Source organism: Ascoidea rubescens (genome assembly GCF_001661345.1).
Source record: "Ascoidea rubescens DSM 1968 unplaced genomic scaffold ASCRUscaffold_6, whole genome shotgun sequence".
NCBI classification, from domain to species: Eukaryota; Fungi; Ascomycota; class Saccharomycetes; order Ascoideales; family Ascoideaceae; genus Ascoidea; species Ascoidea rubescens.
The window spans coordinates 245,342-317,430 of record NW_017962918.1 but is presented as its reverse complement, the minus strand read 5'-3'; the positions used below and the strand labels follow the sequence as shown (position 1 = coordinate 317,430).

At 37.8% G+C, this 72,089-nt stretch overlaps 5 protein-coding genes across 5 annotated transcripts in view; 2 read left to right on the top strand and 3 right to left on the bottom strand.

The window, feature by feature from the left end:
* ASCRUDRAFT_34748 (undecaprenyl diphosphate synthase family protein) overlaps nucleotides 1–966 on the bottom strand; it is a gene marked incomplete at both ends in the record, with an annotated part of 990 nt that extends 24 nt beyond the window's left edge. Inside the window, 2 exons of the mRNA XM_020190546.1 lie at nucleotides 1–276; nucleotides 433–966. The exon at nucleotides 1–276 is cut by the window's left edge and continues 24 nt beyond it. Coding sequence (XP_020047316.1) covers nucleotides 1–276; nucleotides 433–966 — 810 coding nt within the window. The remainder of the gene's footprint in view (nucleotides 277–432) is intronic.
* A 1,891-nt stretch (nucleotides 967–2,857) lies between these two features.
* Nucleotides 2,858–4,437, bottom strand: ASCRUDRAFT_75753 (uncharacterized protein). Its single transcript, XM_020193203.1, has one exon. It carries the CDS (start codon nucleotides 4,317–4,319, stop codon nucleotides 2,982–2,984), a length of 1,338 nt encoding a protein of 445 aa, XP_020047315.1. The 5' UTR covers nucleotides 4,320–4,437; the 3' UTR covers nucleotides 2,858–2,981.
* Nucleotides 4,438–7,460: 3,023 nt separating this feature from the next.
* ASCRUDRAFT_7980 (uncharacterized protein) lies at nucleotides 7,461–13,498 on the top strand (the record flags this gene model as incomplete). The annotated part of the gene is made up of 6 exons (XM_020194424.1): nucleotides 7,461–7,499; nucleotides 8,896–9,023; nucleotides 11,668–11,757; nucleotides 12,024–12,096; nucleotides 12,598–12,908; nucleotides 13,282–13,498. 6 exons carry the CDS (start codon nucleotides 7,461–7,463, stop codon nucleotides 13,496–13,498), a joined length of 858 nt encoding a protein of 285 aa, XP_020047314.1.
* Nucleotides 13,499–20,861: 7,363 nt separating this feature from the next.
* ASCRUDRAFT_75751 (uncharacterized protein) lies at nucleotides 20,862–21,327 on the top strand (the record flags this gene model as incomplete). The annotated part of the gene is made up of 1 exon (XM_020193202.1): nucleotides 20,862–21,327. A coding segment is annotated over exon 1 (167 nt), but the record flags the coding sequence as incomplete, so codon positions are not given.
* Nucleotides 21,328–32,556: 11,229 nt separating this feature from the next.
* ASCRUDRAFT_7978 (uncharacterized protein) lies at nucleotides 32,557–52,364 on the bottom strand (the record flags this gene model as incomplete). The annotated part of the gene is made up of 6 exons (XM_020194421.1): nucleotides 32,557–32,652; nucleotides 32,742–32,981; nucleotides 33,344–33,648; nucleotides 33,917–34,190; nucleotides 43,356–43,451; nucleotides 52,278–52,364. The coding sequence occupies 6 exons, from the start codon at nucleotides 52,362–52,364 to the stop codon at nucleotides 32,557–32,559; spliced, it is 1,098 nt and encodes a 365-aa protein (XP_020047312.1).
* Between the last annotated feature and the right edge of the window lie 19,725 nt (nucleotides 52,365–72,089).

Below are 72,089 nucleotides of genomic sequence, written 5' to 3'. Positions count from 1 at the left end.
GTAATATTGTATGAAACTCCATTTTAATATTATCCATATCATTCGAATCGCTCCAAACTCTGGCCATAATATATCTAGAAACTGGATATAAATACCAGTTAAATGAGTTTCCCACAACATGAAATCACTTAGTCTATGGATATTCGATGTTCTTACCAATATATCCAACGGTGGCAAGTCCTTTGTATAGAGATGTTTGCTTATACAATCTTCATCTATAGAGTCAATATAATTTTGAGGAGATACTATCACTTTGTTGTTTTGATTATTTTCATTCTTTGGTATAACATGTCCATTCTGACTCTTGCTTTTATTCTGATGATTCTGATTCTGCTGATTAGTGTAATTGGTCTGTTTGTTCTGACTGTCTTCAGGTTTATTTTCTAAGACCACAAAACTTTTGGCATTGTATTTTTGAGTGGCTTCATAAACAATATCTCGAATTGAGTGTGTTATATCGTCTCGAGAAGTGTAAGGTATGCAAATATTTAGTATTGCGTTTGAGTTGTTCTTTGTCAATTCTTGAGCATTGGTTAAAACGTTTTTAAGACTATCTGGCAACAAGCTTAAGTCTCCAGAGACTATTAATTTTATTCCATATTTTTCACACAAGTCGTTATGATCAATAATTTGTTGGAATTTTCTTTCGCATAATTTCATCAAGTTTTTCACTTCAAATGGAGACCTTTTGAAGTTTTCAATCGAAAATGCATAAATCGAGATGGCCTTCACATTGCATTTATAGCAGATATCTAGTATTTCAGCTAATGAATTGAAACCCTCGTTATGACCTTCTTTGACTTCAATATGGTGTTTTCTCGCAAACCGACGATTTCCATCCATTATAAAAGCAACATGCTGAGGAATCTTTCCAGTTTTCAAGGCACTTGTGACGATGCTTTTTAACACCTCAAGAGCTTGATAATATCCAGGAAAGGTTGATATCCATGACGAGCCCAGACTCATTGTAGGTGTATAGAATGAGGAGTAGGAACTCGAAGGTGTCTTTGATCTGTGATTAGGTGTTGGTGATGTGGAACTTGTATTGTGGGAAAGGTAGAGCTGTGAGCTGGTGTTTGTAATGCTGTATTATGTTCTTATCTGATGAGAAATTGGTAGACACTACCATTGGGTTTGGTTGCTGCTGTGTTTTATAGTTGCTGGTATTATATCAACACCAGTATCATAATCCTGGGATCAAAGACAATAAGCAGATAACCTAAAGTAGCTGGAAACTGCTGTTCTCTTGATCTGTAGCTGTGAGCTGTATAATACTATGTTATTATGGTGCTATGAAACTGTGATATTTGTCTTTAAGTTTCTCGAAACTGTTTTGGAAAAAAAAAATTCAGCCCAAAACTCGTTTTGGGTGGAATTTGGGAATTTGAATTGTTCCATACGTTTTTACAGTTTAAACAGCTCAGCTTTAGCATCAAGAGGTTGAGCACAGCTGCTGTCTTTTACGAGGTCTATCAACTACAGGACTTATCTTAACACTCAACGAAACCCATTGGAAACATTTATTCTGGCTGATTTTTCATCGGCTTCACTTCAAGAGGCAGGGAAGGTTTAAGATAGTCAAAAAAAAATGAAAAAAAAAAATAAATAAAAAAAAAGCAAAAAAAAAAAAGTAAAAAAAAAAATTGCAATTATAAAGATTTGATAAAATGGTTATAATTTTGATTTTAACTTTTTTTAAGAATTTTTGATTTTTTGGGATGAAATAATGTGAAAGGAAGGGCAGAGAAATAATCAGAAAGAGAGACAGATAATTGATTGGTCAACTCCAAATTAACAAAGGTTAAAAAGAAAAGATAAATAAAAAATGAATAAAAAGTTTAAGTATACTATAATATTAGTATTAGGATACAATTGATCAAATAAGAACCATTACATAATAATATAAGAATAAAATATACCCAACCAAGTTATTCTCAGGTAGTTTTTTTTTTAGTGTTTTTTTTCGTGTTTTTTAATTTTTTTTTGCTTTTTTTAGTGTTTTTTTTGGATAAATTTATTATTTTTTAATTTTCAAGCAGTAAGAATAATTTAAGACTTCTCTAAACAAAAGGACAACTAAATAATCAAATAATTTGATAATTATTATAAATTTGGATTTAAATTTGAGGTTGAGATTTTCATTTTGATATTTTATAAATTATCTTTTTATAAATTGATTGAGCTTTAGTTTTCCATATATATCTTTAATCATGATAATAATTTTCTAATAATTAATAAAAATCTAATCATCACCAAAAAAAAATGGATTTATTATACACCAATATTGTACTCAGAAACCAAACGGATGATGAAAATAAAAATGAAGGTGATAAAAAAATAGATAACCAAAAATGAAAAAATGGAAAAATGGAAAAATGAAAAGTAAAGAAACAAAAACAAAAGTAAAAGAGAATCAAAATAAAATTAAGATAATCAAGAGGAACTCAAAAAATAAAACATGAAAATTGAGAAAAAAAAATATAAAAACATTAATATTAACATACTAATTGAAATAATTATAATGAAACATAAATCTAAATTGTGCCAAAGATAATTAAAAAAAAAATAGAAAACTTCAAATAGAGAATTAATGATTCTTTAGAAAATCTTGGTTAAAAAAACACATAACTGAAGGTGATAGAAACTAGAAAAATAAATAAAATAGAAAGAAAAATAAGAATAAAAATAAGATTAGAAATAAGATTAGAAATAAGATTGAAAATAAGATTGAAAATAAGATTGGAAATAAAATAATTTTTAAAAAAAGGATAAAAAACAATAACAAATTTCAATAATCAAACTAGTTATAATAATTATAGTAATTGATTTAATTATTATAATAAACATTAAACAGGAGCAAAAAATATAAATTAAATTGAAGTATAAAAACTTAAAGAATATGATTATTAAAATTTAAAAAAAACCATTTAAGAAGTAAAGTAAATAAGATCAAATCATACGTATTAAACAATAACTTGATATCAAAATAACTTCAAAGCTCTTCTAAGTTCATTTTCTGCATCAGAATTTGGGGCTGTTTGAGGTTGAGGAATTTGGAGAGAACGGGAGTAAGAATGAGAATGGGAATTAGGAGCTGATTGAGGTTGAGAGTTGGAATTGGAATTGGAATTGGAATTGGAATTGGAATTGGGACGAGCATTAGAGTCAGAATTAACGCTTGAAGAGATCATATATTGAGACGGATTTCCCATTTGATTAGAATAGCTGAAAGAGTGATACATGTGCTGAGGATGAGGAGGATTTGGATAATGAAGTTGGTGTTGTAGGTGAGGTTGGGATTGTGAGTGAGAGGGGGAGGGAGAAGAGGGTTGATTAGAATTGAAATGAAAAGCATTTTGGAAGTTAATGTTGGGATAAGGATTAGGATAGTAAGCATTGGGAATTAAAGTCGGATTTGATAAATTATACTGGGAATTATAAGGATAGGAACTTGATGAAAGATATGGATGGTTTGAATTTATAGGTTGGACACTCTTAGGCTGAGCATTTTCAGATGCGCTATTCAACAATTCATTGAAGGATATCTTTTTTCCTTGAAGTTGTTGACGATTTATTACATTTAGGGTGGACTTGGAAACTGGACTTGAATTGACTATGGCAGTGATACTGGTAGTGTTTGATTTTTTCTTAGAAAAAGTTGGCAATGGTAGAGATTGCGGCATCGGAGAGTTATTAAAAGAAGAGCCGGCATATGTGGTTGAGCTGGAGGTAACACTACTGCTGTTGTCATTAATATTGTTTGTTTTGTTATTATTGTCACTGCTAGAGGGATGAATTGTTTTTTTATCAGGATTAAGGGATTTGGAGGTTCTATTCAAAGAGGATAGGTTACTTGATGAGTTATCGTGATTTATACAAAAGTTGGAAGACTTTGTTTGTCTTGAGGGTTTCAAATTTACTTTGTTTCCAACAGGAGAAGATTTTGATTTTGATTTATAGCTGTAATTCTGATTGGAAGAATTTGATTTTGTTCTGACATGGTTGGATCTTCTGTTATTTGAAATTGTTGTTGTTGTCGTTGTTTGACTGGTGTTATTATTATTATTATTCTTATTGTTGTTGTTGTTGCTGTTGTTGTTTTTAATGCTGTTGCAGCTGATATTATTTACCGGCCTATTGTTTGATTTGGTGTTGCTCACATCACTGCTAGATTTCTCAACAGGTCTGGAAAAATCACTAAGCTTGTTGGGATTAGCAGACCTTCTATAATTGTTAAGTTTCTTGTTCATTTTATTTTGTATTCTAGGAGCAAGGCTAGTATCAAGCAAATCAGGGTTGTTGGAATGTTGAAGAACCATCATGGCCAGAAAAGGATTGTTGGAAACAGGTGAAGGATAGAGAAAGGTATTGGTGGTGAAAGAAAAGTAAAGCAGGTAATGTTTATCGGTGGGTTATCGAAAGCAGAGAAAGGCAAAAAGAGTAAACAGAAATGGTGAAGTTTAAGAATTTGCAGAAAGAAAAGGTGTGTTTCTGATCAAGCAACAGGAGGGTTTTCTGAAACCAACCGGAAGTGTAGCACTGCACGTGGAATACGCGTGCAGGCCGGTTTTCAGATAGGAGTGTCCACAACAAGCATGGCGTGCCCCAAACTAGATGCTGAGTCAGCAATACGCTCACGTGCCTTTACGAATGTAGCGCGCCGCGTTGTGCGTGTTCATTTATAACAGGTCTCGGTGCGATATTTGTCGCTGCCAAACTGTTTCTAGCCGAAATCACTTTCAAAAGGGGATCATAGAGGTTTTGTTCATCTGGCTTCTGATTTTAAATCTAACTCGTTGTACCATCAGAGATGATGCTTACCTAGATTATCGTCACTGGATATTCAAAACATTAGCAAAGCCTGTTAAGTGATTGAAATACGTATCTGGAATCTAGATAATGATCATAAATTATCACCCTGAAAACGTTCAATAGAACTAAAATAAGTAGATCCATATATGATAAAGCACAAATAGAAGAATCAGAGTGTTTGCGGCCAAATGGCGCTAGTCCTAATAGGACTATTTAGTCTTCTTCATAACCAATATGTTCATGGTCTCTCACTGATCCAACGGTAAATTTTTTTTTCTATTCCAACGATTATTGTACCTTACATCAGTATATTGTTATTATTATTTTTGTAACAAGTAATTGGATATTATTCTTTGCCAATACCAAATAACAGTCTGTATATTCATATTTCTCTGCATTCAATAAGTAAAATATCAGAAGCAACACATGCGTCCAGCCACCTGTACTTGCTAACTAGATGGATCACTGCAGCCAAACGCAGTAGCTCGCGTATCTGGATCTAGGGGTCTGCGCGCTGCGGTACAGCTTCTGTGTTCGGGGTCTTTGCCTTTTGGACCTTCTCTGCGTATTGTGTTTTTTGCAGCAAAAAAAGAGGTTATGTGAGAGTTGAAAGGTAATTTGAAAGAGTTTTGTTTTTAATCTTCAAAGATGTGCAATAATGAAATTCTTTTAAAGACAGGCACATTTCATTTTTTTGAGCTTTGAACAACAATCTTTTTGTATACGCCAACTCACCCTTTGATTAACGGTTCATTTATAAAATTTAATTGAAGCATATCAGGTCTGAATGAAGATGGTGATAAGTCACTAATTGGAAAGTTATATTATTATCATATAAACAAAGTGATAAAGCCTGTAACTCAATAAGGTTTTGGTGATGAAAATCCACTCAGTATTTTCAGCAATCTAATCATACTACTGCCACTCCATAAGGGATTTCGAAGGACCAGAAATTTGAGTTTGAAAACAATTTAATAATGCAAGGTAGCAAAAATTTGACAACACCAATTTTTTTTCCTCCTCCTAAATCTTTGCAAGTTATTAATTAGTCAAAATCATACTCTGGTTGCTTATTATCATTTAATTATCCAAACTTCGCAATAAAACCACTTTTTCGTTATAAAGCTTAGTTAAACTTCATTAATTAAGTGGAACCCTTGCATGACTTTAATAAATGATAATTTATAAAGAAAAAAGTGCACTATATTTTGATATCTCAGGTCTGAATTCTTATTTGTCTTCAGTAGATGTTGCTCCATACAGAAGATATTCTATTCGGCAACTCTTGAGTGGTTTTGTTTATCCAGCTGTTTTGCTTTGAAACCCAATTACCAAGACCAAATAATTTGCAGCAATCCTCGCTCATTCTTAGCTGCACACTATTCAGAGAGCAAATAACTACAAAAAACTGCTTCTAATACCACCAAACAGCAGAACTTTCCACGACGAAGCCCATCTTTATTACATTTGTTGAGTCGTTTCAAGGGCACAGGGCGCGGTGCGCACATGCACGCCGAAGACATCAAAACAGCCCGTTTCCATAGGCCTTCAAAAGTCCATACAACGAAAAAGTTGAAATTATTCATTATTTTCGTGGAAAATGTTTACTCAATATCAATTCATGGCCTCTACATTACACAATGCTTTGAATATTTTTTAAAAGCCATATAAATGAAGAGTTATGGCAATTTTAATTCAATACCTTTGTGATATTAACACTTCAGACAAATCACTGTTTTGTGTTTAGACTTTCCACTGGCTTTCCTCCCACTCGCTCACAAAAACCATCAGCGTTAAGTGAGAAATTATCACCCAGTTCAAGCTCAAAATAACAGTTCAAACATTAGTTCAAAGCAACCAATATGGAAATATATATCACTACCTATGCTATTGTTATATATATCTAATTTAATGTTTGGTTTTGTGCTTTTATGCTTTTATGATTGCTCACTTTTATCCTAATGCTGAGTGGTTCTTTCAACCTTTCACGCTCTTCAGTTTGTGGTCGTTTTTTTTAAGGTTTGTTTGGAATCAATATCAGTCAGCTTTGAGCCCATATATCCTAAAGACTTGAAGGCAATATTTAGTGTTTTGGTTTTTCATCTTCTTCACCTTCAGATCCTTTTTATCTCTTTTTTCATTCTTCAGCAATAAGCGTTGTTTTGGTGTTCCAAACTTAATTTCAAAAACTGGTTGCTTTTTTTGCTGACGGAGAATGTTTTTCCCACCAAATTGTTGATCAAACTTCTTCCACTTTTTCAGTTGCTTTCAAATAAACTAATTATTAATGTTATTTATCTGCAGTTGAAAATAATTTAGTTTAAAAGATCTATTGATAAGAGCTATATTGTTAATTAAAGTAAACAATTTCATTACCTACTTTAACCACTCTTCTTCCTAGCTACAAATACTAACCTTTGGGAAATCCAATATATAATCAGATGATTTTCAGGTTTTGAAAACTTATTATTATAAAAGAATTATAATTAAGAGCCACTTTATCACCAACAAAAAAAATGACTTTGAAAATAATTTTTAGCAAAAAGTGTTAATAAGAATCAAAACGAAAATTTTTCCCTTTCGAAAAAGTTGATATAAAACCTTAAATTGGCTCACAGTTTTCTTTGCAATGTTTATTAAACTCAAAGATGGTGCCAACTTCTCTTATTGACATTAACAATAAATATGTACTGAATCTATTTGAGCTAAAAGGGTGCTAATCGTTTAGTTTTACAAAATGCTTTTCAATCAACATTGCAGTCAAATTGAAATGGTAAACTGACTTAAAATATGCTATTTATCACGACAGTCATAACAATCAATTAAATTTTAGATCTATTTTTGCTTACACTAATTACTACTTTTATTATTTATTAAATTCTTTTGTTACTAATTCTTCATTTATTTTATTGAAGTCTTTACAAACTATATTTATATTGACAGTTGTTATGTTTTTTGACCACTAAATCCTGATAAAATATACTATCCACTATCACAAAAAAGTTAACCAATATGTGGTATACATTGTACTGCATATATACATTTTGTTTTAAGATCCATTTTATTATTTTATTATTTTATTATTTGATTATTTGTTCTGTTTTTAATTTTTAGAAATGCTGATTTAAATTCAGAAAATTTCCTTCAAAAGTCAACTATCAATCCAAACATCAAAAATAATCTTTTTGAAATCAAAACCAGTTATTCAACCTTAAAATTAAAAAAAGACAAAGGAAACAAAAGAAATAAAGAAAAAACCTGGTAAAGCTGTTATCTATTTAACGCAAGATTAGTAATTTACAAAATTTGATCTTTGAATTTTTCGGCAAATAATTTCTGAGACAACTTTTATTTTAAGTCTACACTTAGTTACAAAATCTACTTTACAGAAGGTTTTTTTTTTTTTTCCTTTGCTTTTCTAATTATCTGATTATGATTTTTTACTGTTTATGATACTTATAATGTCTATTTTGTTTATGTTTTAATCCTGTTTTACATATGTTTTGGTTGGTGTTAGTTGATGCGGAAATGCAGATTTGATCTTTACACCAACATTTAAACCTTCTTCCGTGTGGAGATAATTTTTACTTTGAGACCCCAAACGGTTTCACATATTTTAGATATACAAAAAAGAGCCAGTGGATTGATTTATGAAATCTATTTAATGATAAATATGTGTTGACACACTACAAACTAATTGCTTTGATGGTTTTTGGCTTTATATTTTCTTTTTAAATTGATAGGAAAAGTATTTTGTGGATTGGATTTTCAAAAAGCTTTGAAAAACTTAAATATAAAATTTAATCCCTAGGAAAACTTTGAGCAAAACTAGGTACAATTTCATTTTACGTCTTTGCAAGTAACTTTATTATTTGAAACACAAACTAATTACTTCTATATTCGAGTTTTGCTTGAATAAATAACTACTCCAAACCGGAACCGAAACTTTCTGTTTATTGCAACAAGTTTCAATTAAAAAATAAATATAATACTGTTTATTTTTTAAACTACCTTTTCCTCTATATAGCTTTGATTTACACTAAAAATCACACTCTACTTTAGATTTTCGGGATTTCTTTCCAGCGTTCTCAATTGGATTCGAATGATTACAATCAAATTTTAATTCTGAATAACAATAAAAGTGAAATAGATTTCAATTTAGTGAGTGATGGTAGTACTGACAATAATGACCTAAGCCATGATAATGATAGGTTTATAAAGGGAAAATAAAAAAAATGTGTTGACAACTATTACAGTTTCATTTCTGAAATGATGAGATATTTGATTCAACTAATATAGGTGATCCCAGTACTGGCAAAAGATCTATAAATATTGAATACAGCAATAATAATATTATTACCGGTTTGGTTTCCACACAAAAGATGAGCTATCAGAACACGCTTGATACTGCAAACAACAAACAACAAACAAGATTTTTATGTGTTTGGACCAAATGAGTAAAACAAATAAACTACTAAATTAAACCCTATGATGAAGTTGCAATACTTGTCAAGTAACATTTCACAATAACTCTATCAATAAATAAAATATGTTATTTTATTGTTCCTGGCATTCAGACACTCACATTGGTGCTTATGTTAGTGATGGAAAGAAAAACTTTTTAGAATTAATAATTGATATATCCAATCACAACCAATTTGAACAAAATATAATTAAGATTTTTGATTTTTCGGCTCTCTTGTTTAGAGAATTTACTGATATAAAAAAACCGACAATTGACCCCACTGACTATACAAAAATATTTGAATTATTTCTTTGGTTTAAAAGATGATAATACCAGGGTTTTGTTTTTTCAATGGATGTTATTTTGAAGTGGTTATTTTATCAACTACACTCAACAGAAAACCATATTTTAAAACCGCGCCAATAGCAGCCTTTGCAGAATCTACAATAGCCAAAAAATATACAAAATATTCAATTTGAACAAAGTTTACAAACTCTACAACATCTGCACTACCTAGAAATATACAATATCCAGAAAATTCACAATATCTAAATAATCTACCATCTCCATAAAACATACAATTTTCATCATATGTATAAAATTTGCAGTTTGTGGACATTTTAGATGCTCCACAATGTCCACAATATTCGGATAATTTACAGTCACCATAAAATATAGCAAGCCTGTTGAATCTAAAATCAAAATAACCAAAATAACCCTCCTGTCTTCACTCCATACAATCTCCATGATTGCTGAAACATCTGCCATGTTTGCAGTATTCATGAAATTAAGGACTTTTAGCGATATCAACACCACCACCACCACAACAATATCATCAATATCATCAATATCAGCAGCAGAAAAATCAAGCATGGTGGCCAGCATGCTTTATCATGCACAAAAATTATCTTTGCCTGCGGAAATCGGCAACACTCAAAATAAATTTGACACCAGCTCAATGGAACCATTTTCGTATTCAGCTACGCAACTTGGTGCACTATTATTATGTTGCCTTTGCAGTTTGTCCAACAGGAAAATGATCATCTTGAGCAAAAGGCAATATGAAGAAGTAGCATTTGTGTTTATTGGAAACGCACAATAAACGGTAGTTTGACTGATATTTGAAAGAGGGCAGAATGAGTTTATATCAGGGGTTGAGCGGATTCACTTTCCTTTTCAGAATGGCCAATAGGCCTGGGATTTAGAGGTTGAAAAAGAAGCTGAAAAAGACCTCATAACATTCCTTTTCCTTTTATCTGGTTAATGACTGCCCTTCTGGTGGTCTCAATGATTTTAATTGATTGATAATAAAAAAAGGATCAAAACTCAAACACAAGGACAAACTATATTGGTATGACAAGTCAGCTGCTGAGGTTTCATAGTACTTCCATGGTGTTCCCATCAGCTTTAATACACTTCAATGAAGTGGGAACATGAAATTGGAAATTTTTGCTTTCACAACTGATAAATTCGAAAATAACAAAAATCTGAAAAATCCATCCCATCAGTCAACAAGTTAAAAATGCTAAGGAGAAATTTATCCAAAATTGTTGCCCTTTTCATGCGTATGTTTCAAATTATGCGTCAATTTCAAAAACAGCTTTTCCATAATTCCTATTAAAAAAATTGAAACTGACTTAAGCTTGCAGGGGGATGAGCATCCACCAGATAGTCTACATAAATCTTGAGGATTCTTTGAACTGCCATAACAATTTATCTGATTTTTATCATGTGGAGATTGTGTGTGTTTTAACATTGATTGAGGATGGTAAAATCGACAGGAAAATAATCCCTATCTACTGTAACAATCCAGTATAAAACTAGTTAAGCGATTTTTCACAATATTATTGAGCATATACCAAATTACTTAAATCATTTAAAAAATTGGTTCATAAGTTACAAAACCATAAGTAATAAAAGCTTAATAAACAAAGGAAAAAACAAAATTTATGATCATTTTTGTATATTGGAACTCATGTACACAATTATTATTGACTAAAAATTTTAATCTAATCTACTTTAAAAACCTTCTACAAGATTTGGGTCACTTAAACTGAAAGACGGACAAAAACTGGGACAGGACAGAAACAGCCATTGTGCCCTAAAAGACACAGCACAGTTTCCCCACTATTTGGAGGGCTGAGAAGGATCTCCTCACGTTGTTTATTCATATGAATCAAGCATTGTCCAGCATCAAATCCTCAGATCTATTGCAATTACATAGGGGTCGTGTGGCTAATTGAATATCCATTTTAGCATGCTATACAATGATAAATCACAAAAAGACCAGTGACTAAAAATGAATCTGTGCTAAATATCCGATTTATTTGAGATTGCAATTATGTGTTATTTTTCTTTGCCCCTGCTGCAAATCTATTTAATTGCTTTAGAGACGAAAGATACAACGTCAACAATGGGAATGCATTTGTTGAAAGAGCGAAAACCGATATCTGCAACAGTAGTTCGGCAAGTGAAACAAGGTTGCAACCAACAAATGTATTTATGAAGTCTAGTCTGGTGCAAATGAAGATTTAATTTCAAACAAAACACTTCCTCCAACTTTTTATAACCTGAAAAATACTTCTTTTGCTTCTATCACTGCATCATCACCCAATTTGAAGTCACACTCCCAGCTCAACGTTGCTTCATCTCTAAATGTTTCAAATATTTGTTTCAACCCATAAAATTCAATTATGTCAAATACAGTATGAAAAGACTGTTTACTTATTATTCATGCTGTTGTTAGTAATAATATGAACCATACGAAAATCAATTTTGTTGCTGGTGAAGACATCAAAAACAACACAACAAGAAAATTAGTACAGAGCAAGAAGCTTCACAGAAAGAAAAATTGTTTGCCCAAAAGACTAAAACTTTTAAAAACTTAAAAATCCTCTTGCGTCTCACTTTGAACTCGAATAGGGAAAGTGATAATAAATTATTTTCAAAGGATTCTAAATTTCAAGAACAAACATCTAAAACATTGGCAGCAATAGCAATACCAGCTTTAAGAATTTGAAAAAACGACTAACTTTGGATACCTCTCAATTTTTGAATTTATCATTTACGTCTCTTTTGAACAGCAATTTTGTTTAATCTTAGACTGAAATCAATTTAAATAATCATATTTCTAGTTCCAGAATTTATAAATCATTTTACAGCAAACTACCATTTTATCAAATCACTATTAACCATTTTTCTAATCACAGATATAATTACTATTATAATCATAACCGTCATCTACATTATCGCTATATCAAAATACTCTTTACAAAAGATTAATTACAATCAAACAACATATTCTCTTTAAATGGCATTAGTCTCTAAAATTTGAACAGACTTATATTGTTCTTATTGGCTTTCACAAAAACCAGATAAATAATAATTTTTCTGATGATTTCTTGAAACAATTGGCTTATATGCAATACCCAATTGATATTGATCATCAAAATTATAAAATTAGATTATCATCAAATAAAACAAGAAAATCAATTACAACAGATTTGATACTTTTTTATTATATCAGCACTATTCTGTTACTCAACGGGAAGTTTTTAAGAGCTTCAATTGAAGATATAAATAAATTCGGGTTTTCAAATCTATTTAGAAGAATCATAATTGAGAATTTTAAGTATAACAACTAGATAATACCAATCAACTTATTGTTAATAAGATTCCAAATAAACAACCTAAAGATTTTATAGAGAGAGAGCAATAATTCAAAAACTTTAAATCTAGAAAACTTTGAGAGGGAATCTGCTTAATATAACTACTCTCATAAAACCACAAACAATGATTGGACTAACAATACTAGCTGTTGATTGAAATTTGATTCGCGCAGTACCAATTAAATTAATGAAAGGTATCAAAGTTAGTTGGAAAATTTTGAAAGGGAAAAGAAAAAGAAAACCATACTAATTTCGGATTATGATGATGAATTGTTTTCAAGATTTTATAAATTTTGGCTTATGGGTAATGAAAAATCAATCTAATATCGAGATCAGAATAAATGAAAGTCTAAATTTAATAAGTTTCACGCCCAAGATTCATATGAAAACAAGTGATTATTTTCTTTTGCCTAAACAAAATAAGAAATACCAATCATCAACAGCTGATTTAGACATTCGACAACAGCATACTAGTTCAAACTCATCACCATTAAATCTTTCTCATAGCAATAAAAACAACAACATTTACTCTAACAGAAATAATTTTAATTAGATCAAGCAGAATAATATTTTCAATAACATTTATAAAAGCGAATATCATAATAAAAAAAAAGAGACTAAAACCAATATTATATTACTTTTTTAATACAGACAAATTAAATAAGTATTTCTGATAAAAAACTGATGAACTAGAGGATATTCTTCATCCAGGGATTATTGATGTTGTTGATCATACCAGTTTCGATAATGACAGAAACAATATTAGAAATAATATTATCCTTAAACCGTAAAATAAGGATAACAATAATTTCAATCAAAAGCAAGATATTGATGAAGTTCTTTAGGTTGATGAAACTTTAAATAAAGAAAGGGGCATCGAAATTCGAACGTCATTAATGGAGAAGATAATTTTGAAAACATTAAAAGTAAGCTATCTACTCTTTGAAAATTCTTTTAAAATAATGTATTGTCATATCTCGAAGTAATATCTCTCCCAATTTAACTGAAGATTGAAGGATCCAGAAAAATTTCAAATACTCTTCAACTATCAAAAAAGTGTTGGAATGACTTATTGACACCAGATGAAAATCTATCTTTCAAACTACTTTTATCAGCTTACTTTTCAGATTTTATCGCAATTCCGAAGTATGATTGATCTTGACAATTGATTTTAAAAGGTCAAATCTGTTTTGTAATAGTCATCAAATAAATCTTATCAATTTGCAGAGTATGGTTTTCAAGGACACTACTGCTTTCGAAATGATGGATGACAAATTTTCCAAAAGACTCTGTTTAGTGCAATGTTTTGGTATTCCAAGTGCAATTCAAGTAAATAATATACTTGAATGAATAGTAAAAACTTATTGCAAATTATCAACATTGCAGTAAAGTATGTATAACTAGTGGCTAAGATAATTGTTTTATTTTAAGACTTTCAAAAAAGTTAAGATTGTCGTATAGCTCGATGCCTTAAAGCATCCAGAAGCACTGTTAAAATAATATCTCAGCATTAGTGTCGTATTACCAGTTTAATGTTCTGCAATCGAAATATTTTACATCCACTAATTAGTGGATCGAAATCTTCTTTCAATTTTTCTAGAAACAGCAGGTTTTTGATTTTGGTTCTTGTTTAAGGAGCTGAGAGGTATCAGTCTTTCACCATTTAAAACCTGTGAGAATTCTCGAATTGTTTGAAATGACTCTTCAGCGCTAATAATGTAACTTGAAAACACAGGTGAAAAAGATGATTGGAATTTTGGTTATGGTGGAGAAGTAGTTGAAACTATCAATGATTTCAAATTAATTGAAGAATTTAAATCAACCTAAGAAAACATAATAAAAATGAATAGTTAATATAATGATCAATTGAGTAATACAAAGCTCAGTACTTCAAATCATTTACAAGAAAACAGCTCAAAATGAAGTTTGGAATGCAATATAACAAAGGATAAAGTAAGAGAACAGGGAATCAAAAACCATAATAGAACTCCTTACTGAAACTCAATTTAAATAGGAAGCCAAAAGCTTTAAGAATTTTCGACACTTCAAGCAGTGAAGCATTCGAAGTAAGTTTTCTAAATTTTCATTTTAATATATAAAAAAACCAATACCACTCACAAGTTAAACCAAGCAAAAAACCAAAACAAACTGTATTGGAAGCCAAACCTCAATTATGAATAACTCAACGAAAACCTTTCAAATTTATTCACCCATTAAACAATAAGCACATTAACTAATAAACAACCTGACGAAGTTAACCTTGATCGAATTATTTCCCAGCTATGAAAACACCAACAGCAACAAGTGATATGTTTGTACTAAAAGGAACAGGAATCAAAATAAAATATAGGAGAAGGCTTGATGATTTAAAACTTTTTATTAAAAAGTGTCCAGGCTTGACACAATCTAATTGAGTATTACAAGGAGTGAATTATTTAGGTAGAATAAATTTTAGACTGGAAAAGAAGGCCAAGTAATTATTGACAATGTTTTTGACTATTTGGAAGTTTATTTTTTAATTATTTCTAAAACAATCCAATTACATTTATCTGATACAGAATTAGGATTGTATTTTCTTGTATTCCTTTTTTAAAATGTAATAATTTAGTTTTATTGTTATTAATCAATATACTAATTGGTTTCAAATCGGAATAAAATACATCCATTTCATGTATATTAATTGGATTTTTAATTTAACCAGATAGTTGTTTAATCAATTAAAATGCTGGTTTTCAAAATATTCCAATCTGATTCCTAAACACTTTCAGTTTCATCTAAAGTAGAATTTTTGAATTCACTTTAATTTTTATGTTTTGAGATATTTAGAATAATGATTTCGGTTAAAAATTCATCAATCACCACCGGAGGTTTTGAAATTTTAGAGATTATAAACTGTTTAGACAGATTTCCCAAAAATATATCATTTATCAATTCAACATTGTAGTTATGTCATTTTCATATTATTTTTTTATATTTTCATCAAAAGAGTTTTCCATTTTATTCCAAAATGATATTTTGTTGAAAATCTTTTATGGTTGATCTTCATTGTTTATTCTTGGGGGTTTTAAGTCCATTGCTAACAAAGAAAATTGACAAATAGATCAAACCAAAGTATCTGAGAAGTGTTACTAAGGATTCCTCTAAGTTCTCTCCACTCCCTCCCATCAAAGCTGTGCAAAACTTGAATTACAATTGTTTAAATATTGTTTAAAAATCTTGTAGATATTAAAATTGCGCAATAACAAATAATGGTTACTGTAATCTTTTACTTTTTGATGATTATCTCCTCTCATCTTCTTTTTGAATAAGCAACCAGTTCAAGTTCGGTGCATGTTTCACTGCTTTAATTTCATAAAAATATTGGAGATGCTCAATCTTGCATTTGCTATGTAGCGACTCAACTTTAAAATTATTGAAAGCTGTTGTAACGAATCCATGATAATATATTAAGGAAAAGAAGTATCAAAGAAAAAAGAACGTAGAAAAGATCGCCAGCTGCACTTAAATGTTGTAGCGAATCCATAGTAATATATTAAAGTAAAAAGGTATATGAGAAAGACAAACGTGGAAGAAATCGCCAGCCGCTTTTATGATGTGAGCCATCCGGATGTTTACATTCGGTCTCTCAGTGTCGGTCACCGGTCTACTCCCGTGACACTCCGTGATAGAACTCCGTTTCTTACAAAAAGGCTGGGGATCCCTTCTACGTTTTTCATTCCTTGCTGTAGCGATTCCATGACAAAATATTAAAATAAGTACATAAATGAAATCGAATTACGTAAAAAGGATGGCCAGCCACTGTTATTGCAAACCCGGTTTCATTGCAGAACGTCGCGGGAGCAGACCGGTGACAGGCACCGAATGACCAAGTCTAAATATGTGGGAATCTCACAACAGCTCTCTTTAAACAAATATCCACAGCTCAGACGATGGAATCAACGTATTCTGTTGTAACAAATCCATAAAATTATATTAAGGTGGAAAATATATAAAAAAAACAAAAGGTAAACAGGTTTGCCGGCCTCTTTAATAGCGAGGTGAGTTGAATCACCGAGCGTCTGGAATGTGACAGGGGACGGACAGCGCGAATGCAAATGCATATCTCAGAAAACCTCACAACGGCCACTTCAATCGCAGTAGCAGCGCCACCGACACTGACGTCGACGTAGACAGCAATTATCTACATCCAGCCAAAGACCGATTGCGCTGGCTAAGGTAACACCAAGTTTAAGTAGAATACATTGAATCCAGCGAGATATTCACGCACCGAGGAAAATAAAATTACACCTAAGCTACGGCGACACCAGGGACCATCCTCGAGTGCCAGAAGGAAGTGTCTTTCCAATTCGTGCATGCGCGTTCTGCTAACAATTGATTTTCACAGCTTAAATAAAAATGGCTAGCAAAGCGCATTGGCGTTCTGCCTCAAGACCGATACTCATTCAGTTCGTTTGTACTTATGTCATCTCCAAATTTGTTGAGGTAACAATACACCAATATGCATTGACCATTGAGAAAAGTTTAACCCAAAACAACAATAAACAATTACGTGAATTATAAAAATTGAAAACTCGGTAGCAATGGCCTCTACTATCTACGAGTTTTTTGAAGATTTGGCAAGAGCAAAATTGAAGTGGCAAAGGTTGTTGAACCTGCTGGGCCAACGTCAACAGCGGTGAGCATGAACTTGTATAACACTTCGTTAGCGATGATGGCGTATAAGGAAGCAATAGTTTTCAAATTTCACCGCGCGAGGAATACAACCCAACTACAATCAGCATCATTATACTCATTGAGGCAGTTAGCTCAAACGGTTGAGCATCAAAGAGTTTAGCGTCATACACACAGAATCTGCCGCAGCACCATTAGCGTCACACTTTGCATAGACAAGCAACATCGTCAACTCTTTTACTGTGTCGTAAATGATTGCGCTACTGTTGAAAGTTCTGATTGGTGGAATGGTTGGCGCAGTTAATATTCGAGTAAGCAATGAGGTCGATAACTGCTGCATCAACTGATGTGTCTTGATTTGGACGCTTTTATTATATCCACCGCTCTCTTCACCGCATTAGTGAGCAAATATATTCAACATCAAAGGTCGGCGGGCTACAAGGAAATACATTATGCCGACGGAAGTAGCAGGTCTTTGCGTAATGCGCAACATTTAACCTCAAACTAATTTTTGATCAGCAATGTCTAGGGCCCAGTCACTACTTTGGTAGTGAAATTCATCACCATATATAGCGGCATTGTAATGAACCATAGATGGCTGTGAAGTTAGTTTCTTAACTTTCTGCCCGAACGGCGTCAATGAATTATGCATTGTGACTTTTGATATTCACCCAGCAATTCACAACAGAATTAAAATCAATTTCTAAGCATTGTAGGGCAACAGAGACGTATGCCACTGCAGGTCTGTGAACGACTGAACGTTTTGCATCTTCTTGAAAACAATCAGCTTTGTTGAAAACATAATGAGTGTTGAATTGCTAGTATAACCTGCAGTTGAGAGGCATCCAGTTGACCCTGTTGGTCAATCATTCGGACGTTGATGGTTGTAGATACTATAATTCTCTCGTTATTTTGTCAAGCTCCTGTTCATGGCTAGGACGCTCTACTATCCTCTTCAAATTAGAATTAAAGCAAAAACCTAACATAGGATTTACCCTGCTTGACCATTGAATTTGGTGATTTTGCAATGATAAGATCTTTTACATTTTATCCATGCAGGCACTGGTTCTGGTTCCCTAAAATAGTAATTTGCAAATGCAGCTGATTCATTTGCAATTCAATCCATTGTAGAACTTGACGCACTCTGTTCTAGAAACAAATGTGGCACTGGTTCAGTCAGCAAAATGATATGTTGCTCTTCCGAATTTACGCAATAGTTCAGTACTCAGAATTCAGCCAGTAGATTCATGTAAATGTCAACGACAATATCGCCAAGAAGGAATGAGCTTCTCACATCCATTTGTTGAACCATCAATTATATTGAATCTCTACCCGCAGGACTCACTGTAGGTCAATCGTACGGGATTAAAGGAATGGATGCGGCAGTATTCGTAATATTTTTAAGTTGAGAACAGGTTTGTCGAACAACCCGGGTTTTGGCAAAATCACCATATGGTGCTGAGATCATTGACTGCTCCCAGCAGCAGCAGGATAGGCTTGCCAGAAGGTAAATCATCAAACAGTAAATGTTGTTCTAAATCATTGTCTGTTGCATTGATTGTCAAGAAACTTTGCAGATTGGATTGGTGGCGTTTGGTCTTAATAGGGCAGCGGCCAATGATGCATTGACCAACCACGTCGGATCGCCCTTGTCTTTAATATTGTTAGTTGAATCATTTTCAGACGAATATAGCAAATTCTCAATGTCATCCAAATCCTGTTAATAATCGTTTATGGATGTACCATCGTTGATTCTATCAAGTGAGCACCGGTGTTAGCAGTAGCAACATGATGAATATCACCGGGGGGAGCAGCAGATTCATCTGAAAGAAGTTGAATCTGTTCGATTCCATATACTTCTTGTTCACATCAGGTGACGTTATAAAATTTAATATTTTCATTTTCGATACTTTTTAATGTCTTGTCTGAAGGAGTTGGTGCTCTGCGCCCATTGTCATTGCCCTCAGTGGACTGATTTCCTATTTTAGCATTAGCAGCAGCAAGTAAGATTCTATCGGCTGATCGCCTTGGTGGCTTAATCCACGTAAAAGATAAAATTGTTAAAGACAGTTGGGTGTCATTACAGAGACAACGTGAACTGACAATAAAACTTCAAATTTGAAAATGAGCAGTCAACCGACGGCTGCATTTTGTCGAAGTCAAAAGCATGAAAAGCGCAGCACAATTCACTGATACACTCTACAGCAGATGAAAAAAATATTTTTCAGTTTACTGAGTCATGGGCTCTGTCACCATTCTTATATCCCATCGTTGAGCAGCACAATTTTGAGCAGCTTCATATAGAACTTCCATTTCACGCCTTTCTCTCTTTAGTTAACAAACGATGTTGAACAGCTTGGATGCAATCTTCCTATGTAATCAAGCGGAATAAACATTTTATCCAATTGTCTTTAAGCAAATGTACTATATATTAATGGTATCTCTATTGCAAATATTTATGAATCGGTTGGGGCCACAGTGACAGATTTGAGGTACTCATCAACAATGGAAAGACACTTGAATCTGTCATCAACAGCAATATCCGGCGTTGGACTTACAATATAGTCAATAAAATAAAGTATTGCAGAGCGCGGTCCTGTGGAAGGCTTATTAACGATTGTTTTTGCACTTTTTTTGGAGCAGGTCTCACATTTTCCTCCCCAGCGGCAGATCCAATCAATGATGGTTATATCTTTTCTATGAGTGTCACCGGCATCACATCAACGCTCATGCCATTTTGTGGTAATGGGCGCAACGACAGATTGAGCGAGGACAACTGGATTATAACTTAGAAGAACTCTGTTTCTAAAAATGGCTTCATTCAAGTAAAAGCAATCATTTTTATCTAATGAGCCGGCCGCTTTAAGTGTGCAGCCACAAATTGAATCAACTTTGTATTTTGAGAAGCATACCAAAGATTGGCAGATGGTCGAACCTTCACAAACAAGGCAGTACCATTAATTGTCACATGATCGGCAGAGACCCCCAATCCATCATCCCTACCTGCCTGAAAAATGATGTCGCTCAGCAATCTGGGACAGGACAATTGTTTTGAGGAGCACCACAAAGATCATATGCGTCAATGTTTGACACAGCAAATGTAGTATTGTGAGGGTCTATAAAGTGGGTGTGAACTGTTTCAGCGTGGGGGGTGTGGCAATCCGGTGCAGCAAATGTGATTACGGCCACTTGATCAGCATCGTAACCCTCGAAGGCTTTGCAATACAGTTCATTAAGTGATTGATTTTAATGCTTTTAGCAAATAAAGTATTGTGCCATTTACGTGAGGTAAGTGACCTGGTGATAATGTCTTCAGGATCTGCTCCAACTGAGCCAGAATGCTTCTGCTGGCTAACTGATTTTAGAGAATCATACAATTCATTGAAGAGTTCTTCTTGCAACACAGCAGGAAATGAACCTTCGAGAGGCAACGTATGGATAATGGAATTCAGAGACACGTTGAATTTTTTTGAATGAACATCATCAGCAAAACTATCCTCTCTCTGATAAAGCCCTGACACAACGAAGCTCGCTGACCAGTTTCGAGTTTTCAGACCGAGTCTGAAATAGAGAACTTGCAAAGATCCATTATTTTTTTTGACTGATTGCTGCAAACATTCACAATTTGGCTTGTTACCTGTGAAAGCGTGCGCATGGTAATATTTTGACGTAGAAAAGTATATGAGAAAGATGAATGTCAATCAGATTGCGAGCCTCTTCTATGAAGTACTAGGATGGATCACACGGCATCACATGGGCAGACCGGTGACAGGCGCTAAAGAAGTAAATGTCGATATCCTGCAGGCTCAGCAAAAACCGCAATTTCTAAAGAACAGTACGAAAATTGCAAACTCGAAAAAAAGGAAATCAAATCCAAGAGCACCTAATTGTTAATGCAACTAGATCATTTCAAAAAAGAGAAGGGGCTCTGATAATCTTATCAAAAGGTACCCGCGGAGAAAGTGATATGATTAAAGACTCTCATTCAAATATGTATCAAGCTTCAAACTTAGCGAATTAGAAACTAAACAATCAAAGTTAAACAAATAAAGCTAACTCCACAAAAGCAATGAAAGCAATCGTCACATCAATTGTATCAATGATTCAAGTTACTGAGATAATTAAAACCTGCAGCAGTTGGCAATTTGGTGAAAAAAATAGCTACATTATTTTTAGGATCATCTCCTGCTGAGAAATTGCGCAATCCATTTATAACATTATATTTAATTGAGATATATTCGGAGTGGTTTGGAATGACGGATATCTTGGAAAGTTGACTGCACAATCGTTTTCGCAACTGATAATTGGATTATCATCATTTTTATTGGAATTTTTGTATTCATCGATTGCTATCACAGGTTATTTGATTAATTTTGTGAGTAGATTTGATTGACTTTCTCATGTAGCAAGGCCACCGATGGCTGCTTGGAAAAGCTGCATTTAGCTGATTTCTCAATAATGAACTATATGTAGCATCCAATTGATTTTCGATCACTAATGCCACCCGCCAAACAGCTGTCAAGGTATCGAAACTGCTCAACTAACAAACCAGCATTGCAATGAACAGTTAATGTGATTGCTTTTAATGATAGCGACACTTCTTTATCACAACATAATTGGAGCTTCCATGGTTCACCAAGAAATTTGCTGAGTAACCAAATACCAAAAACATTATCACACCGTAAAAAGCTTGCAGCAAAATGCATCAAACTGGGGATTTGATATTTCAAACAGATGTTTAGTGAGGATCACGTTCAGAGCAGTCTGCTTCAAGTACCATCTTCAAAACGATAATCATCATTTCTGTATTCTGTCGATGTGATTCATCCTCTATGATTTGCTGAAATATCATTCTCGAGTTGCTATTTAGTAATGTCAAATTGCCAATGTCAGTTTGAGCAATTTGAAGATAGAAACCTAACCTACAACTGCTCTAAGATCAGTTGTTGGAACGTTGATCTGTGATATAAGTTGAGCGCTTGACCATTGCATCTGATTTTTTGAAAGTAATCAATTAATCGTCATGAATTGCGAGCATGCAGTGGTGTTTGTCCATTGAATAATAAAACTCACCTTGATCAGAGGAAGCATTTTGGCAACAAAACAAGTGGAAGGGATGATGGATCTCTTTCTTCCAACAAGAGAAAAATTGGTTGAAACCGTGAGTTGATTTGTGCAACGATCAGGCATTCAAAGAATGCCCATCTACCGAAAACTCAGCAGATTGTTTAATGTGAATAACAATGTTGATATTCCCATGAAAGAATGTAGTTGCGATATCCAATTCATTCACCTCTCTTGATTTTGATGCTACGACTCCCAAAGAAAATTTAGTATTTCAGCACTGCATTAGTGGCTAAAATGGTTTATTTTAGAAAATACATGCAAGCTGAGAAAACCTTTCAGAACCTACTCTGGCCTGAGGACATCAACTAGTTGCTGCTGACGTTATTTGCATCACCGGAAGGCAGCCAGCGGGATCATTGACAGAAGGAAGATCTCCAATAGGTACTTATTGTTCCCAAGCATCGCCTGAAGTTGTGAGTGAAATGCAACAGCGCCGATGGGGTCCGCAAAATTTGGATTATACGACGTAGCGGCATACCCGGCTGGTGTGAAAGATGTCAGAAGAGACTTGTGTTTAATTGTTTTTCTCGGATCTCTTGTGAACAATTTAAGTACATTTTCTTTCTCGTCAAGATGATGTGAGGAGCTCTTTTGGTGTGATCTTCTTGGTTTCCATCATCTGCAGCACCGGTGCGAGGATCACTGTCTTGATCATTATGATCAATGGGTAGACCAGTCTCTTCGAATCCAATTCATTGTCATTGACACCGGTTTTCTTTTGATCATCTGACGTGATTTGAATATTTTAACCATCTGTTTGGAATCTGGTTTTTGATATATCGCTGGAAACAACTGCACGTCAGTTCAGATAGACATTGATGGCTGTGGACACGTTTTCGGCAATAACACCACCACCAATAGCTGTATCTCCTACCACAAAATGGAGTTGCTTGTTTAATGGCAGCAAATGATAGATCTCACCAATGTAATTTGGCTTCATCAAAGGATCAGGAAAACCTCGCAGCAAGACAGCTGCTATTAGGATTGTACACTTTGATGGCTTTTCAACTCAAGTCGTAGCCGAATGAAAAATGAATGCCATCTGTATCACTTAACTTGGTTTCCCAGACTTGTTTTATTATCATGTCTTATTCAACAAATCTACACATCTTCACCCTAGCAGTGGTCGAATTATTTTTGTAAAGTCTGTCATAAGGAGTCGTCAACCGAGCGGCTTGCTTGGAGGGAATCTGCTGCTTGAAATGCGCAGCGCTCATCACTGCTTCATTTCACAATTAATCAAATTTTGTGAATCATTTGACCTTTTTGTGGGCTTTGGCACGATTGATTTCAGCCAACGCTGAGAGACCGTATTTTGATGAAATTCAATAGGATCAGCCAATTCAAGTGTATCGGTTTCAGATTGACACAATTCTTTGAACAGGTTAGATGCAAACTCGTTATCCGCAAGGACTGTATGAACAATTGAATTCAATCATCATTATGTAAACTTAACTTTATGTGCCCACCGAGCAACAGCAAATGAGCGTGTGGCAATGGGAGCGACAACGACACATCATGATTAATGAACTGCAATGATATCTTTGACGGCTGTACCACGGATCGTATAGCACCTCTTCCAATACGGCTGCAACTAATTGGCCGGTAGCCAACATATGGAGAAAGGAATTCAATGCGATTTTCACTTTAAGGATGAGAACATTATTGGCGACATTAGCAGATTCTTTCATGAAGGCCCGATCCAACCGACCAAGCTGAGCAGCTTTGAGATTTAAGACCTGAACCCAAATAGTAAAGTCAGCTGTATCCATCGGGGTTTTTGATTCACCTCTGCGAACTATCCCAATTTGGTTCATAAACTGTTCTAGGAACAGCATAATAATATATTCAGGTGAAACCGAATGTCTGAAAACAGGACGTAGAAAATATTGGCGGCTCTTTTTGTAGGTAACTGAGTTTGATCTCAGACTATCAGTGAAGCAAACCGGTGACAGTCACCCAAGATCCGAATGTTGAAATCGGAGTAGCTCACATTGTAGTTTAGGTGTTCGGGAAAGTATATCAGTTGCTTCCCACTATTATTGAATATACCATTCGCACAGTCTGATCTGAAAGCGAGTTTGCATCCCACTTCTCAAAGTAATTCTGCCACTCTGATGAGATCAAGCATCAAATAGCACTTCCTTACTAGCTCCATGAAATTGGAGTTGCCAATTATTGCCAAAGAGCACTCCTGACAAAGTCATCACAATGTTAATTGAAACTGATTTTTCTCGTTGTTTGCGAAATGAAAATGCGATGAGTGCCGAATCTTTGATGACTTTGATCCCATGCAAACAAATCGGTCCGCAGACTTTTCTTGTCAAATTATTTCTCTGAAAAAACTCAACTGCTGCTATCGTAATATCGTTTGAATGTACTTGCACTTGCTAGGATTGCTAAACAACTCAGCGAAACCTAGTTAGGTGATACAAGAGTTCTCTGCGCTTTCGCCTGCTACAACATGAGTTGAATGGCCTACCAATTTGCCAATTTTCATAGGAGTTGTGTCCATGTCACCTCCTCCTGTTGCTTTGAAGAAGCCAATTTTTCTGGTGAAGATCACAGCATCGCTGCTATAAGTTGAGCAAATCGGTCTGCATTCGGAGGAAAACAGATTGCTGTTTTAAACAGTGATGCTGAGTATGAGATGGACGAACTACTAAGATATACGACAGATCGTCAAGAGTATCCTGATGATATAGGTGCTGAACTGAAACGATTTTCAAATGATTCAAGAGACACCAAAAAAACCAGGTGCTTTCTGACTTATTAAGCCGCTGCTGCTTTTGCCACTACATCTGTGAAACCAAAAGCTGCAGACCCGAACAGGAACCTCGCTTGTCCGTCAGCGCTTCTGCAATGCTTGCAAACAATACTTGGCTGTTAGTTGATTCTTTCATTTGAAACAATTCTGCTGTCTATTCTAGGTAGTTTAGAATGAGTTGATGACCACCTGTTGACGTTCTTTACCTCAGACTGGTTGTTAACGATTTCTCTCAGCGTGAAGGAGTTGATAATACTGCGCCATTTAGTCCAAATATTGAGATTGTGAGTGTCAAAGTCCGTCTGTCTGTTGAAGGGTCACAGTCATTGAATGCTCATCACATTATTGTCACAACCACTGTTTTGCACTGTAATATCGACGCAGAAATCTACAAGAAACAAATCTTCGGATTCGTTGATGAGAGTTTCCTCTCAAAAAGGTTGAAGTTACAGAAATCATATTAAGGACTCAAAGCCCATCGTTATCGTCCTTAGAAAAATTTGCTTAATCGTTTTCATCTGTTTGAGTTGCGAAAAGCCTCAGCTGCGCAAGGTGGGTTTTATTTTTCTAAGAAGCGACAGCACTGGGTGTCTGGAATAAATTTGGTTGATCTTATTAGTGGTGGAATATCTGATGCAACGGTCAAGCCGCTCCAGTAATATCTCAATTCATTTTTTAGAATCGGAGACCTTAGCGTATTTTTGGAACGCTATCTTAAGTCTATGTTGCTGAAAGCAAGGAATCGATGTTTGTAGCAAAGGAGGTATACGTTGGAATAAAGTGTGAACGGGTTGAAGTGGATCACTGTCATTTGCAGACAACATCAATGATTAATATCTTTTGGAATGTGCTATTTGAAACAAATTGCTCTCAGTCAAATGTTGAACAATCACCAATTTGCAGATCAATTGTTTTGATTGTTGCCATCCGCGGCAAGTATTTCACCGTACAAAAGTGCTTTTGCTCTTCCGTTGCTCAGTCCATATTTTGGACCACCTTGCAAGATCCGTTGAAGGTGCTCTGAAGGGGTGTTAAGACAGTCAAAGTCAATCCCATTGAGTTTTCCTTTACACAACAGCTTCATCAGTTGACTCATTTAGAAACTCTGGGAGGGACTGGGCTAAAAACGATGGTGATGGAAAACCTGTTGGTGGTGATCTGTTCCTGATTACTAAAAAGCTCGTTACTAGTAGGTGCAAATAGCAGGCATCGGTCGGCTTACTGATCTGCGATGCCAAATATATTTCTCACACGGAATCAGTCAAAGATGCCGTGAGTAAAATGCAGACTTTCAATTGTATTGGTACTGATATTGATGAATCAATTGCTTATTGACGTAACAGTTGTTTTATTAAAATGGCTGCCGATCTCACCAATCACAGATACTTTAAGCATATTTCAATCAGGTGTCACATTACTAAACTGTTGTGCATTATTGCTTTCACTTTTACAAGAGAAGATTTTAAGAGTAATGAGGCAGATATGATCAGTAAGATGCTGATCGCTGCAGTTATAAAGTATCTCAATGATTTTCTTTATTGACTAAGTAGTTGTCAATTTTAGTTCGGTTAATTACTTTGTTCTTGTTTAATCCGGTTATCGATGCTTGTATGGTTTGTTGCCGGTTATCTTACACTATTGTAATTCAATCAGTTACTGAGTGTAGTTATACTATTTCGAGTTCGGTTAAAATCACATTGGTTTATTGGTTTTCAGTTTCATTGCCACAGTGAATAAGTTGGTATTATAAAGTGCTTGCTTTTTCAATTCATTTAATTACTACCACATATTCTCAATGTTTCATTCTTGAAAAGCGTTAGAGTTTATATTGGAGTTGTTGATTGCAGCATAAGCAGTGGTGAAAATGTTGTGAGAGACTCGGTTGTACACATTTCGTTCCAGGGTGTCTGTCACCGGTCTGTTCACATGACGCTCTGTGATCTAACCAGCTCACTATTGACACCAGCTGCGATGTACTCTACGTTGATTCGTCTTATATACTGCTTCTCCTTAGTATATATTTAAGAAATCGCCACAGCCAATTATTAACCAAGTGGACTATTTTGGCTGGCAAGAATCACAGTAACTATTAGATGCTGCTAACATTACTATTTGGCCTGCGGTCTTTGGCATCAAGGCTGCTCACTTCAGGCTATTGGTTCAACTTTTTATCAACAAATTATAATTTTGCTGATAATATTAATTCAGTGAAAGTAATGATTGGTTTGGATTCCATGTGTCTTACTTCAGTTGCGGGCTACTCACCTGTTGATATTGAAAAAGTGGTTAATTGGGGGTTGTATGGCAGTCATCTATCAGGTATCTTGAAGACTTTGTGTGGAAACATCGGTGTAGAGTTGTTGCTATTATATCCAATTCATGATTTGCGGTTGGTGTCAAGATATATTATCCAATGACTAACATCACTTTCAATTTTTTAATGAATGCCATTGAAATGGTTTTTAAGGTCTACGATACTGAGCAAGTTGGAGCTAATTTGTAGGCCGTTCTTCTTTTAGGCACCAAATTTGCTGAAAGTGCTCTTACTCAATTGACGGACCTATGAATAATTACATGCACTGATGCACTGAGTATCAGCTCGAAAGAGAGCAGCATCATAATTATATGAATACCTTGTTGCCCCACCTGCTTTTGGGTAAACTACTGCAAAATTGGATCATCCATCTGGTCAACCAGGTAAGAGAGATCTAAACGATGACACAAAATGATTGCGATTCCTGCTGCTTCCTGATCAAAAAGCCGGCCCTGTCACTGAGAAAAGACACCCAAAAACACTAATAAGTGGTCTATATCGCAGGCCGTGGCTGCTCTTGTTCTACTTCTTCTTGATACAATTGGGCTAGTACCAGTTGTTGCTGCACATGTGAAACGATTTTGTCTTTCAATTGCTGATGACTACGCTCTAAATGATGCTGCCGCTGCAGTTCCGATTTCATCCGTCCCTGTTGCTGTTTCGAATACTATATTAAATGAGCTCAATTACAATTCGATAAAGCGGTTCATACAGTTATTTTAGAAAACATGTTTACTACCAACCTACTCAAGAATGTTTTGTAAATCGCAAGGAATCAATGATGAAATGTCAGACTCTTCTGACACAGTTCAACAACTGGTTACTGAATGTTGGCAAATCACTGTGTTCACCAATTTCAAAGCAACGTAATTTGAAAATAGTGTTTGTGCTTATTTGTAAGATAAGGCGGTGATGAGCGAAGTATTTTCGTTGAAATTGATTCCCAAAAACCATGGCGGTCAGCTGTCTATACGTATTGAAAAGCTGTAAATAGGAAAATCAACTACTGCTGTGATGATGGAGGTTTGATGCACTGTTTATGCTTTGAACCCCAAGCGAATCAAGCTAGTGAAGTTAAGTGGTACAACACTGCTGTGTGATTCGTTGCCAATGAGATTATTAGAAAGGGCTACCGAGTTCACAAAGCTCCTAACAGGTTCGTTGCTGTCTGGGGTTTTGGTGCCTTGAATAATTTGGTATTTAAATTTACCGATTCAACTTTGCGGTCATCGAACCATCAAGAATGGTGTTCGACTCGCCGACTTTCATTGTGACGGGTGTAATAAGAGCAAATCAGTCCACCGTCATTAATGACAAAAAAAAACCAAGTAAATTGCTGTAGACGAAAGATTAAAAGTAATCACCAATGAACATCAAGAAAAGTTTGACATCAGCTCAGACGATGAAAAGTGAAGTGGTGTCAAGAGTCCATAATTGAATTCTGCGAAATCTGCTGCTTTCGCGGATAAAAGTGATCAAGTTGCTGATGCCAGTTGTGGTACTAAATGTAATTGGGACGAGGTTACTGCAACAAAATCAGTTTGCTCAGACAATCTTAGTGACATTGAAATTGAAATTAGATAGTTTACAAAAGAGTCAACAAATTCAAATATTGACTGCTTTCTGATGACCCACATCTCAAGTGACCACTTTGCTGCAACGACTGAAGAGCGAAAGCTTGCAGATCCATTCTGGTCAGTGGCCTGCTAATGACAGATTGAGGCAGCGCATGATAACATCACCTTCCCACCGGTTGAAGGTTTTTGCAATAATACTCTTTCTGCTCTCTACATGATAGTGAGAGGCATCAGGTGACTTCCCAAAGGCCAGAATGCTTGCTCCAGGGTTCTCTTAACTTGATGTGATTGATTATTGTGAATGATATAGACCTGTAATCGCGTACGAAAGAGTTAGATTTCTTGCTCTTGCGCAGCACCAAAGCCATTCAAGGATGGTCCAAGGGATGTGACAACGGTATTCATTTATGGTGATATGGAGACAGAACTTTACATGATACCACCTCCATTATTTGTTAGTGCTAAGGATCCTGTGAAACATTGGAATTCACACAAATCAATTTATGGGCTCAAAAAAACTTTACTCAAAGAGTACAACAAAACGTTAATTGCTCGCCAGCCTTTTGTGTTGCAAGGCGTTTCAGCTAAGGATGTTGTGTTTTATTCGTCAAATTTAATAGATCACAGCACAGTTCGATTCCAATGCGATGATCATATTCTTGCCTGCTTGTGATATAAAATGGTCAAGCTGGTCAAACTATAGCTCAGTTCAGTTCTCAAAATAAAAAATCTTGGTGAAGTTCTGAATTGATATGTTGAACCTATTGTTGCACAAAATATCAATCGGAATTTGGGATCTAAGTTGACCCCCGTTATAATCATGGATCAAATGTTTATGCTAGGGGAGACTCCTCCGCGTGTTCCACCAATACTGATTAAGCGATACAACATGCTAATTGAAATCGATAGCATTGAGTTGCATGAAAATATGTCATCAATTTTCAAGTTCGATTCAGTGATGATTGGGTTCCGCGGCAAATTGACGTTAGTGGCATATCTTTCCTAGTGTTTGACTGCTTAATCAACGTTTTGGCCCAACATGCTGTCGTCCACAATGAATGATAGATTATTAATGTAAAAATGTATATTAAAAATAGTAGCGAAAAATAGATGTTCAACTTTATCGTAAGGAATTGTGTTGGATCGCAGATTTTCACAAGACCAGAGCGGTGAGAAGACACCAATAACTGATTGTAGACATGCTGGGAATTCGTAAGTGCCTCCATTAATTCAATATCCATACGTGGAGCGATATTATCAATGTAGTGAGACACATTGGCGAACCTGCCGAAGACTTTTCGCGTTGGCCGAGCAGCTGCCAGATGAGGGTGAGTGTTAAGCTCGTCAGCGATATGCTCACAGTCACGGTGAAGTGGGTTTGAAACTCAACCAAAGCTATCCGAATGAACTCACTTTAAGGTAGTTACCTGGCCAGTTCGTTGTTTGGCCTATTCGTTTGCTCGCCAACACCCATTTATCTTATCTACTGATGAAGCGTCACTCTTGGACTCCGATTTAGAAGTGAATGCAAACAAAAATAAATGAATTTGGAAAAGCCAGGATTAGACCAATCAGATGACAAACAAAAGTACATGATAATATCAAATGAATATTTTGTAAATCTAAAAAATGCGCCAGTGAATCAATCATCATGTAACTGTCGCGGAAGTCATATCACCACTGGTTGTCAATCAGACGAAAACAATTCTGAAGTATGGCCAATAAAAATTTCAACGATCACTAAAAGTCAGATAAATCAAAACCACGTAAACAACAAAACAAATACTACGAACTATTGAATTATCAATGCAATTGATTGAGATATTTGAGCAGTGGAGCACAAATTTTTTTAATCAAGATATCAGCAACATTTCACTACGTGTCGACTGATGCAGGAATATAAACAGCATGTTACATTTCCTTTCTAAATCCGTACCTGATTCAAACATGTTTGGAGTTTCTGTGATTGGTGCGAGGTCTCAGCAGGACCATAGCAAATTTGCTATCACAACAAATAATTGGTTTATAAACATTTGTTCGAACATATTTGAATATCAGAATCTGCAGCACAGCATCTTTGACTGCCTCAGTGAAGAAAATGAATTCAGCATTGGATGTCAGCAATGCCACTGAAGCTGCTGTTTTCAGTTTCAAGTAGCTGTCTCTCATAATTCAGGAACATTTGTACCACCATTTTTTGATGACTAATCTTTGCGGCCCAACCGCTGTCAGTGAGTTCAACAACACTTATTAGATGAACTACTTTCCTAATCAGCTCTTAATAGATATGAGTTCAATTATGAAGGCCGCCTTTCAGCATCACAGAGGTGGATCTTGCATGCTAAAACATGTTATCCACAGAGTGATCAGACCGATATTCATCAGCATAGCATAAAGAATTTCCCGCGAAAATCATGGATGCAACAATTGACTTGCGGTGAGAAAACTCAGCGGCAGCTAACAGAGAGCCACCTGAATTTGCGTAGCATCATGTAGGGGTTGAAACCCATTCGTGTAGCGTCTGAGTAGAACTCACGACTCTACTGACGTTCAGCATTCACTATGACATGGGTGTTGGTTGATGCCCAAAAACGGTGGTTACTTTCAGGAGAACTAAGTGCAAAATTACCACCCCGAACCGCTGCGAAAGACTTCATTCTCAACATTAAACAGCCATATGATTTAACCAGCTTCACAATTGCTTCCGATGCTCAGGAAAATGTCAGAATGTCCTTGTATAATTTGATCAAGAAGTAGTGAATTTTTGATGAGGAATAGAACAGACCAGGATCAGTTGAGGGTCTTTGAAAAGCAAACAATTAGAAAGAACTTAGGATTGTTATCTTGTAACAAAAAAAGGATTGATGGAGTCCATAGGAGGATTTGAGTAACTTCAAAAGTCTGTGAGAATTTTCAACTTTAACACACCTAGGAGGTTGCCTCTTGTAAATTACAGCCCCCATATCACCATAACGATATGCTGTGCATCATCAATTTGAAGATCCTTGTATATCATCAATGCCGCGATCGCAAGGAGGACTCTAACATTCTCCTAGCCAATTAGTTCACTGAAAATTTTAGAACAATCAATTGCATAATATTGAGGCAATTCATGGTTACCCAGTCGGAGTATTTTCCAAAATGAGTTGTTTGCGCTAAACTCTTTGAAACGATCTAACGACAACAACAGGGTCATTTTCGAATGAAAAATCATCCAACATGAAAACACTATTGATAGGCAATGCGTTAATCTCTGATTAACAAAAGGATTTCCACAATAGAATACGACGAATTGTCATGGCAGTCGTAGAGGCAATCCGGCGGTAGCAATGTATGCCACATGAAATCTGTCTTCAACGTCATTTCTGGAATTAGTATTTTCATTGACTAAATATTGAAACTCAATAGGTTGTTCTTGACGATCTCTTTTGGCTACACCATGTCGATTGTTAACAGAGTATTCATCAGTGCTGCCATCAGCAACTTCTTCATGATCATCAGTGGATGCAACTTCATTCTTTGAAGCAGTTTTATTGTCATCGACATTAGGTCCTTCATTTTCTTGAGAACAGATGTGAATCTAAGCATCATTGTGACTGAAGTTATCGTTTGATGCATAGTATGAAGCAACTGCAGTTGTAATATCATATTCATTGTCGTGTCAGGCAGGTTCCGGCCATTGAAGCAGCAGCAATCGGTCTCACTGCAGCAGCAGACGGACCCGCTGATCTAATTGCAGCAATTCATGGATGTTTAGAAGCAGATTTGGTTTCATCAAACAGACCGGAGGAACGGCCAACAGGACGGCTGTTATGAGAAGTCTACGCAATGTAAGCCTTTTTATCGATGTCGTAGACAGCAAAGGGCCGAATGAGAGCAGTTCCTCCAAACGTTGACACCCTCATTTGTGTAGTAACGATGGCATTGTTCTCATCTACTCACCTTGAACATAACGGTAGTTGATCTTGCCTTATATAATGATTCATGAAGCGACAAAAAATGACCATCATGTGGTGTGCAATTCAAGTTCAACCAGTTATCTCTACACTTCACAGCTTCATTCTCCAGATAATCGACAACATTTGCTTCAATTAGCATTGCTTTGGTCTTTCTCTTGACTTTTCCTCGGCTTTGTTTAGCAAAACTTTTTTCCTGAGACTCTCTAAGATCTAACCAATCATGTCTGATTCTATTTGAATGAGAACAGGTTTTGAGCACCTTGGATGCAGATTCGTTAAGAGATCTTACTATAATAACTGGGTTTTGCATTATGGATTAAGCTAGTTTATGCTAATTAACAAACCTGAGATGAGGTAACGATCGCGTAACAAATAGAGCAGCAACAACATATTTGTAGTAATTATCAGCAAATGCGAAGAAATAACAGCTACCGTCGACAGCAATAACTGGCGTTGGCCGAACAATATCAACAACAACAGATCGAGTAAATGAAGTGGCCATTTTTTAGATAGGGTATTAATATCATTATTTGCTGGTTTTTGTCACAAGATTTACATGTTGAACCAGCAGCAACAGAATTACCACCGAAATTGGCTATCTTATTCTCAGCAGCGTCTCCTGCATGGCCTAATCTTCCATGCCCTGTTGAAGTAATTATCTGAGCAGCAGTTAGGGCGACGAGACCCTCTTGCAATCCTGAAGCTGCTCTTTTTCCTCTCAATGCACCTTTCAAATTAAGAGTATTATTTTTGAATAAAATGCAAGCTGTTATCTGCTTAGCGGCCGACATTGAGATTATGCTTAGACCATAGTCAGCAGGAAGAACAATCTGTAAGGATTTAAAAATTAAATGACGACAGCACCAAAACATTGCACGTGAGTGATAGTGTGTCCAACCATTGTAATAAGCCATGAATGAGAAGTCAGGTCGCTGAAGCAATCAGCATTAGCATCAATATGTTGGGGGCAGCAAAATCAAAATGGACCTGATTTAAATTGAAAATGAGCGTGCTGGATAGTTTTGACAACGAAATAAGCAGTGACAGGTGAGCTTGGAGACCTTCTAGAACGGCCACAGCATCAAGAAAACCGGCCGATTTTGACTGCCCGACCTAAACTGGCCGTGGCGCAATCCACTGACTTGTTAGCTGAAAGTTTTTCTGAGAATGAGAGTACGTCAATCTGATTAGTTTGGGTTTCGTCAATAAATCCTTACCAAAAAAAGGAACAGCGGTTGAACTTGCACTGGCAGGCGTTGCATCATTAACAGGAATGTAGACCAAATCATTATCATGAATATATTTAATTGTGTGACGCACAGTCAATTAAGTAAGAGGTTTTTCAGCGTAAGTATTATCAAAAACTGATGCCGCATAGAAAACTCCACCAAGTTAATCAGTTTTGTAGAACATATAGATACTGCAAGAACTTCACTATAGAGGGTTTTTCAATCTCTGTTATTTCATAAGATATGTCGCCGCAGACCTCAAGTAATTAACCTGGCAATATTAAAAGATCTTCAGCGCGTATCGTACCATACAGCTTCTTGAAGCCAACTAGTTATTGGCCGCCTTACACTCCATTGTAAAGCACCTTTTTCCTTTCACCAGGAGCAGATTCAGCAAGAACTGTTGCGCGGGAAATGCAATACAATCGAATCAAAGCGTCATCTGAATCTAGATCACTTGCCAAATTGACATTTCTATCCATAAAGTCCCGAACGGACGGACCAAAAGAATCAGTGTTGAATGTCAGCAGTAAACCCCAAACAATAATTTTAGCTGCAATTATTTGCCTCTCTTTTTGGTGTCGGTAGACATTCGCAATGGGAGTCATTACCGGTTGAACGGATTCCACAATAATATTTTAGGTGATTGTTTCCAGCCTCCACGGTGTCGAAATCCGGTGTCAGTGCTTGTCACTGGTCTGCTCCCGCTAAAATCATTTATATAGTTCAGTTTTCTATAGTTAGGGCCCGCAATTTCTACTTTTCTCCTTTTTGGGTTATACTAGTTGTCTTTTAATATATTAGGATGGATACCCTTCAACATGATATCCGCCAAGACAAAATCGTTTGCTGCCAAGAATCAGCGGAACAAATTGACGCCGCCAGCTTCGCCAATAGGGCTTCGGAGTCGAATTTGATAGCAGTTTACTTTGGTCAGTCGATTCACGCCCACATCGCAGAAATTGTAATTCTGGTTGATGATGCTGATTCAGATATAGCTCGGATGGATTGAATCAGATTTGCCATTCCTTGGTTACTGGGGTCATTTATCCTGCTGCAATAAAAGAAGTGCCATAAAATGGCTAGAATAGTGGTCAATAATATATTAAGGTGGGAGATGACATAATTCTATTGGGCTTTAAGTTACGGTCGTTTTATTCAAAGAAATTCATTGCGGAAAATGGCGAAATACTATATGCCAAAAGAAAGATTAAAAAATAAAGATTGGTCGGGTCATTTGGACACTTCAAAGATTTACGGTGATAATAAAGTTGCTACTATGTTCGTTCCTCCTCTTCGTTGGGACACCACTTACGCTGACTGGGTTCTTGCACTATTCACTGATTCTTGCAGAATGAAATTTACTGCTGCAAAAGATTTCTCCGAGATCCTCCGTGATGATCTACTTGCTGACAGCCCAGGTTGAACGGCGGAAGCCTCTGCTGGTAATCAATCATTCAAAAAGCCTAAAGAACAGCAAATGCTATTCCATTGTTGTTATCAAATGATTCAGCTCGCTAGTAAGTGATTTGCGCCACGGCCACTTTCTGCTGGATCGTCAATTGCCCGTAATCATTCTGATGCAGTGGGGGTTTAGGATGCCACCGAAACAGATCAGTCGCAGTTTTCTTCCTCGCCAAAAATAGCTTGAATGATTGTTTTGAATTCAAATGGAATCCACTCTGATGCTGCTGATTGCCAAAAAATTTGTGCTAACACTGATTGGTTGATGGATTCATCAGATCAATGATGTCACATTGCTGGTATTGGTGACACTATCGTTCTGGTCAAAAGTATTGGTGCTTTCAAACATCCACTTTCTTAATTATCCGCGAATGTTTAATACGCTCGCGATACCCAAAAACATATTTAAATGTTGCTGCTACAAATGAAAAAAATCTCGGGCTCATTCAAAAATGATTTGCTATATATTCATAATGGATTAGCAGGAAATAGAGCAGCGTGTGCAGTTGATCAATCTATTGATACCAGAAATGCTGTGGCGTTAGTTATTTGAATTTGGCCTCCATCTTTAAATCATCCAGATGAGACTTTGTAAGAGATGATGCAAAAAAGCAAGGCACTCTTGTCCCGCCGGTTAAAGCTTGTCAGTGCGGTTTCAAAAGAAAAGTAATCTAAATTATTATTAAGCCGTCAAGAAAACCTGCCTCCGCTGCTATATGATTTCTTCCTGTGGATATTATTAAGGCCAATCGCTTTTGTTGCTCTTGAACAGAGTCGTCACATTCTTGCTGTTGTTAATGATTGTGGAAACATTGTCGTTCTTGCTGCAATTCCAACCCAATGATTTGTTATGGCCAAGGTAGGTATATTATATTAACAACACTCAACGATTAATTGAAAAAGTGGTTCATTCCGTATGAGATGACAAAAAGTTTGCATCCAACTTGTTGAACGGTTCAGGTGAAGCTGAAGGATCCAACACTGAATTGTCATTTCTTCATCAGTCTCAACCGAAGAAGGTCCCTACTCAAGTGATACGGGCAGTCATCAAAATGGCCAAAACAATGGTAAATGAAGGAAATATTGCTGATTATTTTTGTAATGAAATTGTGATGTCTGCAGTGATTTGGAGGGACTTGATTCCCACAAAGCAAGAGGGTATTACGACTTTGTGCGGTAAATTATTTTATGAAAGACCATCAACTGCTTCTATGTTGACGGATTGTTGAGCTGCTGCTATGCCGTGACTACCAAACTGATTTGGCAAAGCCAGTAAAGCGATACAATTGTCATTTGTAGTTTTGCTGGCTACGAAATCGGCATGAAACAATACACTGTGTAAGATCTAAGTAGCAGCTGTCTTGCTGTGATTTGCTTTTGCCTCTTTCATGATATCAATCGACATTACGAAAATTCATGATTTGTGACCAATATATAACCAATTATATCTGCTTGTGAAAATACACTGATTCGCGCTAGTGTTATAAGGGAGATCTGGCTAACGCTACCAATGCTAAATGGATTGGGTCAGAAGAGAAAGAAACTTCTTGTGTCGAGACCAACGAATTAGATTCAAAATAATTTTTTTCAACCGCTGATGAAGATGATCAAGTTGCTGATGGAAATGCTGATGCCAAGCATGAGAAAGACATGCTTGCTACAACCAAAGCAGCTTATTTAATGGATGTTCATATCATTGATGATCTCCTTGAATTGATCACGATTGATTTGCGAACCACCATTAATCACCTCTTTCCTGTGATATATTTGGCAGTTCCATATTACCAGTAATACTAGTAATCCAAATCCTGCTTATCAACTTTGAAAAGTAGTTTGATATTCATCGTCTGATGAAATGCTTCAACTCAATACTTACCTGTAAGTTCTTCATCCAATCCCAAAGCTCCTAGTTGCTGTTTGTCGGTGTATAGAATGAAATTAGCACCAACTGCAGATTTTGCAAATCCAGATTTGTTCTTTAATTGGTTTGTCAGCTTGTAAATACAGTTCACTTTGATACTCGTAATCCAGCAATCAGATTTGAAGCGTTAAAGCTTTCAGTGCTGTTTCAGTATCTAAGTCATTCATGGATCATCAAGATAATGCCACCTCTGCATTCTTCGAACATCATATCATCGATGACAGATGCACGAAACAGCCACCAGAATTTGTCAATTCATTGTATCCTTCGAAAGTGTGATTGTTACCTAATCCATATATTGATTCAATCCATCTCTTATTTGTAGACACCACAAAGTGGTAATTGCTCTCCAATTGTTGGGGTTTCAAAGAGATTCAGCTGAACCTGGTGAAGTATATACTTCAATATGGATCACGACTGCATGCTAAAATATTTTGTGGATGATTTTTACAATGCGGATTTCTCTGAATCAATTGTCAGCTGGCAAGTTCATATGATCGACCATTGATAACAATGAAAAATTTTGCAGTAGTGTTTGGTGAATGTTTGCTCTCGAAGTGGGTGAAAACATTGACACTAGATTCGTATATATATAGATCTTGGTGAAACAGATGGTTCAACAGATCGAAATGGATGATTGTCAGTTGCGAGCCACACCAATTAAGTGTAGCACATAGACGGTGTTACTTGAATCAGACAGCTCTGAGATAGATATTGAAGGAGCTTCACCTTACCGTTCAATTGGTTCATCGTTGCTTCTCAAAACAGATTGTTAAGTAAATGACTTTGCATTAGCAATATTGTTAGTCAGTCAATATCTTGGATGCACAAAGATGATCATTTTAAGTTGCGGCATAAAAATGTTAATGCATTTCAACCCCAATCGATTAACTGTGCATTACAATGTATCCTGTTTAGTTGATTTAGTTGCATAGTATGACAGTGATTGGTCTGGTGATATTTCTGAACCAACATCAGTTGGTGACTACACGTCCAATGTTAATTGCAATCTAGTTAGTTGGTACTCGCAGAAGTAAGCTTCAGCATTTTCCCTGAGTTTTAAACCAGAATACATTTCACTCACCTAATCGGTCAAGGATGCTGCGTTCCGAAAGGAGCTCTTCAATTATATTGATACAAATGTTGCTAAACCAATTATTTGTTGAGACCACACATTAGCTTTCCAGTTGGCCAACCATCCCACTATACACTAAAGCTGCAAGAATATTTTGCTTAGCAATCACTTTATAATATGGAGGCGCAATGTTTCTCTCCTTTTACCAAAGTTGACACTTCATGTAAAGTTGCCCAAATGATGACCAAGGCGCTAAGCGCTCCTGTGATCCATTATTTCAAAGATTTGCTTCAATGATTGAATTGAGGTAAGCTTTTTGGTTGTTGTTGACGTCGTTTTCGCTTTATCCAATTGTCACAGTATGTTTCCGTTTTTGATAGGACAAGCCACAGTATTGATATACATTTCGTTCAATGAAAGTTGTATTAATATTCAACAACGATTTTCAGTTTATTATATCACTGATTTTCTTATCCATCTGCAAAGTACTTAATGTGGAATTACGAAGTACATTCTTTGAGAATTGATGTGTTAATTTTTTGCTGATCTTATCAAATTATTCCTTCTCATCGTTGAACTTTATTGAAATGTACATAATTATACAATTATCAGCGGCAGAGAAAAATGGTTGATCGCAAGTAAAGGAGCAGGGTAACTTGGGAACCGGCCAGGTAGCGCTCTTGGAACACAAAGCAATCAAAATCTACACGGCTGACTGCTTCTAATGTCACATCAGTATGCTAGTGCAACTGAAAGCCAGAACATCGAAACGACCCCGCTTCCTCACCCGTCAATGAATTATATTGGGTGGTCGTCTTTGGAGATCTAAAAAATTTCTAAATCTGGTCCCCTGCTGTTTCTCATTGATCTGATTGGATGAATCTTTTTGATTTAATGGGAATAAGTATAAACGTGCTGTGGTATCACCTCTACGGATTTCATTTTATATCCTTCTTTTGATTTAATATATTACCATGGACTGCCCACAGCATCGATGTAGTAGAAACAATTACCGATTTTGACAAGGGAGTGAGTTGGATCATTCAGCGTCACTAAAGCAGACCGGTGACATACATCGGGCAAGCGAGTATACTCATAAAGGTGGCTCGCAACATATGAAGCGCTGCCGATAACATCTTTGCTTTATTTACTTATATACTTCTTGATGTGTTGAAGCAACTTCATGAGAATCTATACAGCGTCAAAACGATATGAGAAAGAAAAACAAAGAACAGATCGTCAGCCATTTCGATGCAACTGCTTTAAATCACTGGGCGTCACTGGAGCAGGCGCGGACAGACGCCGACCGACCAATTGTAGACATCCGGGATAATTAAAGGAGCGCCAGTTTATCGAAGAACCCCACCTCAAACGAACCAGTCAAAGTGGTCGATCAGCGAAGAAAACCAGAAACGATTACCCTCGTTCGCCCAGCAGTTACCTGGAATGAGAGGCAGACAAGCTCTCGAACAATCAGCTCACAGGGACCGTGGAGACAGTTCAAAACAGAAGGTGGACGTACTAAAAGACACCATCTCGTGGTGAATAAAGCTGGTGATTTTGAATTTGTAAGATGTGCCTGCTACTACGGATGCTTTTCTAACCCCTCGAGCAGTCAGGCATTAGAAAGATGTTGCTTTGTGGGCAAACAACGTTACCCTGCCAGTTACATACGTGGTTCGTTTGCCAAAAGACATCTTGCTGAGCAATTGATTCTGCTGCACTCATGGACCCCGTTATTAAACTAAACTCTAAACAAGAAAACAAGAACCTGAGAAAAAGAAATAACCGAATCAATTGCAATAACCACTACTTTATCGAACTGAATTAGAAGTTTTGCTAATTCAAAGGAAAACCGGTGATGGAATCAAATTGTAACCCTTGTAGAAATGATATTTGTAGATTCATTGAATCACATCTTGACAGTATTCTACCACAGCCGACAAAAAATCAAACAAAGAATTATAATCAGTTGAATCAAAATTCAAGTAAATGACATAACCAGAAATGACAAACATTCAATCATTTAAGCAATATAGTGAAACGTTCTAAGACTGGCACGCTTTGCATTTCATTCGACATATCAGCCACGTTACCTTTAGTATCAATTTTTGCAATCGTGAAATGAACATTGCACAACTGTTTTACCAAGTGATACCTGATTGAAAAATAACTGCTGCTAATGTGACTCCTCCAATGGTCAATCAAGTTAAGAACCAAATTATTATAAAAATGGACAGCGGAATGACGAAGATATCGACCAGAATATACTATTAACCCTCAGTTTAGAACAGTGATATTTTCAATCGCTCGGAACGTGAGACGAATTATCATGGCAGCTCTGTAACCCCACAGAAGCCCGCTTTTTGAGTTGCAACTAACTGGCATTCCATTAATGAAGAGAATATGTGCACCAACTGATTAACCATCACCCATGGCCTCAGCACAAAAACACTCGGCGTACCCAAATAAGTCGGCTGATGAAACTGTTCCATATTGACCAGTTAGAGAAGTGCAGCTTTAATATTTAGCCCACCTTTCTTCACGGCATAAGCGGATCTGGCATAGCGCAGAATGATTAGCAAAGTCTTCCAACGGCAATTGCAAAATCATAGCTTAACCGTTTTGCAGCGAAATGCAACGTTCCAAAAATTGATCTGTGAAATGATGACCCATCAACATCTATCTACGCGCCATCCGTTTCAATTTGCACCTTCGATGGGATGATCATCATTGACGTACTCAGCGATCGAATATTATTTTTTCTTAAACTGTCGAACCTTCATATTGACGGAGGGCTGCATAGGTACCGAAATGGACTCTTTATTTTGAGCAACATCAAGTTCAAGAGGACGTTGATCAATCAGTCAAAGATCTTCAATTTGAACATCTACCATATTCATCAATGAACTGCAATATGTTTAGACTACGTTCACCATCGCCTGTCATGATGCAGCAATATAATGAGCTTCCACATACAACTGAATCGTACAGTGTTCTTAGTACATCGCACGTTAAATGACACTTTCCTCAGCTCAAGCGTTTTGGAACACCATCAATTGGGGGGGGGGGGACATTACGCATCTGCGTCGACCAACAAAAAGAAAATTGATTGACTCCACTAATTGATTTCCGTATCTTGCAAGCTATGAGAAGAAATTCACGATTCACAACACTAGGCTGTTGTTCCTTGCTGATATCGGCGTTGATATCACGGTTGAACCCGCATTTGTCAAATTTATTTTAGAATCCTTCAATGGCAATAATCCAGCAACTGCAAATCAGTTAAGGATGCTTTCATTACAAGTTAATCGACTAAATCGTTCAGGATAATGAACCCCTTTAAGGTGAGAAAACCGGTTGGCGGATGCTCACTAATTACCAGATTAATCTGTCGCTGCTCATTTCATTGTGAACACCCAACAAAAGCCAAAAAGTCTGGTTTCCGCAAGAATATTATATGATTGAAAAGTATTGCTCTCAGAGATTGCGCGAAATTCCGATCGACACCTGAGTCTGCAGATTGGGTCCGCAGGATTTCGTTTAACGGAGGTACCTGATTAGGAGCAGGAGCGAACTATGTCAAAGGAGGCCAGCTTTAAGAAGAACCATTTGAAACATTTCGAAACAACTTCAATTCATCTTCGATGTCATCAAGAATCTATTCACAATTTCTTTTGGTTTCAGCAGGTTGGTTTCTATCAGACTCACAACCAGGGATAACAACAGCAGCTGAATCATGATGATAAGTTGATGCATCTGATTTCTGTTAGTCTAATTGATCTTGATTGAAACCATCTTTCTTGCCAGCATCTGAGATGATGTCTTCATATACATGCTCGTCATTGAATGTAGGCATTCATGCATCGTCTGAAGCAATTGCTTCAGTGACTCGTTTGTGTTTGATTGACATGAACACAATTTCCCCATAACATAAACAGCAATTAGTGTCTCATTAACTGCTGTTGGAAATGTTGAATTAATAGCAGCCGATCTTCCACCATTGAAAACAAATGATTCAATCAAATCAGCAGGAAGTACTCGCAAGAAGGCTGCAGATAAGTTTACAGGACCACAAACCATACATGTTTCACCTAGCTGCATTTGCCAGGCTCTTTTCGGTGTCATTCCGTAACCGGCAAATGAAAATTCTATCAAACAACTAGCTTTGTACGTTTTTCTTCGAAATAATTGAAACGGAGTAGTCGCCCTAACGCCTTGTTGAGTAGAAATCAAGCTCATCAAAAACCCTGAATACATCTCCGCTACATTCCACACGTGATGGGGAAATGTTCCGTCAATGAACGTCGTCTTGGTTAGTCTCACTATCGTCTTTGCCAGCGTTGAGCAACCTCATTTTGATCACATTAATAAGAATTTGACGATTCATGTTTGATTTATTCTGAGTAGGATAATGTTTGAACCGCTTCGATGACATCCGTTTGTCAAAGCTGACCGTACAAACCGTTTTATCCAATAGTAGTGGCGTGAATATGATATAATATAGGAACCTGTCAACTGCTAGTGACCGGCTAACATTTAGTGGGGCAGTAACATATCTTCAATAATTCTCAACAATGATGAGCGGATAACGACTCTCATCAGCAGCAGCAACTGGCAATGGGGTAACAGTATCAACAACAAAGACATCAACCGCGGCAGTGGGGAGTCATGTGGACGGCGTAATATTTGTTGTGGACGTTTTTCCATGGGACTTGAATCTGATCTTGATTAGCCACCAGCAGAAACACTCTGGGATTTTCACATTTCTCTAGTAACAGCTTCACCTGCATTACATTGACCTTGATAGAATCTGTGCTACGTACTTCAACCGCCAACGAGGCAAAACAACATTCATAATATTTGTGAGCCGGCCTCCTACAAGGGATTGATCAGTTAAATAAAAACAAAGATTTTTAATTGAAACGGCGCACCTTGAATCTTAGCAGTTCACATTGAAATCAGTTATGGAACATCAGGCGCAAAATAAGAATTTGTAAAGATCAGGTAAATGAAGTCAATGATTTGTAATAGAATCGGAACAGCCCGAATTCTAGCAGCTCCGATTGAAAATCAATCAGCACCATCAGCCGCCTAGTAGACAAATTGTAATGATCAACCGTTGAAGAGAGTCGCAGTACCAAAACCTTTAATGTCTTTTATAGTCTCACTTAGCACAGCAGTGTGACCCAGATCAAGAATGAAGTGGCAAAAACATTCACCGTTAGCTCAAGGCTGTTAGTAAGAGCCAAGCACAAAACCGAGCAGTTTATTAATCATCGTCAGCATTCCAGTTACATTCAAGGGAGAGTCAAGGTGCGACTGATCACCTTTGGAGGGGGGATTCAAGTCAGCCACAGCAGCTGGGCCATTGGCCGAAAGTGATGAACTAGCACGAGATGGCCGTGGGGTCAAATACCCTCCAGCCAAATGCCTGATTTGCAACGGTGATTGCATGTCATATTTTTGCGGTCTGGCTATTGGAATGATTCCTTTCCAGAAGAGACTTACGTTGTTGAACCTGCGTCACCAGCAAATTCACCATCAAAAGACTTAAAGACGGAAAACAGTTCCAATAGTCAAATGATTTGTCTAAGAAATCCATGGCACTGTATTTGTAGCCACTTAGAATGAGATGAAAAATGCAGTATGGCGAGCGTAATAAACATTTTCTAAACATTCACTGGTGACTATCAACTCAGTGCCAATTGGATTGATATTATCCATAATGGCAGCAGTAGGAGCTGTGTACTCCCAATGATGAGTTAATGTCTTTACTCAATCCCGGTTGTCCCAAACCGTTTGGCGACCCCGGAAACAAAATAGAAGAGCCCACAGTTGTAAATTAGATTACTAGTTCTTTTTAACCGGCAAATAAGCACCTACAGCTTTGTTTAGTAGCCATCCTGAATTGCCGCTCCCGCCAACAATCTGCTGGAATTGATGATCCAGCACGACCTGGTGGTGGTGGCATTTGCTCTCGGGTGATATGTCGGTTGTGGTGACATCGATGTCATCTCAATCATTTTTGCATTTGCAGCTTGAGGTGTTAGCTACGGACAGTCACTAAGGCTGTTTACCGCGCGCTACCAGCAAATTCATCATTACAAGAATCATTGATCAGAACGAAGGCATCGGTGAATCAAAGTTTATAGCAGTCTCTAAGTGGTGTAGGGTCGCATTTATCATTGGAAGAGCATCAATCGGTAGTAGCGCACAAAATGGCTGCTACAGAATTAGCATGCTTGTCAATGATGGTCTTGTAAATGAATTCGTGAAGAAATTAACGGTAGTAACTTTTCATAAATATATTATTTCGCCACTTTTTAGGTGTGGGCACTTTGCAGATATTGGTAAGAAATTCAACGGCACTAGCACCGAAAAGAGTTGCGTATTAAGTAGTACTGGACGGCCTTTGCACCTGCTATATAGCACCTGTTTCAAAGCAGCATTACCCAATCGGTGACTAACCAACCTAATGCAGAGGAATGGCAAAGGAATTTCACTTATGTCACAATCATCATCATCTGCCACAATCACATTCTCTTGTAAATGCTTCAAGTAACGGACTAAGCTGAGCAGCTTTCCGATTAAAGGCGGTAACCCCAACTGGTAAGAATAGCACCATCTAAAATATTTTCCGACACTTGCTTGCGAGCATTTGAAATCTGGATGTTAGCATGTTGAAGCAGATCCAACATAATGTATCCAGGTTTAGAAACGTTGAAACAAATGGATAATGAAATTGAGATGGCCAGGGTGTTATAAGGAAGTGGTAAAGTGCACAAAGCCTCACTGGATCAGTTCAGTGACTGAAAGAGAAAACCCAGTGATGAACATTTGGGAAGCTTGCAACGGCCATCCATGCCCGGTAGCCAGATCGTAGAAGAGCGGCACGATCTGGTCGAACATTTTAGAGAACCTCCACATGAAGGGTGGCGCTGTCCGATCGGTTACGAATTGTGTGTTAGAAATATAGTCTCCAGGGATCGGCTCATCGGCGCAGTGGAACAAGCTCGCATTTCAAACAGGGCCTGGCTGAAGACAACAATTTGGGGTAGGGAAAATAGGTTTTCTTGATATACCGGTAAGTCTGTTGCAGTAAGAAGGGCCTTCAATGTTCTCAATGAATGAGGCTCTGGTAGTTCTTCCACGGTGTCGGTCAGGATTGTTAACCGGCCAGTTTAGTAGTTCGCCTGCTTGAATTGTTTAGCTCATTTGGTTTGGCAGATATACTTGTTTCCGCGCCACTGTTCATACTACAATCTTATACTCCTATATGGAATCAATCGACAACCACGAATAAAATATTATCGAAACTCAAAAATACGAATATCGTACCAAAATGCATGCGCTTTAGAATCCCCCCAAATGTGTTTTGTAAATGAAGCAAAACGGAGGAATGCAACGAAATTGCAACCATTGTAAAAGTGAATTTACCCCGGTCAGCCAAACAAACAAATGTCTAGACTGCAGCACATCCACCACAAAATCAAAGAACAAAAGACGGTCATATTGAGCCAAAATGCTGTCATCGCCTAACGTGATAGTTGAACAATTGAATGATTGAAGAAAATCATCGCGATGTAATAGCATCGGTATCTTAGCTGCCTTGGTGAACATGTCAACAGCACTTCTATTAGTATCCACTGCTGCAGAAAAATATGCAGGAATGGACAACCCTTTCATAAAATGATACGTCAAGGAACAATGGCTGGTGCTTCTGTGAGTGGTGTGATGGTTAGCAAAGTTGAAATGAGAGTTTTCTCATATTAGACATTTGATCTAGAAAAATCGTTTCAATATTGTCAAAGTCCAGCATTGGGATAGAGCCATTGAGACTGCTTTAGTGAGTAGAATGTAGTCAACTTCTCTAGTCAACAAACCGCCCAAAGCTTGCTTCTTCCACTTCCAGCAACACGCTTCTTGTTTAATGAAAAACTTATGAGCACGACTGATTGTCGATGCGGAGAGTCAGCTGTTTAATGATTCGTTTCGTTGTCACATTATTGAACTGAAGAAGCAGCTTGGTAATTAACGGATTATCTATTTCGGATCACGTTTCTCACCAGCTTTTTACGACGACCTAGATGGAACGTGCGGGGCGCAACGGCACATCGACCATCCAACCCAACAACAAATCCAGTGATATCTCAAAATCGAATTTGCAGTAATAACTTTTTTTCCAAGAATTGAATTCAAAACGAATGACATTGATTACCTAACAAAAATTCATCTGCTCTAAGTAGCGTGAAGCACGGGTTATTCATCATTGGTGTAGCCTGCCAGAGAGAAGTCATTCATTGTCAACTTTAGATCAATGGTTCCTTCCCAGGTCTCCTTTAATACTGAAATACCACCGTTAATTACGCCAAATTAAACAGCAAAAAACGGCACAGAATTTGTGCAATATATTGGCTTTGCGCTGTGGACTGGAATAGGATTTGACCAGCTTGTTGGAGAGATCTGATTCTTCGGCATAAGTAAAAACATCTTTGCATAATCACGGCATGCAGTAATGAATTTACTTTGAACGATGTTTTGCACGACGTTGCGCTGCCGCGGTTTTAATGCCAATCAACGACAATCCGTTACCCTTATTATCTACCATCAATGGGGTGATTCTTGCAGCATTGAAAATGATTTTCGCATCTCTAAGATTTCCACAGCCGTTTCACCATTAAAACATCTAAAATATTTTAATGAATAAATAATCTTCAAGAGCTCCTCCAAGGAATGTTGTACGTACATCCATTTCATAATCCATCAATGATTATCATGCAGCACCAGGAAGAGGCACTGCAGCATGTTAAGACAAAGAGGTTGCACAAAGTACTTCAGCAGATTCACTCGATTTAAGCCGAAACGAACTTTGCCGACTCAGTGTGGCTTCGTCAATTTTGGAGGTTTGCGGTGGCGTCAATCAAAACTAGGCAGCGACAGCAATCAGGTCTTTCTCCCGGGGAAGATCTGGAAGGCGGGAGCTATAGAGTTGATCTATTGCGCGGCGCCTTCATTGACACCCTCCATTCTAGATTGGCTTTGGGGAATGTGTGTTAATCGCACCACCCCCAATAGAAGCGGCCAAATGAGCCAGAGGAGACCTTTACCCAATTCCTTTCGTTGAATCATTTTAAGAGCAGTGAAGTGCATTAATAATGTCATCATCATGTTGATAACGACCTATACCGATTGAAGAAAGCAGCTCCTTCTCATATTAACCGGCGGTGCTATTATTAGCAACATCGCCGTTGTCGTCTGTCGACGCAACAAATTCACTTGAATTTAATTCTTTGGAATGATCACATTATTCTTTTCGTTGTCTGAAAATCATTCAATATATTTGTCACCTTTGTCGGATAAATATCTAGATGTATCGTCCAAGACACTTGATGATTCTTAAACTATACGACTGATCGCAGTGAACAGATTTCCTTTTTTCAATCTGGGCAGCCATGATTATAATTGCGGAGCTGCGTACACTGGTTAGTAACAAGCCAGTAACCGATGGATCGAAAACACAAAATTTGGATTCTTCAATATTACAAGACGAACCGAGAGCAGCACAGCTGAGGATGGAACAGCTCATATTGTAGGTTATTTAAATCATGTCGTCGTCGACAAGAGCCCAAAGAGCTTCCATCACACGTGATTTTCTTCACCTGATTTGTTAAGCGACCGTGAAATAAGCAGAACATTCAACTATCGTTGACCAAACAGGATTCGATTTTCTTTTATATAAAACCTCATAGGACGTCGTCAAAAAGGCCTCCTGCTTTTTTTAGTGAAATTCATTAAAGTCGTTCAACTTATCAAAAGTTCATTCAAGAGGTATTCGTCTACACTAGATTCACCTACCCGTTTCCAGGCTTAACTCATGATTGATGTTGGCCAACGCTCGGCGACACCAATTTGGTGAGACTTATAGTAACCGACATATCATACTTGCCTTTCTTAGTTTATCAAGAGGTTTTCAACGGCAAGGATGAAACGTCGTTATTCAATCAAACAAATACAACAGTCATATCCAATATCATTGAGAAACATTAATATAATAAACAATACTGACGACGGCTTGCGACCGTGCTGTCGTCGACGAAGCAACAAAATATTCTGGGCATAGAACACCAGTGAGATAAATTTACAAGTCGAATACACCGCAACAACTGGCACACTGCTACGAATATCATTACAATGTATATCAAGAGCAGCCGTGGGTTGTCTTTTGGATTGAATATAAATAATGTTGGTCTATTTTACTATGTCACAAAGTTCACAGATTGAGCTACCAGCAGCGGAAGTGGCATAGTCTGTGCCTTATTCAGTTGTATCAGCCTTGCGCGCATTAGTCAAAAGATGATATAAATTTTTGAAAAATCACGCTGCAGCGGATGGGGCATCGGAACATCGATATTCTCCTCCAATGGCGGTCTTACCAGCTGACCCACTATTCGAATGAGCAGCATCACAATCGAATGATAGTTACGGTCGTTAAATTGTAGCTGTTCATATTGAAATGGTTTTCCCAACTTGAAGAGCGGAGAGAACGGCTTGCAGTGATCCACCAATCCCGAGCATCAAAAGTACCAATGGCATTCACATTATCGATAATTTCACCAATAAAGCCAATATCAACAGTCAGTTGGGTTTGGTGGGTGAGACAACCAGCGTGATCTTTAAAATTTTGGGAACGTTCACCAGCAGAAGATCAGCTAGTGAAGTTTAACATCAGCTTGAGCTAAGCTTTGCCCACCAAGCAAATAATGGGTGATCATCTTTTCATGCATCTGCCGCAGCTACAGCAGCAGACGCTTGGGTTGGAATTGGTGAACCAGCAATAAATGGTGCCGTACCAAGCCCTGACCAGACATATTTTACTTTTGCAACATTAATTGGACCTCGTTCTCATCCATTTTGGGCTCGTCAACGGTTCCGAACAAACCGAGTCCAATGGAGTTGATCATGAGCGAACATTAAATGGGTCAAGAGCAAAACGTTTCACCAAAGCATCTCTATCGGTGGAAGTGATTTTGTGAAGATGTGCCAACTAAGCAATACCGCAATCAGCATGGGAGGTGTCTCAACCAAACGGAGGATAAAAAGAGCCGGCTAGTTTTTCTTCTTTCTTGCTCTTCAAAATATTTGCACAACAATTCGTTGAAAAGTTTATTGGAATCCTGTTGTTTTGTTAACGCATTTCGCGCCTAACTAGAGGTAGGTCATCTGGTCATGTAATTAGCTGCATAACGTTTACTAGCGAAACTAATCTTCGGCAACGTATCTAATACTTGACGGCCGTTCACGGATTGTCTAGAACTTCGCCAATACCGCAGGAACTAACTTGCCACTACCCAATATATGACAATTGGAAGCAGAATCAACCATAATATTCGGTGAATGAACATCAGGAAAAATAATAAAATTTCCTTAGAGAAGAGGTTCAATGAAAAAGCAAGCTCAGCAGCTTTGAGAGTCATCGCTGAAGTCCAAATAATACTGGCAGTAGGATTCTTCAGTCTGTCTGAGTTTAGCAGCAAACAATGAGAATGTGGTTCGTAACCTGTTGTAGCGAATGCCTGAACAATAATCAGGGCGTGGAAGTACATTGAAATGAAGCAACTGAAAAGATTGTCAACCCCTTGAAATGGAACTAAGATTGATCACAGAGCTGCACAGGAGCTAACCAGGGGCCATTGCCCAAAGACTGAATGATGTTTTTGGCGAGGCACACAATAGAAGCGGCACTTGAAAATCGGCCCAAGGTTTTCAAGTACATTTCAACTTGAAAATCCATTAGGGCAGTATTTGTTTTGAAGCCTTAATTATTAAGAACAGGTCATTATTGGTAATAAATGCAGGACCAGATCATTAAATACATTTAATATTACTATTCCCTTGAAGATTCTTTATTGCAATGCTTTAAAGCTTTACAATTTGCTTCTGGACGGCACAAATGTCTATGCTGATTTTCTTTTTGATCCTAATTACACCGAATCAGCTCTTACGAATTCCAACACTGTGACAATGATATATCTGGTGTTGCAATTGAATTGGACAATTATTGCTGATTACAATCGTACTGCCTGTTCAACATATCAAATGTTTGTCCTTGTTAATACGGACGCTTTCAACAATCGATTGGGTAGAAAATGAGATGTTTCCACGTCTCCGCAGAAACCATCAAGCTACTGGGTGTTTGGCACCACGAGCCGCTTGATTTTCATTCTGCGCAGGGCCCCTCTTTTTTGCAGGTCTTCTGATCTGCGTGCCTCCAAAGCGGAAGTGTTTCCCTTTGCTTGGTCGGAGAATGTATCTGTGAAGCTGACGCTCAACTCTATACGGTTCAATAACACCGCTGCAGTTCCCAACATGTATGCCTTAACGTTAATTGGTGAAACCAGTCCACCTCTTAAGCATGTCACATAGCTGGTATTAGTGACACAAAAGATATTGACTACAATATTAGCAGTGCAGAGCTGCTGAAAAGTGGAACTACCTTTAAGGTCAATACAGGCATTTGATGTTGAAGGATGGGCCGAAATCTCAGACGGTACGGAAATCATCAGTGATTTCCATTGAAAAATGATTGTCATTATCTGATTGCTGTAGTGGCCTGTATAACAACGGCTGCATGGCAATATGACTTTTTCGTTGGCCCTTGTTCTGTTCCGTTGTCTACAAAAATTCCGATGAGTGTTTTGACGATGAAGGTGAGATTCTCGTCAATGGTATAGCCATTACTCAAGAATTCTTTTCTGTTTGTGGATTATAGTGTAGCTCGTGTAGTGAACTGATGCCGATCAAATTTAAATTCATCTCAACAAAAACATGTCACACTGCTTCATTTGCCTTTCATCTTGTTGGTACCATTTGCCAAATGGTTGTTGTCGCCTTAGATGAAGGTCGTCTTTTCGTTCTCAGCGGTCAAAACTACATAAGGTTTGATGTTGAAAATCTGATTGTTGAAAGATGATTGGCTGTGGCCTGGGTAATATATTTCACTACTCTTATAAATCGGTTATTGGCAAGCAGTGACTAGATTGTCCAATTTAAAAACTAGTTCCCATTCAACCAGTTTAAACATCTCCGGGTAGATGACACGATAAGGAATGAGAAGTCCGTTCCTTTCGAGTCACTTTAAAACTAGGTTGCCCACCAAAGGAAATCTGTTCTCACAACAACAGAACGAAACCTTTTTATTGAACATATGTTTCCCGCATCATTTCACATCGAAACTGTAAGGAGAACTGTCTAGTGGACTTTCTTGATTGGCACCACTGAAGGTTCTCCGCTGAAATCCATTTGTATTGAACATTTTTGAAAAAAATCCACGAAGAGTTGCTGAAGCCCCTAAGATGTGGTGCTTTCGCTTTAAAACTAAATCAATTCCGGTAAAGAAAATTAGGTATCCCAAGTACGCTCAGTGGCTACGATGGCAAGATCGATGGTCAAAAAGTTCACAGCCAGTTCATCGATGATTAAAAGAGGTGGTTGTCAGATCCTTCTGTTGCGTGCATGACACCTTACTTTCATTTAACGATTCACCCACAGCTGCCGGTAATATTGCATCTCTACCGGCTGATAGAGTTACCCCTGATACTGCTGGATTGGTGGGGAATTACTTGTCCTCCGGTCCTAATGAAAAGATGTCACAGAATCAATTACTTCAGACGATATTTCAACAAATTATATGCAGTGGGAACGAGGCGTATCATTGCATTCTCTTAAATGTTGAAGACACAGATGACCTCAATGACAATCAGTAAAATCAATGAATTGAATTGCTGGACCGACATCAATGAAGGTGCAGGCGATACCACACTCTTCCTGAATCTAATCCACAGCAGCTGCATCGAAACAGAATGAATACCAAAGAAAAGGTCTTTAAGATTGAATACAAAACTATGATTTTTGCAAATGATTGAAGAAACTGGGTTTGAACAACGTCTTTGCACCGGTTTGCCGCGGCTTTTCTTGCCGTTATCAATGATGATCCAACTTCCGAAGATAAATTCAACCAGGAGATTGCCATTGAGAACTTCAAGAATTGGATGATGGAAATATCTATGATTAAATTGATTTCCCCACGCGAAACAAGCCTGTTTGCAGTCGTCGGGTGCTCAAAGATATGTCCACCAAGAAGAGATTTTGCAAAGACCTGCGATGCTGATCAAACCGTTTTGCATTTTGAGTGTGTTTATGATTTTCATTTGTGTAGTCCAGCAATTAGGTTTCAGTCTATGACAGTACTGCTTGCAGTTCCAGCTTCAGCGTTTTTTAAGGTTGTTCTAATCGACCTACCAGCTCCTTTTCTTCAAGGCGATGCTAACGAAAAAGTCGTCTCGAAACAGCAACTGATTTCGATCGTCCTGAAACAGCTGATAGTATATGGAAGATACCCAAATTTAATTTGGTCGCAACTAACCATTGATTTGTTGTTATATTCAAATGCTGACTGATTTCTAGCTATATCGGCTTGCAAGGGCTTCAACTCAAATTGGAGTGGTTCAATTGTGAAGAAACAAAGCACACCAATTGCTTTGATTAAGTGTGCATAATCCTATTGTCTCCCCTACATCCCAGCCAGATTTAATTCCATGAAATGAAATTTTCGTTCTCTGTTGAAGAATAAGTATTTGGCACTGATAATCGGTCAACATGATGGGCTTGATGTTGCTCACTGTTAAGACAGTGCTCCTATGTGTATGATCAGTTTGGTCAGGATGACTGTTCAACCGATTACAATCGACATATGTGATTTTGCGCTCCTCACCGTTGACGTTAAGCCAATCCACCGTGCTAATTGAATCGGAAACCTATCAATTTTATCAGCAAAAGTCATCGCCTGTCGTTTCACTCAATGTTTGGCTGCTGTTTGCGGCACATCATACGCATTACAATATTGCTTCTTGGGCTGTGTAGCTTAATTAGTACATTCGTGCACCGGTAGGATGATTCTCTTATCTGCTAAGATAGGCCAACGTACTAAAATCCAAATAAATTAACTTTTCTTTATTAAGCAGCCACCCCAGTTTAACTAAATAGATATTGTGGCTGAAATAGACCTAGGGACAATGATGACGATGTTGTGGTTTGTAGTTATATGTAACTCATTAAGCGAAAACCAAATTGTTTCAACTGAAAAAGGCCGAGTTCGGTTGCGCCGCTGACAGGTGGTGGTAGATTATTTTCTTCTTCAGAAAGACTTTAAATAGGCGGCGGTTCTGACGCATCACTCAATATTTCCTGGCGGCGTTGTTCATTACGTTTTGTTGAAATGATTTGATTGCCATATTCTTATAGATTTGTTGATTGAACTGCGCTACTATAGTTTATTTCCTTGGTTGCCTGTGCTGTCTGTTTTTTTTCAATGCTCTCAATTTCATTTCGTTGCTGGAATATTTTCTTCATTGATTTGCAAAGTCCCTATCCTGGAGTTACTAAGTACTCGCAGGTGGAATTCTTGCCTCATATATGTTATTCTCTGCTCTTCTTATCGTTTTCAGCAGATTATATTATATCAGAGTGAATGTGGGTAGCCGGAACTGCAGTTCAGAGAAATGGGTGTTGGCAAAGAAACGAAAGGGTAAACACGCCGCGTAACAGCTTTTACGGAATTAGATAGAACTACCTCAAGCCTCCTTGATTCAAACATTGCAGAGCGTCCCTAGTGAGATCCACATTCCAGTATCTGAACACCCGCACTCTTTTTACCCCACAATTATTCTTTTCCGAAGGCCGTGGTTGCGATTGGAGTCCACTGTTCGGTGCTGTAAATCCAATCCTGATCTCGATCAATCACACTCACCACTCTATAGAGTTTGCTGAACGCCAACAGTAGTTGGCATAGTTTTTAAAATGCTCTACGGCAAAGATAGAACGATATGATGTTTGGATACTTGGTTAAGGTGAGCCGCTATGAGTCTGCCGTATTTTTGCATTCAGTGCCCCTGTGTCCTTCACGGGTCTGTTTTGGGGGACGCTCTGCGAATCAGCGCCGTTCTATTTGAATGGGGCTGGCGCTCTCTTCGTCGTTCTTTAGTCTACTAAAGTCTTGTCTTACGTATAATTTTTTGGTCTGCTACAAATCTTCCACTAGTGCCCAAAATATATTCCATCATCAAAGCGACGCATTATGCAATCAATTCAGCTGGCTCATACTGCCATCGTTTCTCTTTATCAACCCAATGGATTTCTTTGAGAAGAGTTTGAGCCAGCAGACCAATGCAGGCTGTGGCACGATTCAAGACCGATATCATTTTTGAGAATCGTGCAGCAATCATTAATTACTCCAACCATTTACCGAGATCATTGGCGAAATGAGGGATCACTTCGTCACCACAATAGTTCTTAATATATGTCCATAAATGAGGTTTAAAAAGTTGGAAGAAGAAGGAGATGGCCGGCACCCGTGGTAGCAACCCGAGTTGCGATAGAAGGGGCCTCTGCAGCAATCCGCAGACAGATATTGAGGAGCTAAATGTAACGGTACTGGGACGGAAAAGACGTCTCTAATCCGCTAATGCGCAATTCCATCTTGGAACGAAATCCAATCCAGGTGGGACATTACTCCAAAGAAATTTGGGCCTCCAATCCAGCTGTTGCTCATACAAAATTAAGCGGCGACAGTGACCAAAATTTAAAATTTTTTATTCCTCTTATCATTCATTGAAAGTGGAAGCTTATTCATATTTTACATCATTGTATGGTAGGGCTAATTTTCAAAATAATTGTTTGACACTTCTACGCTACTACAAAAGAAAAGTTGGTGCCATTGTTTTGGACATTACTGGGCCCTCGTCATTTCCGATAATGTTATATTAACCAAACTCTTTTAATTCCCTTTGCCATCGTAAAAGTTAAATTAAAGTCGATGGAGATGATGAAATAAATGTTTTCAGATATCTCCATTTCGGTAGCCCAGAACATGTTGTTCGCCGCACAAACCGAATCTGCTTATCAATTGCAATAGAATGAAAGCAAGAAAATCCATCCACAAGTATTACTATTGTTTTGCATACGTATAATTGACATATTATGTTCTGAATGCTTCAGCTTAAGCAAATAAAAAATCTTCATTTTCATTCATGAACTCTATCAATGTTTATCACTTTTTCATCCTTCTCGATTTGGTTGTTTTGTGGACAAATTTGTCATTTTTGAATTTCGCGCAAAGTCTTCACAGCATAACTTCAAGTTTGGAAGCCCTTCATCAACGATGGATGATTGTCTGATCCCATGTCGCAGTCACATTTCTTTCAACTCAATTGCTCATCAGTTCTCGATTATCATATCGTTCTGCGAAAAACGATTTCCAGGGTAACGTGTTTGTTAAGAATACTTCATCCAATTGTCGAAATTGATGTAATTCAAGTGTAATGATGAAACCCGTTGTTGATCAAGAAATCTCCAAATTTAATGAACCAATGCTGTTGTTATTAGCTTAAAATAAGGAGTTAGAGCAGTACCAACTCAAATGCAATTAGTTTTCTTTAGAATATGTTTATTGTTTGGAATTGGATGCCGTGCAGCTCAAATCAAGTTGCATAGGCCACTCAACCGTAGTTTTCAAGATCATTCCTTTGATTAAGCTTAGAAGTGTTTTATTATCTTCATACTTCCTTTTTGAACATCACAAAACTCTTCATTTGAAATCATTTCCAAAATCAGGTTGAGTCTACGCCACTCTATTTTGCGGACAACTGCAAGTGAGTCGGAGCTGATCAAATTTTACAGACGGACTTTGCAGTATCTCCACTCTCAAACATTAAAAACGCAGCAAGGGGGGCTTCTTTTAGATTTTCCAACCTAAGCTATATAACCGTAGACTTGCTTTTGAAACGCCTAGTCAGTTAATGACATAATTGATCATCGATCCATGTTGCTCCGCAGACTCATTTCTTGGAATTCCCCCTGTTCACAAATATTTGAAAGAAGTGACAAACGATTCTATTGGTCTCCGTAATAAAAGGCAGCCGCGATCCATCAGTAATAAAATACAGCAGATCAGAGCGGCGCACGATAACCATTATATGCATTGCCGAATCATTTGTATTTAAGCTTATCATTTTAACCATTTATCTTTAATTATTTTGCAAGTCGTTTCCTTTACCACGGGGGTTTGCCAGCAGATATGAGAATGTTAATCGTAATCAATCCAAAACCGTGTCTGGAATCTCGATCGTCATTTTGCCCAACATGTTGCTTAATTGTTAGGACAAGCATATTTCAAAGGAAAGATAGTCAAATCAACTGGCTTTGAATCTCTTAATCAAGAATAAAATATTGAACAGAACAATAAACTGCTAGAACTGCAATAGCGTCCATATACGAGCAAGGATTAAACTGAAAATGACACATTAACAGTAGAGTCAGAAAAGGCTGCACAATCCGCGCTCTCAAATGAGTTGAAGCAAATCTTACCAAAACATACTTAACAATCTAAAAGGAGCGTTCATCGTGAAAGTCCAATATTATCAACAGGCAATAGATATCACTTTCAATTACAAATTAGTGTAGTAAAATTTCTAACATGACTCCAACCATTGCTGCTGATAAATTGGCTGATGAGAGTCCAATGGAATTTTGATTCAAGCTTAATTGTCACTGCCTTCAATATTTCTAGATGGAAGTTTAGATGATTATTAAAACAGTCTTCGTGCTGCCCCATTAAAAAGAAACACATGTTGCGTGATGTTCCAAAATTTGGAATCGAGTTAATATTAATATAACTAGATTACGGAAAATATCTGATAAAATAATGTCCATCAGATTGCCAGCATTATTTACTGGAAACTCAGATGGATGATAGAGCTTCATAAGAGTGCACCGGTGAGAGAAACCGAAGGACGGATTGTACACATTAGCACGGCTCCCAACAGCTCTCCTTAACTCAGTATCTTGAACTTACTGCAACGGGTCGATGAAATCAAAGACTTCGATTAACGTACCAAGCACATTTTGGTCTTCGACGAGCGGTCATTAAAGGTGAATGCAGAGCATTAAATCCAAATATTTTCTTACCGGCGCAGTGCAGTGGGTTGACATTGCAACCACGTCCAATTAACAGAAAAGGGTGTTGGGGTAAAAAAAAATACCCCTTCTTGAAAGAATGCCATGTGCCCTTTACTGGAAAGACTCGTCAACCTTTTTAAAGAAAGCGGCTTGGGAGATCGTTTTTTCAGTGCTTCAACACGTTTACCGGCAATTTTGTTAGTTTGTTTGTGCTCGGACACCCATTTTCTCAGTCACTGCCCAGGCTATAAAGATGAGCCCCAACATAAAATCAAGCGCAGAACAAAGACAAAAGAATAGGAGAATCAATAGATGAAACTTCAAAACCAAACAATTCTTTGTTTACTAGCGGCCTTAACTTTCATTCGATGAATATAAATTGAAGTAATACAATTGAGATGTCAACTCATTTGAAAATATAATGCTAATACGAGCAACGCAAACCCATCATCACACAGAAACAGTCGGAACAAAAAACAAAAGAAGCAATAATAAAAAGATTCGACCGAAAAGACGTACCATCCAATCCAACACTAAATGCCTTTCAACGATTGATTTGAGTAGTTGAGATATATCCTCACTGGAGGTATGGTTGGCTGAGCCAACATATCAGCATCAGGACTACTCGTACCAACTCTTTCAAAACCAAAAGGAACAATAGACAACCCATTTTTGAACTGATTCGCCATTCGTATATGTTTGGTCTTTCTGCGAAAGGTGGAATCAATAGCCAAGCTGATTGAACAATTGTTACCTCAGCAAATAACTGATTATCAGACCTTATTCAAATACAATTCAATACCTGCATTAAAACCACGGTTTCATCGACTGCCGTAGTTTAACAGATTTATTCATCTTGACCAGCTGCAAGGCTACCTAAGCCAGTTTTTGGACATTCAAGTAAGAGGCTTTTGGGTAATAAAAGCAAATATCACTCAATTTTCTAACTATTACAGAATTGTGCAACCGAAAACAGTCTGAGAATGCAAGTAACTCAACTGATGTAACAGCACTGCAAAGACAATAAATTGGAGAACTTTAAATTTGTTAACACTCTTTTGCAGAAAAGAAACTCATTAAAAATGGGGCAACCAATTATCGTCGAAGTATCTCAACGGGATAATACATATCATTCGTTCATCTTTTTCAACAATATTCAACAATCCCTCAATTTTCGTTTGATGTGACCTTTCGTCCGCATCTATCTCAATTCCATCAGCTTCAAAAAGCAATTAGTACGGGATGACAATCACCTGTTGTGGCGGGGAATGAGGCTCATCTACTTTTTTCAGATGAGTCATCAATCACTCGCAGATCTCTAAGGATACAAAGATACAGTCGTTGCGTTGAGCGACATCAAGTCCAACAAATTGAAGCTGAATCTATTCAAGATCATTCATTTCAACAACGATCTCTGATATGGTCTAGCCACTTTGACCACCGTATGCAATGAACAAAGAACAATAAGGATGTCAACCTATGATGCAAGCAAGGAGTGGTGTTTGTCTTTTGAAAGAAAACGCAAATGAAAATCATGCGACCCCCTTCGGAAGGAAATGATTTGCCCCATCATATAGCGTGATTTAGTGCCAACAATTGAATCACTTGGTTCAATCCAGAAATCTCCATGTGCCAATGCGGAACTGTCACACGATACACCGCAATCTCTTTTGTCGGATGTAGTTCGTTGCAAAAGCTTGGGTGAAAAACACCGCAAAGCAATGCTCTTCCAAAGTTTATTTGTTGATCTTTTAAAGAAATTAATGATAAAACAGCAAGAAGGCCCCCACGATTGTTTTTCTTAATTACTAAAACTAATGCTTGGATCGTATTGATATTTTCAATCTGAAGAGCCGAAGACAACTTGTATGGCATAATCAAATCCACTGAATGGTGCTAGCTCCGATGAAGATAGCCAATACCTCTTTCATCGAAGAAGACATCAACCAACTCGATTGAATGGCTTCAGGCAAAGCCGGCGCTCCGATTGACCAGCACTTACGCAGTTTGGGTCTGCAGAAATTGTTGAAACCGATGTAGCCGCAGGAAGGGCAGCAAGCCAAACAGTCAAAGGAGACATGTCCTTAACTGTATCTCTTGAATCATTTGTAAACAATTTAGCTACATCTTCAAAATCAACAAAATGTGCTCGACAAACAATTTGTGCTCCAACGAGTTGGTCTTTGAGTGACTCTGCATCTCCGCTCGCATCATCAAATTCCTGATAATTTTCAGTGGTCGCGCGAGAAAGTCCATTAAATGCATTTCGTTGTGAAGACCACCATTAATCATTTCAATTTCTCAAGTAATATCGGTCTAACCATTATCGTCATTGATGTTATTCATTCATCCATCGTCAAAAACAATTCCATTTGTGTTACCTTTCTCATTGACTGCAGATGACTTATTTCCTCCCGAGTTCAACAGAATTGGCTGCAACTTCAACCGCCCATGGAGATCACCGATGAATGGAATGAAGCAGCAAAGCTTCAAAACAAAATTTTGCTTCATTAAAGCAAGTAATTCAACTGAAAGCGACACAGCTGTTTTGGGAAATACTCACTTTTAAGGCTACTCCACTCATGAAGTAGCCAACAGAAGCACAGAGAAAACGGACATCTCCTAACATTGTTTCCCTGACTTGCTTTGGAGATACAGGATAAGCAGAACTTTGAAACTCTTTCATCGTAGCAGCAGTTCCCTTCGTTCAATACAGTATTTCTTAATGAAACGTCAATATAGCGGTTTCATCGATAGAGATCAAGTTCATCGACAATACTGCACACTTCACAGCTAATTCCCGCTCATAGCAGGATCATTAATTTCAATTATGAATGCCTTGTCATTTTCGTGATCGTTCTTAGGCAATGTTCAGCGGACGACTGAGATGGGATCCCAAAGAAACTAACGTTTCATTGTCGATTCCTGAAGATTGATAAATATCAATCAATAGCTTAAAAGCAAGACAGTCATTAGATCTGACACTACCATCAGCTTCATGCAATATTAGTTGGGAGAACCCTTTATTGTACAGTAATGTGACAACAGCTAACAATCATTTCAAGTTGGAGGGCGGCAATTTATTTTTGAAATTCAATAACATGGAGTGGAAACAACGACTCGCGTAGGCAGCATCAGGTGACATTGGCTTTGCAGTATTGACATGAAGATAATGTAGACCACCGTTGGGCTGCCTGTAAAGACCATATTAGAACTTTTGGTTGCTCACCGATGGTGACAAGAATCTGTGTTCGAACCACCAGCAGCCGAAAACGGTAAAACTTCATTTTACGTATTATAGAAGCCTCAGCTGAATGACCTAATTCTTCAAGACAAACAATGGAAATTAGGAGAACCGCTCATAGCGCGACAAAACATTCATAGAGTCATGATGGTGCCTGTTTCCAGCCAATGCATCAATAAAATAATCACAATCAGATTGAACAAAATTCAGTCATTCCGTTTGCCGAAGCGCCGACTGAAAATAAACGGACAGCAACCTGATTATAAAAAACATTCTTCAGCAATTTTACATTTGAAAGCATTGCAGTGCCAGTTGATTTGATGTCAGCAATATTGTTGCCATTATCGGCGATCTGACCCTAATGAGCAGATAGGTCGCAGAACCAATCAGCAACGGCACTAGTAGTTTAACAACCACTACAATCATAGGAGGACTGATCGGAATTCAACAAGAGGATGCTTGGTTTCATCAACGACTAAGCTAACAGCGACAGATCTACTTTGGGGGTCTTCGGATCAGCTTTAGCATCAGAGGCATCGGCCAAAAGTGATGATCCGGATCGAGCAGCCCGAGAAGCAGTTGAGTGGATTGAAATATAGTCTTTTTGGAGCCTGTTGGACCTTGTCATTTCGTTCCCCTTGCGCCGTTCCAAAACTTTGTAATGGAAAACCAATCAGTCCGGAACATGAGGTAGCAGCGAATACATTATTATTTTGAAAAGTGTCCAGATCACATCCGTCACCAGACATAGTTTGCGACGTTCGGCAAATCTATTGAAAGCCCTGTTGTCGAAGGTGGAGTGCGAGGCCGAATGAGCGTCGACAAATCTGCCAAGTCGATAGGCTTTGCAGATCTTGACTATATTGCCTCACCATGCACTCATGAATTCATTGAAGCTACTGATGTTAGTTGTCGGTCTTGCCACCTAACAGTAAGTAGTCACAAGGCTATAATAATGGAGGCCCTGAATACAAACTGTTCTATGGATGTTACCCATTCTGGCATATATTCCACCTCGTTAACGGCAGTTGTATAGAATTTTTCGCAATGCAGCCCAAGCTATCTATGCAGTAGCTACGAAAGAGCAAATGAAATCCAGTGAACCGTTGGTCTATCTGACTAAGTTTCTTCCTCAAAAATAGCATGGTACTCCTCAATCACTTAATCCTACTGCCCACGCTGAGCTGGTTTGAGATTCTCACCAAAACTAAAATAGTAATGCTAGATCCGTCGATTAGCTATTTTTATTCACACCAGCGATCATTTGCACTACGGCTGATAGCCGGATGTATCGAATCCTTGACAATTTAACGGAATGAAAATGTATGTAAGAAACAAGAACCGATAATACATCGCCATTCTCTATTATATGGAACTGGGTTAGATCACCGAGCAACACTGGTGCGGACCTGTGTGAGACTCGTGAAGAAGATTGTAGACATCCGCAAAGGTCACATTTTTCTCGCTCTTCCTTTTATGCAGATCATTACCCCAATATATTCTCCGCCTTTGGCCACAACAAGTCATTAGCCAAATTTGCATAATTGATGGCAAGGATCATTGATACAACTAAATGCGGCTTACGAAACGATTTGGGCTTTTGTTTGACATCTAACAGCAGCTCCGCTTGTCTGTTGGTTCATGCCGATATCACAAGAGCAATTAATCTTGTAGATCAAGTTGATTGAGACAAGCCTAATGTTGCATTGGATTCCTTTGGCCATACCCTGGTTAGCAGCCGATTGGATAATCAGGTATTGAAGCAGGTGGAATACAAGAAGAGGAATTACCGTCAGGTATTAGTTGACTTGCAAAAGCTTTGGGTTAGAAGTGTTGGTGCTGATGCTGTATCAAACACAGGTCACTATCTTTTGGTAGCTAAAAAACCATAATCACCAATTAAAAAGTTTTCAATAAATTTTTGAACAAATTGAACAGCAGAATTTCAAGATCTACAAATTACAACGAATTACCGCCACATTTATGGAGCTTCCGATTCAGACACCGCTTTAGGAGGTAATGATCAAACTCTGCTTGCAGTCCCTCACAATGATAGTTTGACCAAAAAAGGTGGTTTGGTACTCCCCTTAGTGATGAATCATTTGCTGGCTGCCTAACATGATCCGTGTTTGTTTGGGTTGCTAAGGATCAATTCAAGAAGCCACAACGGAAGTCACCGAGGTTTTAGTGTTGTCACCACAAGGCACATGCAGCATTGAAGAAGTTGGCACCTCCCCCAGTTGCTACTGACACATCAGTTTCTGCTGATGCGTCTGCTGCTGCGGCTGATGCGATGCCCCAATGTTAGTCAGTCGGTGTGTGCACGGTGGATACGTCTAGCATCGGAGCTGATGTTGAATTCCAATCAATTTCATTGATATTCTGGTGCTTCCCACCATATTGGCGCGAACCATGATTAATTCAACAACTCAAACTTCTTTGCAGGCGGACTGCTGGATTTGCTGACCCTATTAGCGATGTGAAGAAAATTCAAAGAATATCATTTTCAAATGATATCTATTACGATTGACCTTTATAGATTCAACGGTGCAATCATCATTTCAATCTCCGCTGCTTGCTACAAGCGATCTTAGTCATCAGTCAAAATCAGTGGATTTTTGAGAATGGTGTATTATCACATGAACGAGGTGTTTCAAAGCTATATTACATCCCTGCTGCCTCATCATGTTTCCCGCTCAATATTACAGCAGCGGTTACATGTTTATATCATCAAATGGAGACATTTCACTTAGACGTAGCCTAATCCGACCGCATTTCTGCTGCTAGTGGATCAAATTGAGAACCGTGTCGCAAAAGAAATTCGACCTGGAATATTCATAAATCATCTAGAAGACACGTGACTGCAGTCTTGGTCATTCTGATGTTGATATAGCTGGGCGAATGCCAGTGGTTGCTCTTGATGAAGTTCGAATTTTTTTCACCGTAGTTGATGGTCACTCCGAAGATGTAGTTGCAGTTCTAAACGAGACTTGATCAATCTCTGTTGGCAAGTTAACATTCAATAATAAATTTACCACCCATGTATTGGATACAACGGGTCTTACAGTCAAATATAATCTTTAGTTTCGACCGAAGCTGTTGAAAGATTTTAGTGAAGCCGAAGATGTAAGACATCAATGGTTAGTTCTTTTACGAGTATGATCAAATTGGGGTCGGTGAATGAGAGCAAGTAGCAAGGGCGACAGAGGGCACGACGCTGCTAGATGAAACTATTGCTTCGATTCTTTGAGGACAGACTTTGCGATCTGAGTAGTATCCTGGAATAATTTGATCTCCACGAGACTAAAAGCTCGGTTCACTTTATATTCGGACTTAATTCTCCAAACAAAATCAACTGCTACAGCGACGGAGGTGTTTGGATGTACTGATTATAGCACCACCCACCAATAATTCGGTGAATTCAAGTTGGGTAATTCAAGAATTCTTGGTGCTTTTGTTAGCTACACAATCGCTGTAAAGTCCTACAGTGTACATATTTCTCAAAACAGCGTTGTTGTTGTTTTGAGTTGTTCTTTGCTTTGATGGAACAATTGTCTGTTTTGAAAGATCCAACGGTCGCGGTATATCCACCGTCAGTTGCAGCCGCCCGTGCAGTTATACCGAACATCGATGGTGCTACGCAGTGGAGCCTGCCCACGTTCATTGATGAGTGAGATAACTGAACTGCAGCGGTTTCACAAGATACATTGAGGAATAAATCAAATGGCAATGTTTGATACCTCATCATCCTTTCAATATTTGAAGAGATGGATGGTGTCCTTCGAAGCAAATTAGATTCAAAGGATTCTCTAGCCAATACTGATTATATTCTGCAAGAATGTAATGCTAACTCTGGTGCCTAATGTCTGATGAACCAACTTGCGGTAACGAGTATAGTATGTCAAATCGAATTTGAACTGATTGAAAAAATAGTCAAATTGATTAAAGTCAATTGATGGCGTACCCGCAATAAGACGTCTGCTCTGAGAGACTTGTGAGCTGCCTTATGACCGCTACACCTGCCAAAGCTAAATCCAGCCAACTCAATCTGATTGGTTACTGGACAATCAGTGTTAAAGGAGATCGGGAAAGCATTACTTTGTTTTTGAATGATCTTTCCGTTGAAGAAGACCTGATGGATCTCGGTCGGCGTAAAAGCAATATCAGCACAAGCTGGTGCTCCTGCTTAAGCTAGAACAGTTGCTCACAACATTTTTGACGTTGAATGTACAGATTATCTAGACATATTTAGTCCTGCAATTAGGTATGAAAATTTTATAGGCTTTGATGCGGTTTCAGCATTATTCTGATTCAATGTCTAACAATATCATCGCTCAACAGAGGTCTCTAATAGTGATGTCGCTATTGGAATTGACAGTAAATACCCTTTTCAATTTGCGATTGCTCAGTAACCATTCAACTTTTGAAAGCTAAAGACATCAGTTAAGAGACTCATTCGATCCCTTTTATGGTTCCACAAGCAAATGGTGAGTTCTATCCAATCAATTGGTTTTGAAGCAGCTTTAACTAAGCACGGTGAATCTATTTTTATTCAATAACCGGCACCACAGCCTATAATTATATATCCATGTCGCTAATACCGCCGGAGCGTCAGATGATTCGGTCAAGCAGCTGGAATCGAATATGACTGCGGTTTTGAAAATGAAACTTCTTGGAGTAATCCGGCGTTGGTTTCCAATAGTTAACGAAGCTCAAAAGCTAAACACGGTCCTTCGGAATCCATGGAGACTTCTGAAAGAAAGATGATTCAACGAAGTAAGATCTATCCGTCTGGTATGCCGGCCACTCCAATTCTTATTAACTCATATATGGTACGATTTGAAAGAGTTGGTTCTCAGCTTCCTGTTTCAAATTATCACATTTAAATCAAATGTTGGATCGTTCTTATCTGCCGCAAACTATTTACCGTATGATATTGCCTTGGCTGCTGGGTTACTCAGTCATGATCTCGGTGCACATTGGATGATCCATTCAAGCTTAGCAAGAAGGTTGATATGTCATTTATAGTGAATCGCATTATCGGATCCTTACAACGCTGTTTCGTCAGTTTAGATATTTTTTTTTTTTGACCGTGACTGGGCTGTAGACATCGGTGATCGAAATTTTGTCGCTGGTTATCTGCTTGTCATTCATCAAATGACTGTTACTTCAAACAGACGAAAGCAGCTGTCAGTGGCTTTGCTGACTTTTGGGGCTAAATACAATTACTCATTGAAGCAGTCAAACAAGCTTCGCATTTATTTCTGTGTCTCATTTGGGTTATTACAAATGTTGTTAAACAAATTTTATTAAGTGATTCCCATGCTGTTCTTAACATTGCAAGCAATCCCACCAACTACAAATGGCCCAAGCAGATTCGCAATTGCTATGACTTTTGGACATGATTCCTGCAATCTTGCGTTTGCTTTTTGATGAGTGGATACAATAAGTAATGCTGCCATTATGTTGACTAACCCGGAAATTGCTCCGTTGCTCAAAGATCCCGATAAATTGCTTCAATGAATGAATTGTTGCTGGATATGGATTTGAGCTTTACGTGTGGTCCTTCGTTTCCTTGATTCATATTGCTTTATTGATTAGATATTGGTTGTGTTACAGTTATGTTATAGGTTTGGTTGATTTACTGTTTATAGATTATTGCTACAACCGTTACAAATTCATTTCATCGCTGCATTTCTTTCGCATCTTTAAAATGATAAAATCAGTGCTCTATAGTATTTCGGTTTGCATATGAACTGATTAATGGTTCATCTTTTAATTTTGTTTATATTGTTCAGCACTTAATTCTATGGAGGAGTTCGTTCTTGAAGCTCGTGCCACTGCTCAGAGAACGACTTGTCCGCATCTAACCAAAATAACGTGGTGGCAGAGGGTCTTTCTTAAGCTACAAGATCAAGAACCACCCAGTGGTCAATGTCTGACAATTTCGAGAGCGCTGCAGATTGAACGAGAGCGCCAGCTTTACAAAACCTCTTGCTTCTTTCCCGAACATGGCTTCCTTTAAAAAGATGCTGTTCGGTCTCGAACAGATTGCACTGTGCCCTAGGGCGGATTTCCAGAGTAGTTGTGCTGCTTCTACACATGGTAACCGCTTGGACCATGAAAACGCTTTTTTGCAAGCTCACTGTATTGATCGAGTACACTATCCCTAACGTCTGAGGGCTGGACTTCGCAGATGGAAGCTGATGTGATCATGCTGGATGCGTTGGTTGCGTTTTTCGCTATCTGTCACCGGATTGAACCTGTGACGCTCTGCAGTCAATCCAGTTGCAAAATGAGTGCTGGCGAGCACATCTATCTTGTATTTTCATATATAGTTGGTGTAGGGCAATATACTATCACGGATTCCTTACTTGAGAACAAATCCCTGCCCCTTCAATTGGAAACTTGTCCTGGGACTCCAATCATCGCGACAGCCACCCGCAACAGGCAAGACAGATCGGAATGTAGTGTTCTATGAGGCTCCCTACAGAGAAGTTTGCTTTGAATCACTACGGAAGAGGAGTTTGTCTTTCAATTAAATCTTAGTTGCTGATCGTGAACGACGGCCTTTGATATCTGTAACATGACTGCAATCAAAACGAAATCGAAAAGAAGACTGCAATGTTATCCGATAATATTAATGATAGCAGCGCACACTGATTTCACTTTTTTTAAATGTGCAAGGATCCCCAATTGCCAACTTCGTTTATGTTCAGCAACAATTGGTTGGGTGTATTCTATAATTTCAATGTCAGTACGCAGCTTTTCAAAGACAATAGCGGGTAGCAGCCAAAGAATGGCACAAAGGTAACTGCCAAATGGCTTTGCAATCCATTCGCGCTACTCACAACGATCAACACTCGAATTAAATTACTACACTTCAGACTCCAAAACGAATTAGGTAAACAAGTTGAAACTCCATCAAAAGAACATCATTTCACAAACCGAGTTGAGATTAATCTGTTTGATAATTCAATGACCATCGCCGACGTTGCTATTGAATACTCCGCTGGCTGAATTAATGGCGGTTCAGCATTTGCTTGCTGATAATCACAACGCCATAACTGGCTGTCCGCAGTCTGTGGCTCTAGATGTCACTTTGTGGGTTGATTTGGTTTAAGAAAGAGGATCGTTTTTCTTGCAGCTTCACTAGTCACAGAGTCTACCTTGTTAAGCCACCGAGGTTGATGATCGCTGAAGCAAAACAAGCTCTTCCTATTGCCTTTTGAAAAGCAGATGAGGGTAAAAGAGAAGTTAGGGTTAAGATATACAATCCATTTTCCAAGTATCTAAATTGCAGTGTAGGAGTGTGGCATTCATTGGGAGAGTGTAGATAGAGTTCAAATTAAGTTGCGTTGCAGTAATTTTCATTCACTCTATCTAACACGTCATTTCCACCGTGGAGACTTGATGGAAAAAGAGAGGCAAACAGAATTTTCTTAGAGTATAGATTTTCTGCAACAACATTTAGAATTTGTTCCATTTATTTCTTTGAGGGTCTTTCAGACCGATTCATTTTTTTAACCGATTAGCAATTTGAATAATTTTTGATTCCAAGCGTTCATCATCGGTTCTCACTTTTACCGTTCACAGAACATAGATCAACAAGGAGTTAGACACTGGTATTTTTGGATGCAATGTTTTGAGCTGGGAAGGCGTCAACCTTTGAAGTTCTTCAGCATTTTGCAGCGGGTCATTATCAATAGCGACTATTGTGTTTTGGGATTTGAGATTCGCTAATAATTTCTCTTGATTTTAAACTTTCATTGAGGACGTCTTCAAAACACGTTCAAATTAGGATACAACAAACCCCAATTCTGCTAGTTCTAAAGAATTGCCCTGACCATTGGAGAGCCACTTTGTATTCTAATACGTTGTTGAGCAAATGCAAAGTACTCTATAAATCCCAAGGATGTAAAAAAAGGGTGTCTATCGGAATGAATGCCGGCGACTCTCAGTTTCAGCACCAGTGGATGGCGCCGCGGCACCCATGGAGATCAATATCAGATATTGATTGAACAGATCTAGTCATTCAGTAGGTTTTCAGAAAGCCTACTGATCGCCTTCTGCCGACTTTAATGGATGAGGTCAATCAAGTCTGTTGCGCCAATCAATGACAATGTATGGAAAAAAAGCAGTGAATTATATCTAACAACGGAAAACAGAATCCTGGCCACTCTTGTAAAAAACAGCATTGGTGATATATCTTCAAGAGTGCGGAGCTTCACCGGAAACCAAATGACCGCATGACGTGATACATATGGATTTCATTGTCGTGCTCTACTCAGTGACCATTTTTGAATCAACTGGCTAAACGTCTGCGAATACTTCAGAGAGCCCGCTTACTGCGGGTTGTATTGGTGAAGTTGATTTCGTTATATACACATGGCCCTAGCCTCCAAGAATGGGTTAGGTGGAGCAGTTAGCTGGTCTCTAACCACAACCAGACATAATTAAAAAATCGATTGATGAACCGCGATAGATTTCTGAGATTGCAATGCAGGGATGTGCTTTACGACATCAGGGCTACGCCAAAATTGGATGTCGAAAGGCATGGGGATCTCGGTAGTGTTGTGCGACAAATTCGGTTCTTGGCCACTTGGATACAATCCTCGTTTGGATTATTACGAACAGAAAACTATCCACACCATTGTGTAGGGTAAAGTCCAAGATGCATATAGAAATGAGTAAGCTAAACAACAGTAATAGAGTAAAATAATACTGCGGGAAACAATCCAATTGTCAAACTAGCTGCTTGATTTTTCAATTAGAAGCATCCAACAGTTTTCAGTAAAAATCAACTCTAATGAATAATTGTGATTATCATAGTAATTTTCAGTGAAATTATGCTAATGGTAAGCTTAATAGAAGCGGACAAAACAATAATGGCGTCATTGCAGATCGAAAAATAGTTTGAAATCGTGCTGCTTATAGATCAATTCTTTCTCCACTGGCAATTGAGTCAACCAGTGGGTGTAGTGCGATAGTTTGACTGACCTGCGTTATGGAACGCAGTTGTCATAGCATATTCATCATATGCAGATTCGACTCTTAGAAGAAAGTATCGTTTTCGGTGTAAGCTTCTGTTGAAGTACTACTTTTGGAAAAATACTCCGGACTTCAGCGAATGGAAATTTGGTTTGCAGGTTGAAACAAAAATTTTGGCCGCGCTGATCAAGGGTCGTTTCAACATAGCTGCCATTATATTCAATCAATTGGAGTAACAACACTCTGACGTTAACAACCCCGCACGTCCATCGAATTCACCAATTGAAGTCAACATGACGGCCGCGACCAGCTTCTTAGAGTTCAATTCAACGCGGTTCCGATTCATAGCAGCCCCATTGCCATGAAGGATGTCCATTGTTCAATTTCTGCAACCCAAACAATTTTTCTTTGTGGGTATCCTCCCCCCCATTCAAGATTGAGCGACGAAATGTACCGCCAATCAATCTGTGTCACACGGATTACGCACAGATTTGGCATACCTTCCATTCATCTTCAATGGTGCGTCAAGGAATCCAGTTAACAATCTTTCATCGAACGAAATCACGAACCATCAACAAATTCCAGCTGAAGGGAACAAGACAATGATTGAACATCCAAGAAAACAACCCTTAGGTATTGACAAAAGAGTGCCTTCTTTCATTTGGCACTTCTAGTGAAATTATTATCATTGGAGAGGTTGGTGTAATATTCTATCCGTGAGAAGCTGATGGTCCTTCCACGGGAGGTAAAAGTTGATCAACACCACCATCCGCTAACTACGCAAATTAGAATCATGCCATATTGGTCAGAATAACTTTACTTTAAGGACTTCTGCTCTAAACAATAAATAGACGTAGGCTCTTTACATTTGAAGTTGACTTATATTTATTTAGGATGATTATGTTTCAATTGCTGCGCATATTGAAAGTGATATTGACCAAGCAATGGGGTTTGTCATAGAAAAACTCCACCATCGAAAGAGATGAGATGGTCAAGATTGCCATATGAAATTGACATTGTGCAGACAAGCAGTCTATCCAAAATTCGCAAAGAAGACTCTACTGAAAACACTCAATTGGATTGCCAAGTGCAATTGCTCAGACGAATCAAAGCGACCATTGGCGAAACTATTTGAAAATGATGTTGACACAGCAACAAATGATGGAAATGCTGATTGCTGATGGAGCTCAACAGTTGGCCCAGTACTATTTTAGGCTAATACTGTCACAATCAACGTTTTCTTTACTACATCAGCTATGCGGAATCGTATCGCCAGTCCGGGTAGTCATCATTAATCTGGCGCTATGAGGCTCCACAATATGATTGTCAAACATCAGAGTTTTCCATTCATTAAAACAATGATGATCTTCAAATGAATCATGCGGATATTAGATTTCTTGACACAACTTCATTTGTTACAATCAGAAACTGTTTTCTGGAAACATCTCACGAGCAAATGACTATTTGTGACACTGGTTGTGAAAGTGGTACAATCACAAAACAGAATCCAAGAGGTTTCAATGGGCTGTTGAATTCTAACGTGCTCACACGGTCCTCATGACATCATCCACAATCTCAATCGTATTCCACTGAACGTCGTTTGGTTTCACTGACTGAAGCAACAAATCATTGATTTCTATATTGATATTATTTCGGATGAGCTCAAACATTAGTCCCCTTTGGAAATCTCTATGTCGATAATCGTTGAGTTTAACTCATTGTTGTTTTATTTACTGCTATAATGGATCCGAGCATTTTAATAATCAATATCTTGCTAATGACGACCTTTTT

What these genes read in the sequence shown, in the direction of transcription:
- ASCRUDRAFT_75753 (XM_020193203.1), bottom strand. Translation starts at nt 4,319, where the DNA reads ATGGTTCTTCAACATTCCAACAACCCTGATTTGCTTGATACTAGCCTT.